Source organism: Lepus europaeus, chromosome 13 (genome assembly GCF_033115175.1).
Source record: "Lepus europaeus isolate LE1 chromosome 13, mLepTim1.pri, whole genome shotgun sequence".
Classification (NCBI taxonomy): Eukaryota; Metazoa; Chordata; class Mammalia; order Lagomorpha; family Leporidae; genus Lepus; species Lepus europaeus.
Genome location: NC_084839.1, coordinates 93544926 through 93617014, shown reverse-complemented (window position 1 = coordinate 93617014; position 72089 = coordinate 93544926).

Here is a 72089-nt window from a genome sequence, read left to right as displayed (position 1 = left end):
GCATTACTTCATCTTTCTCTGGCATATGCTGGTACAACACAGACTTCTGTCATACATGACTAGCCTAGCCCCTTCCATCATGCACAATGTCTTGGTGGCACACAGAACACTGCACCCACTCCCACGTGGCTCCTGCTCATGGTGAATGATATTTGGAGGATTTGTAGGAGTGGGGGTAGGATCAGGAAGAGGCGGGAATAGTGTCAGGAAGAGGCGGGAATAGTGTCAGGAAGAGAAGTGGCTGGTGAAAGCAGGTCAGTGTATGGGACTAGCTGAAATTGCAAATCCAAGCAGTGTTCTTGTTCTTTAATAGGAATATCTGGTGGTACCCCATGATGGGGTCTTCATCAGCCTTGTGCTGGCCCAGAACCATGCTGTTGATGCGGCTGTCTGGCATGGCCTGCTACTGCTGCCACCGTGATGCTGTGCCGGGTTTCCTGGAAGGGAAGGCCATACAACTTCTCCACAAAGGCAGCTTTCCCTTGGAACAGCTGTCTTCCCCAGGGAATGGATGGCATGTCAATGCAAATGGGGTATAGTTGGGTTCTGTCATTATCAAAAAACCTGGTAGCAATGTTGAATGAATGGATCCAGTCTGCTGCAAAACTGGATTGTTTCTCATTATGGAGCATCACCTGGCCTCACTGAGACCTGAGGGGCTGGCACAATGGTGGTGGTGGCAGCATCCCAGTGCGGTCCCCATTCTGCTTTCTGTCTCTATGAGTTTCATTACTCTAGGAAACTCACGTGAATGGAATGGTGCCGTGTTTATCTTTTTGTGATTGGCTTATTTTACTCGGCAATATCTCTTCAAGGTTCATTCGTGTTATTATGTATGTCAAAATTTTCTTCCTTTTTAAGGATGCCCAGTATTCTACTATGTGTATATACCACAATTCATTTATCCATTGTTTGTTTGATAGACATTTGGGTTGTTCCTACCTTTTTGCTGCTGTGGATTATCCTGTAATGAATATGGTAGTGCATGTATCTCTACAAGATCTGGCTTTCAATTCTTTTGTGTATGAAACCTGAAGTGCAATTCCTAGGTCATATTTCTCTTTCTAATTTTTGGGCAAACCTCCATCCTGTTTTCTTTAGTGGTGCCCCGACAGTGCACAAAGTTTCCAATGTATTCACATCCTTGCCAACACATGTTATTTTCTTCTGTTTTCCTTTTTAAAAATAAATATTTATTTTTTCACCTATCCAGCACTTAGGCCATTCTCCGATGCTTTCCCAGGCTCATTAGCATGGAGCTGGATTAAAAGTGGAACACCCTGGACTCTCACCAGTGGTACTCATAAGAGATGTGGGTGTCCCAGGCACAGCTTAACCTGCTGTGCCACAACACCAGCCCCTCCTCTTGTGTTCTTCTAGAAGTTTTATAACTTTGAGTTTTACATTCCAGTCTTTAATCTATTTTAAGTTAGTTTTTGTGTTGGTTAAGGTGAAAGTCTAAGCACATCCTTTGGTGTGTGGCTTTCTATTTTCTGTAGCACCATTTGTGGAAGATCCTGTCCATTCCTGATTGTGTCTCAGCATCCTTCTTGGGGGAAGGGTTCTCTTCTTTTTGTGTCTAACATCATTCACTTTGTCCTCTGGGGCAGTTTCTGCTCTCCTAGGATCCGTTTGCCCTACAGGCTTGACTGGGTATCCCTTAGGCTTTGCCCATTGGAATACATTACTCAGTTTTTTACCTGAGACCCATTACTGTTTCTTTATCATCTTTGTCTTCAGGTCTTTCTTTTAACCGATGTAATTTGAAAATCTTTACTTGTGTGTCAGGTTATCTTATTTTGTCTACGTTACTGCCTGAACCAATTTTTTCTCTTGGGGAAAAAAAAAACAAACCACATTCTTCGAAAGCTCTTAGTTCATTGAAATCTGAATCTCCTCCACTATGTAACTTTTAGTTCTTTCGACACAGCCAGGAGATCCACTTTGTACTTCCCTAGGATTCTGTAACTTCTGGGGTACAGTGTGATATTTCAATATATGTGTATAATGTATAGTGAACTGATCAAGGTATTGTATCTCCATCATCTTAAACTTTTATCATTTCTTTGTGTTAGGAATAATCAAACCCCTCTAAATTAGCTATCTTTTAAAAGATTTTTTTTATTTATTTGTAAGTCAGAGTTATACAGAGAGAGGAGAGAAAAAGAGAGAGAGAAAGAGAGAGAGAGAGAGAGAGAGAGAGAGAACTTCTATCTACTGATTCACTCCCCAATTGGCAGGAATGGCAGAGATGTGCTGATCTGTTGCCAGGAGCCAGGAGCTTCTGCCAAGTCTCCCATGCGGGTGCAGGGGCCCAAGGACTTGGACCATCTTCTACTGCTTTCCCAGGCCATAGCAGAGAGCTGGATTGGAAGAGGAGCAGCCAGGACTAGAACTGGTACCCATGTGGGATGCCGGCACTTCAGACCAGGGCTTTAACTCACTGCACCATAGCACTGGCCCCTAAACTAGCTGTTTTAAACTATACAACTCAATGTGGCCAACCATAGCTACCCTACTGTGCTACAGAATATTAGAAGTTATTCTTCCTACCCAACTGCACCTCATACTTGTTAATTATCCTCCCTCCATCCCCTCCCTTCTCCCCATCCCACTCACCTTCTCCTGAACTGGTGAAGTCTCAGCATTATCTTCTAATAAATTTAATGTGTACAGGGTAGAGACTGTTAACTGTCATGACAATCAGCTTTCTCTTCTTTCCAGAGAAGAACACTGTCGTAGGGGTAGGTTGCTCAGCCTCCCTTGTTTGGTGAGGTCAAGTGGATTGGCAAATGTGACAAGAGAGGAAGTACAGTATGCCATGGGCCTCTTAGGCGAGCAAGTGCTACTCCTCCCTGCTTCCCTCTGTTGCTGTCAGGATGCAGCTGGCCATCATGCCCAGCCATTTTGCTACTCAGTGTGTGACTCTCAGACCACAGGTGTCAGAGACACCTGGGAGCTTGTAAGAAATGCACAAATTCAGGAGCCACCCCGAAGTAGAATCATTATCTGCATTTTAACAAGGCACTCTTAAAGTCTGGGGAGAAATGGTCCAGTCCTAGAGGATGCTAGGGTTACTAAATGAAAGGGTTTGAGTTCCTGGATGACCACGTGGAGGAGAACTGACCTGTCAGCTTGAATGCCTGCACAGGGTATTACTGTCAGAGAACAGGAATGACACTGCAAGTGTGCTGAGCCACCAAGTCCTGGGGGCTTATTTGTTACTCAGCCTAGCCCACCCGAGTTAATATACCCCGAGGCTTGTTTTTAATCATGTCCACCTGTACTCTCCTTTGGCGTTGTCTTTCAACTGCTTTCTGGGTAGGCTGCATTTTAACACAGGACAAAACTGAAAGCAAACATGATCCTATTATCAAAGGCAAATTCTTTTTTAATGAAAACTTTTTCTTTTTTATTCTATTATTTTAATTATCCTATTGATCGGGATTGGCAACATTTGATCCATGGGCCCAATTCAGTGCTCTGAAGTGAATTTCACATAACATAAAATCAATCATTTTAAAGGGCATAGTGCAGTGGCACTTAGTATATTGAGCGCGATGTGCAACAAATACCTCTCTTTCTTTTCCAATCTTCTTCATTACCCCAGAAAAACACCTCACACCTCTTACGTTATGATTCCTCCTGCCCTTCCCTGCAGCCCCGGCAACACCATCACCTGTGCCGCTTTATGTCTGTTTTCCTTCATTTCACACTATGTTGTGAGGCTCGTCGTTACTGTGGTATGTATGAGTATTTCCTTTCTCTTTGTGGCTGAGTAATACTGCATTGCACTTCTCCCCGTTTTTTATAAATCAAGTTTGTTGGACACAGCCACACCCATTAGCTTACATACTATTTGTGGCTGCTTTTGCAGGTCAAGGCAGAGCTGGGCATTTTTTTTTTTTTTTTTTTACTTTTTGACAGGCAGAGTGGACAGTGAGAGAGAGAGACAGAGAGAAAAGTCTTCCTTTTGCAGTTGGTTCACCCTCCAAGGACTGCCGCAGCTGGCGCGCTCTGGCCGGTGCACCGCGCTGATCCGAAGGCAGGAGCCAGGTGCTTCTCCTGGTTTCCCATGCAGGCGCAGGGCCCAAGCACTTGGGCCATCCTCCACTGCACTCCTGGGCCACAGCAGAGAGCTGGACTGGAAGAGGGGCAACCGGGACAGAATCCGGCGCGACCGGGACTAGAACTCGGTGTGCTGGCACCGCTAGGCGGAGGATTAGCCTGTTGAGCCACGGAGCCGGCCAAGCTGGGCATTTGTAACAGGGGATGAGAAGTCTGCAGAGTGAATGCTCACTGTCTGGTCCTCTGCAGAAAAGGTTGGCTGATCTGTACGATAAATGATATTTATGGCAAATTTTATTATTATACTATTAATGAAAATTCTTAGGTTCCTGCAGATTTTTTTTATGATATAATATTGAACGTTTTTATGAATTTAAAGGTCAGGGGAGAGAGAGGGAGAGACAGGTCTCCCACCTGATGATTCACTCCCCTAATACCCACAACACTTGTGACTGGGACAGACAAAAGCCAGGAGCCTGGAACTTTTTGGGTCTCCCATGTGGCAGCAGGATCCCAGGTACATGAGCTGTCATCTGCTGCCTCTCAAGATGCGCATGAGCAGAAAGCTGGAATGGGAAGTGGAGTCAGAACTTGAACTCAGGCACTGCGATGTGGGAGGTGGTTGTTCCAAGCAGTGTATTATCCACTGCACCAAATGCCTGTCCCATCAGGATGTAATTTTAAAGTTAAGCCAGTAAACAAATATGATGGAAAGGTTATAAAAACTTTAAAATAGAATAGCATTTGGGAAAGACTCATCCTATGAAACAGTGCAATACATCATGGAGCTGTTAGGTGTGGCACTAATGCAACAAATGGGCAGGCAACAGAAATGCCTGGGACACCCGGACAGGCACAGAAACGTAAGAAAGAGGCAGTGCTTAGGTCAGTCTGGAAGAGATGGGCCACTCAGTACAGAGTGTTGGGTGATTCTTGTGGAGACCAGACATGTAGAAACAAGAAGGTAGAGCTTCCCCTATCCCACATAAATTCCTGCGGAATAAGATATTTAAATGCATAGGAGAGAAATTGTGAACATACCAGGGGAAAATATTGATGACTAACTTATTATTCTTGTAGAAAAAAGGCTTCTTTAGGCTTGACAGATAAAAGACAATATAAAGCAAAAAACTGATGAAATAGTTAGAATTCATGAAAGTTGCCTAAAATGTAAAACTTCTGTGTGACAACAGCTCTGAGTAAAACTTAGAAGGTAGAACAACATGGACACGGGAAAAAGCTTTTCTTCTCCTTCTCTCTCTCTCTCTTTTTTTTTTGCTGTAGGCAAAGAGTTAATATCTCCCATAGGAACAAACCTTTTGCAATTGAATGAAAACCTGAAGAGTGCAAAATACGAAAGGGGGAACTGTACAAAAGTGGTGCTCAGGCAGCAAATGTGGAAGGCCAGCAAGCACAAGCCTATGGATGCTCCACCTTGTAAATAAGTGATGTAAACTGAGACATGAAGGCGTCTTTGTTGTAGTTCATTGACTGATGAGATGAATAAAATTGACACTCTCCAGGGCTGGGAAGGATGTGGTCAAAGGGATTGTCTGAGACATTGCTGGGCGTAGTGGTTTTGGAGGGAAATCTCCCACTGTACATCCACGCATTTTGACCCCATATCTTCTTGTCCAGGGCATTTAACCAACAGAAAAATAACGTAAAGATCTTCCTGGCTGCAGTGAAAATTAGAAACCCCCTCAAGGCTCCTCAGTAGGTTTGATAAAATATGTTGTGGTATATCCATATAATGGATCTGTGAGAGGCTATTGGAAATTAGGAGAAATTTTCAGTATTGATGTGGATCAGAAGTACCCTCTTTGTTCTTTATTAAGCTCATGTTTATATTCATTTTCCTGTTTTATTAAGAATCATTTTCCTGGACCTATTATGGTGCAAAATAATACACTTCATTTCCAAATGGATGAAAATGATTGACCTTTTAAAAGTTTACTTATATATTTTTACCAGTTATAGATTCTGCATTTTAATGCCATGGAAATAAAGACTGGAAACACACCTGTATTTAACTGCCATGAACTTAAGCATGTGTGTCCATGTGTACATGACTATGTGTGCACACATGTGTGTGCACGTCTATGTGTATGTTTAAGGGGAGCCTAATACCAGCTGAGTATGCATCACATCCCTACATTTTTTAAGATTTGTTTATTTATTTGAGAGGCAGTTACAGACAGAGGGAGGAAGAGATACAGAGAGAGGTCTTCCCTCTGCTGTTTCACTCCCCAGATCTGAAGCCAGGAGCCAGGAACTTTTTCTGGGTCTCCCACGTAGGTGTTGGGGCCCAAGCACTTGGGCCATCTTTCACTGCTTTTCCAAGCCATTAGCAGGGAGATGGATCAAAAGTGGAGCAGCCAGGACACAAACCAAACCAGCGCACATATGGGATGCTGGCGCTGCAGATGGAGGCTTAACCTACTGCGCCACAGTACCGGTTCCCCACCTCCCTACTTTGAAGATACAATATACTTGGAGCCGTTGCTGTTCCCTTTAGAGGTAGATTCAGGGGATTATATAAGGCAGGTCTGAATGTAATCAGTGTGCCTCTAAGAGTACAACCCTCTGCCTGTAGGCCCTCTTTATCTTCTGAATAGAGCAGAATGGGATGTGGATGCCCAGGGAAACCACAGATGTGTCTGATAAGATGTTCTATTTGGTAATAAGCCCCACAATTACTACTCAATCCTTTTGAAAGTCTTGTGTTCCTTTTCTTATCCTTTCTTGGGTTTCATCCAGCTCTTCTGCTCCTCTGGAATCCGTTTTCACTCTGCCCCTGCCTCTCCACCCTTCTTCCATCCTGCTCATTTAGTACGAAAGGCACTGGGAATCCCTACGTGTTCCATGCGCTCCTCCTGAGACGCAGAAGTTTATCGAAGGGTAGTATCCTGGAGCAGTACCCTCCTCACTTGCCGTGTTCTTGATCATTCACCATCATCACTAAAACACATTTACGTATCTACAAGTTGTGCCCTCGTACTATTGTACTAATAGAGTAGGTATATGGCAAAATATACCAAAAGGGAAACACTCAAAAGATGAGGTTAAAAATATATACCAAAGTTCTGATGTTTTCTTCTCGCATGTCTGCAGGTCTTTTTGAGGCGGAAAGGGCTTCCCAGGTCTCACTTTGGAAGTGTTGAGAATGCTACAGACCCTTGCCCCTCCTCAGGTGGGGTTTCCTTCCCTAGTGATCTGCCAGGGTCCAGCTGCTCTCTGGGTTTCTGTGACTCACAGGACACAAGATGCTGCGGCAAATGACATGAAAGTTTTCTTTCTCTTGCAGTTTCTTTCACGCCAGTTTTGGTACAGGAATGTGCTGCCCAGGTTTGTAGCCTAGGAGTCATAGGCTGTACCACATAGCTTATGTATATAGTAAGATCTAGCATCTAAGTTTATGTAACTACACTCTGTGATGTTCACACCACAATTATATCATCTACCCATCCAATTTCTCAGAACAGTGTATGCACAACCGGATGTGAAATAGGCAAAGCCCCAATTACATTGTTTTATATGTAGATACCCAGTTTCCCCAATACTGTGTGTTCCCCACTGAGTGGTTCCTGGCATTCTTGTGGAAGATTGCCAGCCATCTAGCTCAGGGCTTATTCGTGGACTCACTATTCTGTTTCATTGCTATTTGTCTTTATGGCACACTGCTTTGATTTCTATGACTTTGCAATGTTTCAAAATTAGGAAGTATGAGCCCTCTTTTTTTCTTCTTTTTCAATTTTTTTTTCCTATTTGGGGTTCTTTGAGATTCCACATGAATTTTAGGATGATTTTTTCTTCCTCCTACAAAGGAATTTTAGGACAATGGTAGGAATTGCTTTGAATCTATGGATCACTTTGGGTATTATTGACATCTTAACAATATTAAGTTTTCCAACCCATGGAATTGTATAAGCTTTAGTGTTTTCTATATATGATAATGTCATCAGTAAACAGATAATTCAAATTCTTTCTTTCCAAATTGGATGCTTTTAGTTTATTTTTCTGGGCTAATTGCTCTGGCTATGAACTTTAGTACTGTACTGAATAGAAGTGGCAACACTGGGAATCTTGTCTGATTGCTAAGCCTAGAGGAAAAGTTTTCTGTTTTTACCATTGTGCATGATGTTACCTGTGGGCATTATTTTGGTCAGGTATTTTCCTTCTCTTCCTAGTGAGTTTAATATTTTCTATCATGAAAATGTGCAGAATCCTGTAAAATGCTTTATCTGCATCAATTGAAAATCTTTTTTTTGTTCCTCATTCTCTTAGTGTAGTGGATTTCTGTCATTCTTTGTTTAGTTCCCAGATTCTGTTAAATCTTTCTTCCCAACTCTCAGCTCCCTAATAATACCCTAGTTATCCAGTAAAACTGTGGGTAAGGACCTTTTTATAAAAAAAATTTATTTATTTATTTGAAAGGCGAAGTTATAGAGAGGCAGAGGCAGAGGGAGAGGTCTTTCATCCATTGGTTCATTCCCCAAATGGATACAACAGTCAGAGCTGGGCCAATCCAAAGCTAGGAGCCAGGAGCTTCTTCATGGGAAGTCTCCCATGTGGGTGCAGGAGCCCAAGGACTTGAGCCATCTTCCACTGCTTTCCCAGGCCATAGCAGAGAGCTGGATTGGAAGTGGAGCAGCTGGTACTGAAATCAGTGCCCATATGGGACACCTGCAATATAAGCAGTGGCTTTACCAGCTACACCACAACACCGGCTCCAGGATTTTTATCAATATGTCATATGTAATGATGTCTTCATTTTTTAAAACTTGCATGATTCTTCCAGCAACCATCATTCTTGCCTTTTTTAAAAAGAAAACATTATTTTGTATGATCACTGTTCTTTTATTTTTTTAAAAGATTATTTATTTATTTGACAGGTAGAGTTACAGACAGTGAGAAGGAGATACAGAGAGAATGGTCTTCCATCTGCTGGTTCACTCTCCAAATGGCCGCAACGTGGGAGCTGGGCCAATTCGAAGCCAGGAGCCAGGAGCCTCCTCCAGGTCTCCCACACGGGTGCAGGAGTGCAAGCACTTGGGCCATCCTCTGCTGCTTTCCCAGGCCATAGCAGAGAGCTGGATTGGAAAAGGAGCAGGTGGGACTCGAACTGGCACCCATATGGGATGCTGGCACTGCATCCAACTACGCCACAGTGCTGACCCCACTGCTATTCTTTTACAAAACTTTTCTCTGAGATGTCTTCCAAATTCTTCAATTTCTTCTCCAATTCCTAAGTGTCCTGTTGAAAAGTCATTCTGAACGTGTTTCTTTTCTGTGAAACTGTTCAATATGACTCAATCGTGAGAGAACATTTAAAATGTAGTAACAGAACTCAACATTCCCATGCATGCCAACACCACCTTCTCATCATCAGTGTTTTCTGAAGCTATGCAACTTTTTTTTTTTTTTTGACAGGCAGAGTGGACAGTGAGAGAGAGAGAGACAGAGAGAAAGGTCTTCCTTTTGCCATTGGTTCACCCTCCAATGGCCGCTGCGGCCAGAATGCTGCGGCCGGTGCACTGCGCTGATCCGATGGCAGGAGCCAGGTGCTTCTCCTGGTCTCCCTTGTGGGTGCAGGACCCAAGGACTTGGGCCATCCTCCACTGCACTTCCGGGCCACAGCAGAGAGCTGGACTGGAAGAGGGGCAACTGGGACAGAATCCGGTGCCCCGACCGGAACTAGAACCCGGTGTGCCGGCGCCGCAAGGTGGAGGATTAGCCTATTGAGCCACGGCGCCGGCTGCAACTTCAATTTCAGCCTTAAGCATATCCTTGGTTCCTGGCCCAACAAACAAACAACTACACAAAACAAAATGATAATAGGACCCAGGAGACATTTGGAAGAGTGGCGGTTTTATTTTTTAAAGTTGAACTTTTAAACTTAAAGACCATTTTATCAATGCTTTATTTATAGACACAATCAGTTTCATTCAGAAAGAAATGTCTCAAGAAAATGTTCATAAATGAGGGAAAAATGACATGTAACAAAACTGCAAGAACCAGACGTCTCAGGAGTGTCTTATTCTTTCTGATAGTTGTGATCCCTAAGTCTTGCTTTCTGGAGAAACCATGAGCAGGCAGAGATGAAGAGCGCCACACCAGGGGGAGGGCAGCACACGGGCAACCTTGAAATGCTGCCTCTCCACAATTATTTTCTAAATACTGTATAATTACACTCTGCTCTTGTTAGTTACATATCACAGTGGTATTAATGAAAATAACATTTGTAAAAGGGGACATTTCATAAAGCTTTCTCCAGGAGGGTCATGAAAGCTAGTTGAAAAAAAAAAATTCAAAACCCTAGTGTAGACATTGTCTAATTAGATAAATTGGCAATTGGATCTTAGTTTACCTTTTCTTTTGAGAAGTTTTCTTTTTTGATCAAAAGCCTTTTTCTTCTCATTACTGTCATAGTATATAAATAAGTGCCTGCCTAAAACTCTTATTTTATGGGTAAAATAGTTCAGTTTTTGCACCAGTATTCTGAAATTCTGGTTTTAATAATTCAAAGTTACGAGGCCCACAGAGAATTTCTTATGAGAAACACACATAGAATTCTAGTATCTTACAGAATGATTTATATTTCATTCATGTATCAATCCTATTTTTAGTAAAACTTGATCATTAGCAGGCACAAACTTGATCGTTGCATACTGACCGGGAAGGCTTGGTCAGTGTATAATAAATGATTAATCATGACCTACAGCACCAGAAACTTGAAGTCTCTTAAAAATTGTGAGATTGTAAGCAAATGCACATCATTTGAACCTGCTTGAGGCACTGCATTTGGCCAGGTCCAATCTCAGTATGAACTCAATTTCCTGCCCTTCAGACATGGTTAGAAGCTTTAGAGAGGCAGAGGAGATGCAAGCCTGACACGCTCCATCCCAAGCTTGGTAGGTGTGTTAATTCACACAACCGGGAAGCAAGAGTATCAAGTTTACCTTCAAACATTTGGCTTTGTGGTTTCAAAAAAAACCAAAGCAAGACTTCTCCTGGAACAACTTTCAAGAATCTGCTTGGCTGATCTGGCTCCCAAAGATTGTTTATGGCAAGATGCTCTCTTACGAGGGGTCAGGTTCTGCCTTGCTTCACATAAGGGCCAATGTCTTTAGTGCTGACACTGAATGCTCCTGTAGAGCCACTAGGATCACATCCAAGGAGTAGACAGGTTTAAGGCTGGTGGAAGAACAAGCCAAAATAGATAGGTGTGATTCCAAAGGAGAAGAACAAGTGCTCACATCAGAAAAATTAGAATATAAAATATGCATATATAATGGTATAATTCAAATTTATAATTTGAATCATACCTCATATACTAATTACATATGAATTTTATGTCATACAATGCATGTCACATCATATATTATATATCATATGCCATATGATTATAATTCACATTATGATATGAATTATGATATAATGTATGTTGAATTCATATTATAATGTATATTATATATAGTTGGCCCTCCAGATCCAATGTCCTGCATGCACAGAACCAACCATCAGCAGAAAAGTATAATAAGTCCATGATGGTTATCTCCAAACTGGACACATATACACTTGCCATTGTTCCCCCCAAGATACAGTAAAACAACCATTAGCACAGCATTTATATTATACCAGGTATTTTAAGTAATCTAGAGATGATTCTAGAGAATATGCATGGGCTCTGTGTGAATATTCTACAATCTGATGAAAAGGACTTTTACATCTGCAGATTTTGGTACCCTTAGGGAGATCCTGGAATATATCCTCTGCAGGTTCCATGGAATGATGGTACACAATGCATTTGCATAACACAATCACACAGTGTCCCATCATTATGGAGCACCACAGGGCTGTGCAGCTCAGAAAGAGAAACAAAACCCCAGAAATGCCTGTCCTGTCCTTTCCCAGTATTTGTTCAATTAGCATCATCCCTTCAGGATATTTGTTGATGCACAAGACATTAGCTCCCTGCTGCGTCAGGAACTCTCACTCCACATACTTCCTAACCATCACAGTTTTGGAACAGAGTAGAAACTTGAGCAGAGTAAATCTTGGTCAATGAACTCAAAGCAGGGACTGGTTATGTGGTCAGGAAGGGGTGTCAGGTGACATCCAGGCCTCTTCCACAGAGCATGCATCTCTCTCTTCCTCTCTTTCCTGGCAGCTGGGCTCCCAGAATGCAGGCGTGGGGCTGCCTCCCTGCCATAGAGTGGTACTTTTGGCTGGAAGGGGAACATCTGGGGAGGCTTCCGGTAGCAATCTCCGGAGACTGAATGAGATAATCAGGCTTTATAGAGTGGGTTGACTAGACAATGAAATATTTATTGTGATTCCTCTTCTTTTTTTTTGAAGTTCAAAACTCCTTGTCATCCTGTGTTGAAGTCTGTGTGCACATGAGAAGAATTTGCAATGAGATCAGAAGTAGCCCCTGCTACCTCTTGCTGATGACCTCCACAGCAGGCGGAAGGCAGTGATTAGATCTGCATATGTGCTCCACTTTTATTATTTTTATTTCTAATAAAACAGAATGGCCCATGAAGAAAGGACAGCAATACACACATACATACAAACCTGTGTGTTCTTGAAATATTGTCTTACCTAGTTTAAAAACAGAGAACTTGGATGTTGCTTAAAATAGACTTTTCTATGGATAATATTTATTCTTGAGGATATATACTTTTTCTTTAGCTTAAGCCTCTATTAAAAGCAAATTAGAGGGGCTGGCCGTGTGGTGTAGCAGGTAAAGCTGCTGCCTCCAATGCCGGCATCCCATATGGGTTGGTGTCCCAGCTACTCCACTTCTGATCCAGGTCCCTGCTAATGCACCTGGGAAAGCAGTGGAAGATGATCCAAGTACTTGGGCCCCTGAATCCACATGGGAGACTCAGAAGAAGCTCCTGGCTTGGATCAGCCCAGCTCTGGCCATTGTGGCCATTTGGGAAGTGAACCAGGGATGGAAGATTCTCTCTCTTTCTCTCTGCCTCTGTGTAATTCTGACTTTCAAATGAATAAAGAAATCTTTAAAAAAAAAAAAAGCAAGTATAGAAGTGTAAGCTTATCCAGATAATTCCCCCTCAAAATTCTGGTTTCCTTTTACATAATTAGGTAATGTAACAAAAATGTAGCCACAGCTGACTTGGGTGCTTGGTGACCAGATGTCCTCTTTTGGTTGGTTGTTGGGGTCGTGGCTATAATCTCAAGCCAAAGCATAGATTAGTGGAAAAACACAGCCAGTTTTTTTTTTCTTTTTTTTTGACAGGCAGAGTGGACAGTGAGAGAGAGAGAGACAGAGAGAAAGGTCTTCCTTTTTGCCGTTGGTTCACCCTCCAATGGCCGCCGCGGCTGGCGCGCTGTGGCTGGCGCACCGCGCTGATCCGATGGCAGGAGCCAGGTGCTTCTCCTGGTCTCCCATGGGGTGCAGGGCCCAAGCACCTGGGCCATCCTCCACTGCACTCCCTGGCCACAGCAGAGAGCTGGCCTGGAAGAGGGGCAACCGGGACAGGATCGGTGCCCCGACCGGGACTAGAACCTGGTGTGCCGGCGCCGCAAGGTGGAGGATTAGCCTAGTGAGCCGCGGCACCGGCCAAAACACAGCCAGTTTTTATAAAAGAGATCTTCAGCTTTCTGTCCAAAGTGGACACTGTTTTTCTTAAATGCTCTCTCTTTGGTAGTTTGGAGTTTAAATGTTTCGCTAGTGAGGAATCAACACTAATTAGAGAGAAAGATGAAGATTCTTTTTCTGGCAATAAAAAGGCTCCTGCTTTGGGTCTCACCCCCTGTCTAGTAGTCCCAGCATCTGTCATTCCCCAGGGGATCCCGAGCTCTGGGTTGCTCCCTCCTCCATAGCTTCACACTTGCTACGTGCTTCCTAACTTTGCTCTTTGGTTGACCCCTCGCCTGTCTTCTCATGGTCCCCTCCTCACCTCCTCCTTGCCAAGACTATCAATGACCACTCCCATGCTGAGGAAGGCATCTCTCCACGGAGCTGCCATTTTATCCTATTCACACCTCAAAAATGACACTTTTTTTTTTCTTTCAGCAGTCACAGATACTTAACAAGTGCCTCTCTTCAAGGAGGTCCGGATCAGATTGTCAGACTACGGACACAGAGTGTGCCCTCATGGCACTCACATTTTGTGCAGATGCAGGTGGAATGATGCCAGGTAGTGCTATGAGAAAAATCTAACAGAAGTTCATCTCTTTTGATTTTCTCAGTTGACTATAAACCCTTTAGGGAGCAGGGACCAGTAAATGTATCAGAGAGGGGGAGTGTTACAGGGAGTGACTAGGTGTCAGTAAATGTTGAATGAAAGCGCAAATGAGTCATATTTAGTGGGCTTTAAACTGGGCTCCCAGTGTCCCTAGCACTGGAGAATGTACAAGAAAGAAATCTAATTTTACTCTTCTTTACAGTTGGAAAATTTTCTCTTTTCAAAGAGTATCAATGTGACATTTTCAGAGTAAGGAATTTTCCCTCTGACTAGCAAACAATAATGAGTTCATACAGACAGGGACGTGGTTATAAGCCTCTTCTAGCTGTCGTTGAATCATCATTTGGCTAGATCAGCCACAAGATGCATAAAAATGATGGTTTTGTACTACAGGTTTTTATTTCTATTAAATTCCATGGCATATGATCTTGAACAAACATTTGTAGTCAATATTTGATAAAAAGTCCGATTCAATCAAGTAAATAAAGCATTAGAAAAAATAATTTCATCCCTTTGCTAAACTAAATCCATTAAGACTCTAAGACAAGTCTAATGGAGGACAAAGGATATTTAAAACAAAGCAAGACAAAATAAAACAGTGAGACCCATTGCACATTTGCATTTTAAAATTAATTGCTGCCCTAATTATTCATCAGTAGAAGCATAAATTAAACAAATATAACTTAGGGTAAGCTTTCAGACACCCACAGGATTCTTCCCTCTAGAGTAGATTGTCAAAATGGTTCAGTGTGACAATTTGTTTATGCTGTCTTTCCATGATTGAGGAAAGTGGGATTGGAAATGGGGCCATATGCAAATAAGACAGACATTCAAGAGAAAGGGGTGGAAGAAGGTAGGTACTTTAAGTACTTTCAGTTTTCATCTGTAAGTCATGAGAAGGTGATAGCCAATAAGGCATATGAGGACCAAGGGGCTTCTTGAAACTGTACTGAAGCTGCACTTCCATTAATTTTTATGACTCTGAAATGGAACTGAAAGGTGAAAAATGTAGTTCAGCGTGGCATTGATACTTGTCTTGTGTTGTGTAAATAGGATAGATGACTTGACTGTCTACTCCATCTGCTTTTCCTCTGTCTTAGCTTGGGCTGCAATAACAAATATCATAGTCCTGGTGGCTTAAACACAATTTATTTCTCATGGTTCTACAGGCTAGGAAGATCAAGTTCAAGATCAAGGTGCCAGGCCATAAGAATTCCTGGATGAGGACCTTCTTCCTGGTTTGCAAATGGGATGCTTTTGCTCTGCCCTCAGATGGCGGAAGGGGGTTGGAGATAAGGGAGAAAATGAGAATCTCCTGTGTGTTCCTTTTCTCTAAGGCCATTCATTTCAACATAAGGGCCCACCTTCACTATCTAATCTAACAGTAATCACTTCCTATAGGCCCCACCTATAGATACCTTCACATTGCAGAGGAGGGTTTCAGCACCTGAATTTTACAAGGACACAAACATTCAGTCAACAGCACTCTCAAATTATGTCAGCAGCTATAGGCATTTAGCACAAGCTGGAATAATTTCTTTGGCACATCATTAGTCAAACACTGTTGGCAACCATCTCTTTCGAAAGCTTCTAAGACAACACAATGATCCTGAGTAACAAAGCACCCCAAATCAGGGACGTAAGTGGATCACCCTCTGTGCTTGTGCTCCTGGACTGCAGGTCAACCATGGCCTTGTTGATCTAGCTGGGCTCTACTCCAGGTATGCTCTGCAGGTGTATGGGCCAATGGGGGACAACTCTGCTATGAGCTGCAGTTGGGTTTACCTGTCTCTCATTCTGCAAAAATAAGCTGAGATATAGGACCATCTGGCTCTTGATCTTTTTGAAGTAGAAGCTCATAGAGAGATCAGAATAAATGTGACATAACTTAAGGCCTAGGCTGCACATTGGCATATGGCTGTGTCTTCCCACCTTTTTTTGGTCAAAGGAAGTTCCATTGTCAAATTCAACATCAGGAGAGCGCAACATGACCACTTCCCATGGATGACAGTGCATCTATGTACGGGACCAGACAGGCAGTGAATGTTCAGGGAGTAATGCATTTTTTTAAAGGAACAATAACTAATCTACCACACTACCCATGTTTAAAGAAAGTCCTTTATTTTCTAATTCAGGCCTTTACCCGTGAATTATTCAAAATTTGTCTTTTTTGTTAATTACAAGTATGTGATACTAGCCGGAAAGATCTCTCAGTAAGAGGAACATGTGGAAGATTTAGAAAAACTTGACTTTGGATGAACCTTCAGCAGTCACAGCCTGGGGCAGTCTGGTTGAGCCTTCCTGCTGCTGTTTGAGCAGGGGGTCGGTGAGATGTGGGTTTGCAGGTCTTATTTGGTCTCAAGGCTTTGCCTTGAGCTGCCTGGTGCAGACCAGACAAGCAGAATTCCGCCTCCACAGATGTGAGCATGACTTTACTGCTCCGATTACAGTATCACCTCTCCCCTGTCACCAACTGGCAACTCACGGCAAAGGATGTTTTTCTGATCATTTTGCACTCATTAAATGCAGCTGTCACAACAGTGGGTGCGAGGATGCATGCAAAACTTTTCTACCATGTCAAAATAAAGCTGAAACACTATATAAAAAAAAGAACTGAAGCCTTTGAAGTCTATTCTCAAGGAGTATTGGAAATATCGCCTTTTGTCAGTGACAATCCAAAGTATTGCCTTGTAGTATAAATTAAATATAGCTCAGGCTAAAGGAGCATCATCCGTCAAAACTTTGCAGCAGAAAGCACTTGGCCAACCAGGTGGGCTTCAGTTGTGCTAGGTCTACCTCTGAATGACTCATCCTCATGGCTCTGGCTGATCCTTGCTAATGGTTTGAGTGCTGGGGAGTAGTTCTCCGAGTCCCAAAGGAGTGTTACAAGAATAATAACTGGACACCAACCATGTACCCTATTACAGAATTAAAGCAAGCAAATTCTGCCATCACAACACAGACCCACCCAATTGGACTCTGGGTAGGAACAGGGCGGGGTGCTTTTGTAATACCATTAGAATCTGTTCCACTCATCTATGGAGATGCATGGGGGGCAGCAAAAGGACTAGACATTTCAGTAATGTGCCTGCTCATGTAGCAACCCTTACATGTTCCCATTGTTCACCCTGTGTCTGTCTTATTTCGTAACCAGCTCAAAAGTTGACCTTGGCTTCTGCTTCTCTAAGAAGGTTGCCATCATTTTCCCCTGGGCTAGGTGATGGGACCATTGTCTATGTTCCCTACGGCCTTTTTGCCTACCTCCTGTCATAGCAGTTACCACCCTCTCCCTGTCTGGGGATCACTTGTTCACATGTACAAGCTACTCTGGGATTTTGAGAGCAAGGGCTTATTTCTCAACATGTATGTAGCCCTGACAGTGTAAGCCAAGAACTTCATGGGAAAAGCTCACAGAACGGCTAGAGAAGGACAGAAGGGAGGAAGGAGAGGAGGCAGGAGATCAACTGCATCAGACAGTTTCAAGCAGCAGGTGGGCACATCTTCAGCCAGATGCAGCATGTGCATGTCAGATAACACGGGTCCAGGTGTTTGAGTCTTTACCTCTCCCCTCTTCCACCCCGAGGTGTGTATTATGGGTTTGTGGGAACATGGGCAGCAATTATTAAGTCGAGTGAGGAGCATTCGCCCCCTAAATAGGTAGGTTAGAAAAAACCCTCCTCACTAGCTATTTTGACATTTTTCCCCTAGCAGTCTCCACCCGAGTTCTCCTCTCTGAACTTTTTGAAACCAAATTTATTTATTTTCATTTTATTTGAAAGGCAGAGAGGGAGGGAGAAACAGAGGGATAGATATAGAGAGGGAGAATTCTTTCATCTAGTGTTTCACTCTCCAAATGCTTGCACCAGCTGTACTGGGCTATGCTAAATCCAGGGGCCCAAGACTCAGCCCAGGTCTCCCATAGGGGTGGCAAGGACCCACTATTTAAGCCATCACCTGCAGCCTCCCAGGGTGCATATCAGTAGGAGCCAGGACTGGAACCCAGGCACTCCTATATGGGATGCAGGTGTTCCAAGTTGTGTCTTAACCACTTTGCTAAATGACTGCCGAAGTTCCTCTTTAGATAGAGCCTAACAAGGAACCAGAAGAAAGTGGCCCAGACACCAAAAGAGCCAGAGGACAAGAAGGCTGGAGTTGTTTGGGCCTCACAAAGAGAGACCCACGTTTCAATACTCCAAAGCCAGCCTCACAAGCTGTGGGGCCTGGGGGTCACACCCCTCACTCTGCATTCCCGTGATGTGGGATAATATTGCAGACTACTGTGGGACAACATGTAAGACATTGAGATGCTGCTTCTACCATGATGCCACACAGATGAGAGGAAAATACACAAAAACTGGAGGAAAAAAGCAGAGAATATAAAGGAATTGTGGATGAGTTCCTGTTACTGTGTAAATGTGAGCTGGGTGTTGACTGCAGATCTAAGATGAGACTGAAAGGAAAAGGGTGCAGGTAAGAGAGCGCTGAGCTTGCTGTGTCTCAGGGCTCTACGTGAGCCCATCAGGAAGGGGGAGTCCATAGTCCATACACTAGGCTCTGCCATCTCTGAAAAACAAAGAATTCACTTCCTGGTTGCTTTGTCTGTGCTCTGGCATTTATTGGCAAGCTGTTCTTACTACAGTTTGAATATCACTCGGGCAAAAAGACACTTCAGATTTTGGGTTATTTCAGATTAAGGAGTCTTTGTATATATTTAATGAGACCTCTTGGGGATGGAATTTATTGTAAACACAAAATTCATTGATGAGGGTAGGCATTTGCTATAGCAGTTAAGATGGTGCTTGGAACACATGCATCTATATGGGAGTGACTGGGTTTAAGTCCTGTCTTTTCTGCTACCAACTGAGTTTCCCTGGGAGGCAGTATGTTATGAATTAAGTAGCTGGGTCTCCTGTCACACACATAGGAGATTTCCATTGAGTGTCTGGCTTCTGGCTTTGGCCTATCCCAATCTGGCTGTTGCAGGTACTTTGGGGAGTGAGCCAGCAGAAGGAAGACCTCTCTCTGTCTGTTTCTCTGCTTTCAAATAAATTAAAGAAAGGTAAAAAAGAAACTCATTGATACTTAATGTATGCCTTCTACACACCATCTGAGGGTTTATACAATAGTTTTTTTTTGTTGTTGTTGTTTTTTTTTAAGAGAGAGGTCTTCCATCTGTTGGTTCACTCTCCAAATGACCACAATGGCCAGAGCTAGGCCGATCCAAAGCCAGGAGCCAGGAGCTTCTTCTAGTCTTCTACATGGATATGGGTGCCCAAGCACTTGGGCCATCTTCTACTGCTATCCCAGGTCTATCAGAGAACTGGTTCAGAAGAGGAGCAGCCAGGACACAAACTGGAGTCCTACGTTTTGACTGTGACTGTCAGGAGATAAGGTGTGGAATTTTTCACTTGTGGCACCGTATCAACTCAAAAAATTTTGGAGTTTGGAACATTCGGGATTTTGGATTAGGGATGCACAACTTGTAATTTGACTTTTTTGACCCACTCTTTGAAGTTTTCTCTACAAACCAAGTGTCCTTGGTTGCGGACCTGTATGGTGCAAGACCCCACTCTTCTCATCCGCTGTAGAGCTCGCCTGCTCTCTTCCTTTGTGACTCACCTTGATCGCCCTCCCCTCCTCAGAGCCTGGCCTGAGCATCCCATTGGAAGTCAGTCTCCTCTTCTCCATCACTGGTCTCTGTCTCCATCTAGCAATAACTGTACTTGACAAATAGTTGCTTTATCTGTTATTGGTTTGTGTCCTTAACAGGGCCAGGCAGGGGCATCGTCTAGATCCTTGATGCTCAGTGCACTGCCTGACACACGGTAGACATAAAACACAACATGTAGCATCACTAAATAAATACACACAAAACATAAAATAGAGATGCATTTTTTCTCAAAACTGGACAATATAGGGGAGAAACAGGTACATAGATAAGTAACAAAGCAAGGAATTATAAGACAATTTCTTTTCAGAATAATGCAACAACACCTAAGAGAAAGGGCAGCAGGTGACATGAATGTAAGTGTAGGAAGCTTCCATGGTTTTTCAGATAAGAAGTAGAGAAACAGAGTGGGTTTGTGGTAGAAATAAGACCAGCACCCACTGACTCCTGAACAAATGTTCTTCCCATTTCTTGGGCTTTTGGACTCCATGTAGGAAATTGGCAAGTGATCACATGTGTGTATGTGTGTGTGTGTGTAGTCATAGCCCAAATGGGAGCTATCCCAGGCATCACAGAGAAGCCACCATGTTGGAGGGGAGCTATACTATCTGTCTTCGGGTCTGTGTGTATAGTAGGATTCTCCTGAGGGACAGAACAAATAGGAGATGTGCACCCATACATGGCAGGGGATCAGTCAGGGAATGGGCTGACAATTCTGGCAGCTGAGAAGTGGCTGATCTGCAGCCTGGAGACGCTGAGTAGCAAGACTCACCCCATGTCTGAGGGCCTCAGAACCAGGGGAAGCTTTTAGTTCAAGGCCAAAAGCCTGAGGACCCTGGTTAGGGGGCAAGGGTATAAATCTGAAAAAAATCGTAATTCTTAAGGGCAGAGAGCCTGGACTTCCATGTGCAAGGGCAGGAAGAGACGTGCATTCTAGCTGTGGGTGTGGAGGGGAGGCAGAGTGGCAGAGAGAGTGTTTCGTCTTCTGGATTTGTCATCCCCAGGCCTGACTGAGGGGCTGGTGCATTGAGGCTGGGTCTTCCCACAAGTCCACTCAGTTTCAGATGCTCATCTCACTTGGAAACACCTTCACAGACACACCCAGAAGAATGCTTTTCCATGTTTCTGGGTATTCCTAATCCTGCGGAGTTGGCACCCCAAATCACCCTCCCTAGTCTCTCTGTTGTTCCTGCTCCTGTCTCAGCTGCTCCTCAATGTCATGCTGACTGCCCTGCCGCTCAGCCATGGCAGCTGTGGCATTGGGCATTATCCAGAGTGACACAAGTTCACCACCTCCCACAGGTAGCATAGTGGTTGAGCAATGTTATTCTTGTCTCTCTTAGAAGTACTGCCTATGAGGAACCTTAAAAGGGGTCACTGAAAATCTGTATTATGAAAACAGGATGCATGGATATCAAATGCTTTTCGTGTCTATATAAATTTGTTTCCAAATTCTGTTTCCCACAAACGTGTTGAAGGCCTTTTATATATACCTTTCATTTTAATAAAAAGGAATTTGTAATTCGGTATCATTGGTAACACTTCTGGGTATTTGTTGAAACACCTAAGGACTATCCAGGGTGCTGTGGGCTGCTGCAAAACTAAGACTGGCCCTCAGCAAGTTCAAGGTGTTCGCTTGGGAGGAAACGCTGGGGACTGAAGTTCGCTTAACAGCACTGGCCCGACCCGGAGAATTAGGGCAGGCAATCCCCTAGAATGGTAAAGACCACCCCGAACTCAGGAGGCTTTAGAACGTATTTTTTCATTAATGAATGCTTCACAAAGTGCACTGTCCCTAATTCCCTTCTTTGAAAGATGGAAACTTTAATGTGCAGTTAATTAAACGTTGTGTTGATTTGCAGGCCCTGAGCTCTCCGTGGCCTCAGGGAGGTGGAGGCAGGTTTAGAAATCAAACAGCGGGAGGACTGGCTGTCCCTGCTCTGACCACAGACCAGGCAGCACTGTTTGCTGTAGACACCCGGGAGGCATTCGAGGTGCCCTTGTGACCAGGACCAACGCCGGGACTTGGTGATGCCTGCCGGGCTCTGTGCACAACTGGGAGGAGCGGAGACCAGGCAACAGGTCCCGGCCCAAACCTCCAGCTCTTTCCTGGCTGCCTTGCTTTGAGAGGCATTTTTTCTTTTCTTTTTTTTTTTTTCTTCCTTTTTCCCCTAGTGATTCAGCTCGTCTTTGTGCTGAGAGGAGCTGTGTCATGCTGGATCTCTTTTCACAGCAAACTAAAGAACCCAGCGGTGGCGCTGGTTGCAGCCACTGAACCTGCAGGCGTTTTGCACGCAGTCCTTTGCTGGGAGAGCTGCGAAGCTGCTGAGGTTGGCTTACTTTTGTGAATGCAATGTCAGCTAGCCTCGGCTGGGGGGCCATGGATATTGACACTGAGCTGGACTGGGAGGTGCTCTACGGAAATACAAAGCCTAAGGTCTCAAGTGTGTGTTCCTTAGATCCCATTTTTTTCCCCCAAGAAACTTTTTATTGACATATAATAATTTATCAGGTATAATATGATAATTTGACACGTATATACAATGTATAATGATAAGTTCAGGGAAGTCAGCATTGCCAACTCCTTCAACACTTACCACTTCTTTGTGTTGGGAACCTTTGCCCTCGTCTCTTCCAGCTCTTTATAAAACGTATAAGAAATAGCTGTGAACTAATCACCCTTCTGTGCTGTGGAACATGAGAACGTACTCTTTCCCTTTAACTGGGTTTTATAGAGGAGGAAATGTAGTCAAGGAATTGGGTGGCTTGATTTTGTAAGAGAAAGTATGGGCTTGCTCCAAATAACTCGCGCCTGTTAACAGTGACAAACTTATCATCCATTTGGCCCTGACTAAAGGCACAACTTATGTAGTTACCAAATGACAACTTGCAGGGTTATCTGCTATCAGAGCCCGCCTCCCTGAACCCCATGTCTGGCCAGAACAAAGTGCCAATACCTAATGGAAATACACCTGCCTATCATCTTGGCACTGGAATACCCAATGCTAACTTTCTGTGTGGTCATTTTGGTTCCAATGGCAAGAATCTGAGAGTTGACTTTGGAGAGTCTTGGCAGTGCTACCATCTTCTTATTATGAATAAAAAATTTAAACCCAAGCTGATAAACATATTTTTTTCACGCTGAATTCATCAGGAATACATTAACATTTTCTAAAAGGTAAAGACAGGAAAAATGAAAGAATTAAAAGGAGAACTTTGCAATGTATTTGGCCATTAGGATCTCTGTTTCCCTAGGCTCCCATTCATGAGCCAGAACTTCACCCCGTGTAACTAACATGCAGGGAATTAGCCTACAGAATAATGATCATTGCTGATGAACAGAATAAGCGTGTGTTCTCGTGTGTGCACAGAGCCATTCATCCTAGGAAAGAAATCTGGAGTGAAAGCACACAGCATATTTTGCATAGGTTCTGTAAAAGGATCCAGGCAAAACAGGCTTTGCAACGTTACTTATGATCATATATGGAAAAAGCAGTTACTTTCTGGGGTGACATATGGTAGGATTGGTATAATGCCCAGAAATCTCAATGTCCCCTTAGAAGGGTGAGCCCCGACTTCACCCACTCATCAGCAGGACAAATATCACAGGAAGCTCACGGACAGATCACTGTAGACATGGCAGCCACCCGTGCCAAGACCAAAGCTGCTGTTGGGCCCTGGCAGTTGGCGAGTGTCAGGGTCCCCTTCTGTGATCACGACTTTTGCTAAACTGAGGAAATTATGAATGAAGCCCAAACCCATCTGCCTCTACATCCAGTAGAGTGACATTTCATCGTAAACATCAGTAACCATGATGACAAAAGCCCTTTTATTGTAAGGGCAATTCCACCCTTAAATGATGGAAATTTAACCTCATTCTGCTACTAGGCTACAACCAGTAAACTCATTTCCAGTGTTCCTAAAAGAGACAAGCAAACAAATTGAGCTTTAGTGGGGAAGTGACAGGGGAATGCGATCATCCGAGAACATGGTGGTCCTTCATCCGTTCCCTCATTCGGCTGGCCATCAGTAGCTGCATTGCCCCTCCCAGGGACAGCCTGGTGCCTAGCACTTGGCTCACAACATGATTCTTATTTTCCAAGAATCCAGCCTGGTAAGGAAGAGAGAAGACTTCCAGCTCAAGCACAGAGTGACACAAGTTTTAGTGGCATGGGACATGTATGGGAGTGAGAGAACTTCTTTGCAGCTGATCTTGGGGAGTTTGGGTGGATTTAAAACTTCTAAATGACCCTAAGAACTGCCTAGAGTTGGGAGAGAGCAGGGCCAATGGGGCCCAGACCCTCAGGCTCATTCTCCTGGTTCAGCCACTGCCTACCTGTCTAGAAATGAGGGAGACCACCATGTTACTCACAAGTGGAGATGGCAATGCCTCCTCCCAGTGGTGCTGTGAGAATTCACTGGGGAATTTTATGAAAGAGCTTAGCAGGGTCCCTGGTAGTAGTGAGTGCTCAGGAGGTACGTAGTTTGGTACTGCTGAGGGTACAGGGGCTTGGGTTGACAGCGACAACCCTGGGGGCGGGGCCGTGGGGAGTCACCAGTGGTCTCCAGGAGGGGCCGTATGCCCATGGATTTGTGTTTCCTGAAGTGATCTTTGTAGACTTTCTGATAAAAGGGTTAGAAAGAGAAAGCATGAGCCGGTGCCGTGGCTTAACAGGCTAATTCTCCGCCTTGTGGCGCCGGCACACCGGGTTCTAGTCCCGGTCGGGGCACCGGATTCTATCCCGGTTGCCCCTCTTCCAGGCCAGCTCTCTGCTATGGCCCGGGAAGGCAGTGGAGGATGGCCCAAGTCCTTGGGCCCTGCACCCACATGGGAGACCAGGAGAAGCACCTGGCTACTGGCTTCGGATCAGCAAGATTTGCCGGCCGCAGCGGCCATTGGAGGGTGACCCAACGGCAAAAAGGAAGACCTTTCTCTCTGTCTCTCTCTCTCACTGTCCACTCTGCCTGTCAAAAAAAAAAAAAAAAAAAAAAAAAAAGAGAAAGCATGGAAGGTAGTGGGCTGTCAGTGCAAGATCAATAAGGAGGGTACTGAAGCAGTCCAGTTAGGCGGTCTCTCTAGAAGGGAGGAGAAGGAGAGAGAGGAAAAGGATTGGAGACGTATTTGGAAAGTAAAATAGGCAGGACTGAGGATTGAGAGAGAAAGAGAGAGAGAGAATCAGTCAGCCTTTTGTTACTATACCAAAATACCCGTGACTGCTACTTCATAAAGAAAAGAGGTGTAGTTTGGCTCACGGTTCTGGAAGTGCTAGGTCTAGTGGTCTCATCTGGCAATGGTCTTTGTGCTGACGGAAACCTGAAGGGGGTCAGAGCAGCACACAGTGGGAGACACGGGGTGCTGGCATCCAGCTGTTTCTGTGTGGTTTCCTCTGCCCCCCTGTTACAGCCACCAGGACACAGTCATGGAGAGACGACCCCAACGAGTTAATCCAATGTCGTCACTTTCCAAAGGCTCCACCCCTAGACTCCATGGACACTTGGTTTGGAACATTAAAGCCTTACATGAATTTTTGGGGACAAATCATATTCAAATGCTAGCAGAGAGAGGGAGATAGAGATAGAGATAGAGATAGAGAGAGAGAGAGAGAGAGAGGGCAAGCAGGTAGAGATTTTGATGATGAAGTTGACGTGACAACATGAACTAAATTCACAATAAAGCAAAGAAGAGAATGAAGGAAAGGAGTGATGTCATTCAGAAGAGGAACCAGGTCTGTGGCAGTGAGCACACAGCCCAGAAAGCCACCGCAGAGAGATTCCAGCTTCCCAGATCTCCACACGGGACGGGAGCTCCCTGGCACTCCCTCAGTGCCACTTGTTCCTGCATCACATGCTCAGATGGGAGCCAGGCTCAGCACAACGCAAAAGGACTGTCAAACCTATTCCTGGGACGGGAGGGTAAGGATGCATCCTGGAAGCTGCCCTGAGTGGGGGCAAAGAGAGAATTTAGTAATCAGAGGTGCACCTGAGTTTCAGCTTGGCTTATCTGTTCCCTAACGTGGCTGAGCAGGTGAAACAACAGACACATTGTAGTGTACTCTGTGGACAAAGATACTAGGCAGACAGAAAGCACCTGCCACGCTCTGGCCCCTCTCTGGTGGCTTTCCTTCTCCAGGGGCCCTCCTTCCTCCACCTCCAGCCCTGTCCCTCCTGGAGTGTGGCATTGTGGGGCTATCTGTGGCTCTTCCCATCAGCCAAGGGTTGTGTGTCCTCATGTCTTGCTTGGTGCATTTGTACATTCATCGGTACTTAGTGAACACCTCCTCACTGTATCTCTGCCCCAGGCCCAGGAAAACAGAAACGATCCAAACAGGTGGGGTCCCTGTCCTCACCGCACCTGGGTCAGGAAAGAGTTCACTGTTTAACTCTGCCCCAACTGGGTACCCAGGGCTTTTGCCTGCTGAAAGAGACCTCCCCAGGCAGGCAGCAGGTTGGGATTTAAGAAAAAGGGGCTTCTCCCTGTCTTGCCTCTGGTAGCACTTCCCTGGGCCTGGCTTATTTATTTATTTTTGAAATTTCAGATTTGGGGGTGGGGGTGAGAGATAGGAGAGAGAAAGAGAAAGTAAGCTTGAGAGAGAGTGCTCCCATACCACCAGTCTACTTCCCAAATGTCTGCAATGTCCATGGCTGCCGTGGTCTGAAGCTGGGAGCAAGAAACTCAGTCCAGGTCTCTCATGTGAATGGCAGGAACCCAATCACTCGGGCCATCATTGCTGCCTCCCCGGGTCTGCATTAGCAGGAGACTGAGTCAGGAGCCAGAGCTGGGTTTTGAATTCAGGCACTTGGATGTGGGACATGGGCGTTTTAAGTTGTGTCTTAACTGCTAGGCCAAATGGGCACCCCTGGGCCTTGGCTTAAAATGTCAGTGGTGCTGCTTTCATGAGCTCAGCTCCAGGTTTGTCATAGAAATGCTGCCCCAGAGACATGCAGAGGGTGTGGCCTCCAAGAAGATTCAAGGGCAGTTTATCTCTTTCACAGGTTGGTGCACACATTTCTTCCTCCCTCCCCCCTCATTCCCTCCCTCTCTCCCTCCCTCCCTTCCTTTCTTTCTTAAACATTTATTTATTTATTTGAAAGGCAGTGTTAGAGAGCAAGAGAGTGAGAGAGCAAGAAAGAGATGTTTTCCATCTGCTGGTTCACTCCCCAAATGGCCACAATGGCTGGAGTAGTTGGAGCTGGTCTGAAGCCAGGAGCCAGGAGCTTTTTCTGGGTCTCCCACATGGGTGCAGGGGCCCAAGGACTTGGGCCATTTTCTACTTTTTTTCCCAGGCCATAGCAGAGAGCTGGATCAGAAATGAAGCAGCCAGGAAGTGAACTGGCAACCATATGGGATGCTGGCATGGCAAGCGATGGCTTTACCCGCTACGCCATGTCACAGGCCCCTGGTGCAGAGATTTCTATAGTGTAAACTCTGATTCTGTAATGAGTGGTGCAATTTTAGCAGATGTTACCAAAGATCAGTGCTGGCTGAGCACTCTGTGCAGAGACAGGGCGTGGCCTGGGGACTTTCGGGTGCTTTTTCTCACCGGCAGATTCTATGAGGGCAGAGAGTAGTACAGATGCTCCTTAGCTTATGATGGGGTCACGACCTGATAATCCCACCATAACTATCCTAAGTGAAAAGAATCAAACACTTTTGTACTTTTCTTTTTAAATCTGACATTCTTCAAATTTTATTCATAATAAAGTGATGTAGTTTGATATGCAGGGACAATGAAAGGTAATGTGAACTTTGCTACTTTTGTTTGGGTTCGAAATTCCAGTGTTATAAAACCAGATGGATGGAAAAGTTATAGAAGCATTTGAAAACACACACAAATAGAAGACTAAGGATTTTTTATTATTATTTTTATTATTAGATTCCTCTCAAATTCATGAAAATTGTATGTATATGAATTAGATAACAAATAAAAATCTTCTGGGTCCTCTTTCCCCCCTTTCACAATGATTTTTGTTCTGAGTAAATTATACTTGTCTTTCATTATAAGGGCATATGCTGAACTACAAATATGTACAACAAATTAAAATCTGACGTAAATGATATTAATGCTACTTTTAGCAAACTGGGCTTCCTAGTTAATACAAACATTTCAATTTCCATTTGTGTCATGCTTTCAATATGCACTGTAAATTTCTTTAACTTAAACATTTTTTTATAACCATGGAGCTGACTTCTTAAAAATATATTACCTGTAAATAATTTACTTCGAGGTGCACACAGAAAATACTAGTATGCATTTAACTTCCATACTGTTTCTGTTTTCTAAAAAACTTACTTTTCTACATGATAACTTAGATTGTGTTCCACATTTTATTCAAAATTCACAGTAAAGGTAGAATAAAGTCAGTGATCCACTGAGAGAGAGAGAGAGAGAGAGAGAGAGAGAGAGAGAGAGAGTGATAGCCCCTTCCAGTTCAGCAGCAGGTGCACTGTAGAGTTTGGGTGGTTTCCTCTCACAACCACGGGGTGACTAGGGGCTGAGCTTGCTGTCTAGCATCACTAGCCTGGAAAAGATGCACATTCAATATTCCAAGCTGAGCTGCAGCTGAATGAATATTGTTTTTACACTGTACAAAAATTAAAAAAAAAATCAGAGAGATTAAATGGCTGGTTCCTGGTCACATAGCTAGTCATTGGTGAACATGAGTTCTAAACCCTTCTCTTAGGATTCCGAGTGTAGAATCTGTTATATCATAACCCATGGTTCTTCCATAGTTCCAGGCACCAAAATCTTTTGTAAGTCCCTTATGTAAAATAGCGTAGTATTTTTGTATAACCTATGTATGTCTTATACATTTTTAGTCATTTTTAGATTACTTATAATGTCTAATACAATGTAAATGCCTTGTAAATAGTTGTTACACTCCATATTTTTAGGGAAAAATGATGAGAAAAAGTCTATATGTTTAGTATAGATGGAATGCTTTTTCAAATGTTTGTGATCCTACTTTGGTTGAATCCAGGGATATGGAACTGTGAGTATGGAGGGCTGAATGTACTTGGATTCCAGGAACCAAGGCCTGCCTCTGTCCACGGAGTGTGAGATGGAATGGAATGCTCACTCCACCCTGCACTGTAGCTGTGTCTTGTGGCTCTTAACAATGGAAGAAGGCTTCTTGCCAGCTCAGGGGCCTGGGCTTCATGTGATGGGAACACCTCATGATGGGGACAGTTAGGGTCAAAGGAGACCACCTTGGTTCTGTTCTCAAGACGGATGGGCAGCAATGAAGAGCTTTTCCCTCCCTGCCTGTGCTAAGTTCACTCTCAGATACAAACTCAGCTCTAAGGATACATCCTTGCACATATTCTTGTTGCCCAAACTCCTTCCATCTTCTACCATTTCAGGCAGCTTGAAGGTCATTTTCTGAGACTGATACGTCAAATTCAAAGAAAGCGAAGCAGTGCCCAGAGAGAGACACTCAGGTATTGTTCCTATTATGAGTGTGGCTTTTTCTCAGTTAACTCCAAGGCTGTTAAGAGAAATATGAAATGCATTCAAGGGTCCAACTGGAGGTGACACTTGACCTTGAGTCCACATGGCTAGACTTCAATCCAGTTAGATGGTGTTGGTGCACCAGAGCTGTCCGGGGGAGCCGGGAGCTCACAGGGCTCCCGCTTCGCAGATATGAAGACCTAGTGGGTGCAGGAGCTTTCTCTCTGCAAAAATGTGAAACTTTGGACTGTCTTGGTAAAGGCATAGGCTAAAGGGATTCAGTGTGAATTCACTGGTCACCAAGACGGGCTTGCTGTGTGCTGATTTGACTTTGCTGATTTGGACAAGGTGACAAATTTCTTCTATGTGGGAGAAAATCTGCAGTTTAGATCCTCAAACCTAGGTTATTAACACCCCTGTGAGTTTTTAATTCCCCTGTAGACAGGGATCATAACCTGGAATTTATGTATTTCATGCAACATCTAATAGGCAACAGCAGTGGTTGGACATTTCACCCTAATTAGTACTTCTACCCCCATTTTTTTTTTTTGACAGGCAGAGTGGACAGTGAGAGAGAGAGATAGAGAGAAAGGTCTTCCTTTTTGCCATTGGTTCACCCTCCAATGGCCGCTGTGGCTGGCACATCGTGCTGATCCGAAGCCAGGAGCCAGGTGCTTCTCCTAGTCTCCCATGCGGGTGCAGGGCCCAAGGACTTGGGCCATCCTCCACTGCCTTCCCGGGCCATAGCAGAGAGCTGGCCTGGAAGAGGGTGCCCCAACCGGGACTAGAACCCGGTGTGCCGGCGTCGCAAGGCGGAGGATTAGCCTAGTGAGCCGCGGTGCCGGCCTCTACTACTGTTTTAACTCTTCTCATGTCAGGGACTCATTTATTCCTATTTGAAATTAAAGCCTACTCAAGGACTTGCACTGTGGAGTAGCAAGTAAAGCTGCCGCCTGCAGTGCTGAAATCCCATACAGGCACAGGTTTGAGTCCCAGCTGCTCGGCTTCTGATCCTAGTCTCTGCTGTGGGCTGGGAAAGAAGTGGAAGATGGCCCAAGTCCTTGGGCTCCTGCTCCCATGGTGGGATACCTGGAGGAGGCTCCTGGCTTCTGATCAGCCCAGATCCAGCCATTGCAGCCATTTGAGCAGTTAACCAGTTGATGGAAGACCTCTCTCTCTTTGCCTCTGCCTCTCTGTAACTGTGCCTTTCAAATAAATAATTTTTTTTTAAATCCTTCTCACTCAACTTTAAGCCAAGAGCTTATCACAGCCTACTGGATGGGGATGACAGACAACTTGTGACAATATTCTGAGTAGAAATCCAGGAGTTTTTGAGAAATGAAAACACACACACTCACACACACATACACACACACCCTCAAATAACACAATTCCTCTATACTCATTTATGTTAACAATACAAAGCTTAGAACTTTGCCTTCTGTGTTTTTCCCATTGGAAAATATTTCCTAGATTAAATATAGATTAACTGTATTTCTAGATGGTACAGTTTCCATACGTATATTTTATAGTGAACTCGTGGATTCCTTAAACTATGGAGCTTTAGAAATCTTGGTCAATCAACTTTTTAAGGCATGAACTACTTCCTCTTTGTATAGAAACACATAGCATATATAGCCAACAATTGGAAAGAAAGTGTCCATGACCTGAACAGCTATGTAATACAGGCTCCCTAAATCTTAAGGCAAAAAAATTTAAGTGTTCAATTTCGGAGCAGTGTAAACACCATAGCAATTTGTACTGCCCCCAAGGCGAAACTGCCATGCTTGTCTTTTCTGTTTTTTAAAAATTTTATCTATTTATTTGAAACAGTTACACAGAGAGAGTGAGAGACACCCAGAGTGAGAGAGAGAGAGAGAGAGAGATCTTCTATCTGCTAGTTCACCTCACAGATAATTGCAACAGCCAGCACTGGGCCAGGCTGAAGCCAGGAGCCAGGAGCTTCTTTGGGGTCTCCCACTTGTGTGATGGGGCCCTAGCAAGCACTTCCCATCCTCTGCTCCTTTCCCAGGCTATTAGTAGGGAGCTGGACCAGAAGTGGAACAGCCAGGACTCGAACTGCTGCCCCTGTGGGATGCTGGCACAACAGGCAGTGGCTTCACTCACTGTATCACAATGGCGGCCCCAAGTGTTTTCTATTTATGGATGACTTTTGTGAATCTTTACGCGGTTCTATTCAGAAAACAACCCCAGCTTTCCAGTGAATAGTCGATCTTCAGTTGGAAGTAGCTGAAGTCATGGAAGAGGGTGGGGTGGGGGTGAGGATCGGGAGTGGGTAGGGAAGGGAGTGGGCATCCCTCGGAACCAGATGGAGCTGTCCTGGCTTCCTGTCAGCTGCCCTCACGCTTTCTGCCTGGCCAAGCCTTCACCATCACAACCATCAGCAAAAACCAGAAATGTAAGGAAAGTGAAAGGCACGCGTATGCAGAGGCCCTCAAGGTGAGGGCAGACTTCCGGGGGAGGGAATCACTTCTCAGTGTGTTCCAAGGGAGAAGAAGTCAGCATGTGGAGAGGAGGAGAAGCAAGGGAGAGAGGGCACGAGGCATTGGGAGGACAGGAAACGGCATGAGGCAGGGAGGAGGAGAGAGGCAGAGGAACCAGCGTTGGGAGGTAGGGGCGAAAGGCACAGGTGACTGAGCCAGCTCATAGCAGAACCTCTCTAGAACTCCAGAAGCCCCCTCAGTTGATTTAGCCCCCAGACGGGCAGCTTGTCACCCTTGCAACCCATCCACCCACCTCATGCTGGACCTGGGCCCCAAAGTGTGGTGTTAGGGGAACACAAGTAATGGCCCAGTCCTCCTTCATAGCTCTCCCTTTGTCTCAATGAATCTCACTTTCCCTTGCATGTAGCGGGCTCCTGGGCATTCATGCTGGGTTTCTGGCCAGTGGCCACTACTCCATGGCCTCTCCTGTGGCGATTGCCTGGAACCCTGTGCTTTAACTACCCAGAGGGACAGGCTGTGTCCCTAAGCCACACTCCGCCACTGCAGTGCACAAGTTCCTTCCTAAGTCTGGAATAACAGAAGTAACCATGGCTGTACCAGCTCCCTTGAGTACCAGCATGGGCTCAGGGGTTGCCCAACATGGCCCTTTAGGTGGGCACCAGGCTTGGCCTCTATGGTCCAAGGAGGGAAACTGAGCCTGCCACAGGGAGTGATTGTATTAGATAAAAAAATAAAACAGTGCATTCATATACATTAAGCACCTATAGGTACCAGGCTTCGTTCGGCACAAATATACCTTCTAGATCTCAGAAGCTATGATTTGAATGCCAAGCTGTCACATTTGTCTAGAATATAGTATTCTGATCAATGTTTAGCTACAGGAGAGACAGTTTGTCTTCCGCAGACTTTATTTATTTGTTTTCTAAGCCACGGCGTTTTCCAGTTTGATAAAATAAAGGAGCGCTCTCACCTGGCCCTCTCCCGTTGTCAATCTTCTTTTTTGTTCCTTGGCTTGCAGCTGTTGTCTGCCTTTGAGTCACACAGAAGCTCTTGCAGGAAGAGCTCTAGAGAATTTGGGAAGAAAGGGGAGGGAGGAGAGACAAAAGGTGCCCTTTTTTCAAGAAGCAGGAAAACAGAAGGGAAAGAAAGGGGTTCTGAAGTGTGCTGTGGCAGCCTTGTCATTTCTTTAGATGGTTCTGCTTCCCCTCCCTCATGCCTAGCCAGCTCTTCATCATTTTTTTAACATCTCTTTGGGGACAGGGACATGAAAGTGAACCACGGGTCAAAGGCAGGCATTAGGCGTTCCAGGGTCCTTTGCCGCTAGCCTCCTGTAGCCTTTGTGCGTCTGCTTTTCTGGGAAGCAGGGTAGTGGCAGTTCCCCATTCTAGTCACATCGGTCCCCTCCTGGAGGACAGCGTCACACCTTCCTCCATGCCATTTACATTTCAAACCGCCAGCCTCCTGCTCTTGATTAATTATTGAGTAACCTGGCCACTTGCGAGCGTTTCTGAGCTCATATTTCACGTAAGAGGTCCCTTCCTTTCCCAGCCACAACCTCTTTTTCCCTGAGTCCATGTGTAGTTTTCTAAGTGATACTCATGGTTTACTTCTTTGCAGCCCCAGGCCCCCGAGGTACTGGACTCTCTTCTTTGCAGCCCGGTAGCTGAACTGTCAGCTGCCAGATACTCCCAGGATGGGAATCCACCCATCTGGCTCCTCCCCTTCCTACCTCTGACCTTGGCTGCCTCGGTTGTTTAATAGTGATGGCGTTTGGAAAGCACAGCCTCAAGGTCTCCTCAGTCTTCTGTTACTGATGGAATCTGTGTGAAGCTTTAGAGTGCAAGAGAATTTTGGGCGTCTCCCCAGCTCACTGCAGTAGCTGCTAGGTATATCACATTCTCATGGACCTCACTGATTTTTATTTTTTTAAGGTTTATTTATTTATTTGAAAGTGTAAGTTACAGAGAGGCTGATGCAGAGAGAGAGAGAGAGAGAGGTCTTTGATCCTCTGGTTCACTCCCAAATGGCTGCAATGGCTAGAGCTGGGCCGATCCAAAGACAGGAGCCAGGAGCTTCTTCTGGGTCTCCCACATGGGTGCAGGGGCCCAAGCACTTGGGCCATTTTCTAGTGCTTTCCCAGAGCTGAATCGGAAGTGGAGCACTGGGACTTGAACTGGTACCCATATGGGATGCCAGCACTGCAGGTGGTGGCTTTGCCTGCTACGCCACAGAGTCGGTCCCTGAGCCTTACTTCTTCTTCTTCTTCTTCTTCTTCTTCTTCTTCTTCTTCTTCTTCTTCTTCTTCTTCTTCTTCTTCTTCTTCCTCTTCTCCCTCTTCTTCCTCTTCTTCCTCTTCTTCCTCTTCTTCCTCTTCATCTTCTTCATCTTTTGAAGATTTATTTATTTCTTTGAAAGTCAGAGTTACACAGAAAGAGGAGAGGCAGAGAAAGAGAGAGAGAAAGAGAGAGAGAGAGGTCTGGCATCCACTGGTTCATTCCCCAATTGGCCACAACAGCTGGAGCTGTGCCAATCGTAAGCCACGAGTCAGGAGCTTCTTCCAGGTCTCCCACACAGGTGCAGGGGCCCAAGGACCTGGGCCATCCTCTACTGCTTTCTCAAGCCATAGCAGAGTGCTGGATCGGAAGTAGAGCAGCTGGGTCTGAAACTGGCGCCCATATGGGATGCCGGCACTTCAGGCCAGGGCGTTAACTGGCCCCTGGTCCTCACTTCTTCACCTCTACCATGGGCATGGAAATATATAGATGGTAGGGATGTTAAGATGATTGTGTGAAGCAGTCACAAGAACCATATACATATTGCGTCCAGATGGGGCTGGTGGAAGTTCTAAGGATTCAGTGACTCAAACAGTGTTAAGTCAACCAGTTGGCACAGAAGCAATCATCAAGAACAATTAAGGAGTTTATTGTGGTGGTCCTTTGTGTACAAATCTTAACAATAGTGATTTGAAGTTGTGGGAGACTTCCTTCGAGTTGATATCCTTTGGACTTTGGAGTTCCAATTCTAGCATATGTGATTCTGGAGAGAGTAGTTTATCTTCCTAGACCTGTTTCATCATCTGTAAAACAGTCAGCAAAACTTACCCCGGGGAGATAGGAAAAATCTTAAAGATGTAGATAGATACCTGCATATAGTAGGCATTCAACAACTGAGTTGAATTTCTTAACATTGCAATAAATTAATATTTGCTCAGATTGGAGCAATGTTAAAAAAAAAACAGAAGGGAGGTTCAGATTTTTAAAAATGTTGTTAGCCAAAGTATTATTAGATTTTAAAGAAAGCACAGCACATCCTTTAGCACTTGAGAATAATAAAGAATCCACTCTTTTTTTTGGTGAGGAAAAAATAAGCGTAAGCACAACTGGCACTCGTTCTCTGTGCATATTGCATGGTGGCTTCCTGTTGTACGTTTTTTGGAAATCCAAAGTCCATCTGTTTCTGAAGACCTATTCTAGGTTCTAGAAAAGAAAACACTGTCTAGATCTGGTAGGGGTGCTGAATCTGCCTGGCCTTGAGCCGCCTTGGAAGACGTCCTTTCGCCGGCACATGTGTGAAGCCAGGATGCTGATTTACGGCTGCCTCTGCCCTGGCAGGTCAAGCCCATCACAGGCCATCCTACGCTGTCAGTTGCATCTGAAGGTCTTCAGCGGTGACATCTCAACAGAGATGAGGGTGCGCCTTGCTGCACATTGCTCATTTGTGCCCATGTGGAAAGAACAGCCAAGGGACAGAAGCTCACTCTGCACGCAGCATGCAGCATGGGGCTCAGGCCCAGCGCTCCCCTCCCCGGAAGTCCACTGGCTGCACAGCAGATGAACGGCTCTGTGGAGAGGCCTGTGCTTGAGAACAATCAAGTCTGGACTCACTCCTCCCTCTGCTCCAGGCTTCTCTGGCTTCCCTTGGCCGATCAGTTCTAAATGATACTTCCTGCTTCAGCTCAGCGTAAGACATAGGGAGTGACTCCTGTCCTTTTCAACTACTTGCACTGTCGTAAAACATCAAAGGAAAAAATTGGGGGCTATTTTCCATCTTTAATGAAAAAGCAACCAAATCATCAAAGTAAGATTCTCAATTTAATTTGCTGGGTCCCTGGAGGAGTAGGGAAGGTATGACACTGTATTGGCAGAGCCAGCTCAAGCTGGTCTTGCTCCCTCAATAACAGGTGGAGTAGGGCTATCTGGGCCAGTGACGACAAGTTTGGCTTGGCCCTCAGGGTGCCCTGGATTCAGGGGTGTGTGCGTGGGACAAGATGGCACTGAGATAGTGGGACAGACCTGCAAATTGAGAGTGGAGTGTACACTAAGTGGTTGTCGGATTCCCAGGTGGGGATTTGCCACAAGATCCTGGAAGTCACACCTTTTAGGGCAAACAATTTCTGTCTAATTCTGATGTGGGCAATGAATATTTTTTTAAAAATTTATTTGTTCATCTGAGCCAGCACCGTGGCTCACTTGGCTAATCCTCTGCCTGCGGCACTGGCACCCTGGGTTCTAGTCCCAGTTGGGGTGCCGGATACTAGTCCCAGTTGCTCTTCTTCCAGTCCAGCTCTCTGCTGTGGCCCAGGAGGGCAGTGAAGGATGGCCCAAGTGCTTGGGTCCCTGCACCTGCATGGAAGACTGGGAGGAAGCACCTGGTTCCTGGCTTTGGATTGGCGCAGCGCCGGCTGTAGTAGCCATTTGGGGAGTGAACCAATGGAAGGAAGACCTTTCTATCTCTCTCTCACTGTCTATAACTCTCTCTCTGTCTCTCTCTCACTATCTAACTCTGCCTGTCAAAAAAAATTATTCATCTGAAATGCAGAGTTACAGAGAGATAGGGAGAGGCAGAAAGAGAGGTCTTCCATCTGCTGTTTCACTCCCTAAATGGTTGCAATGGACAGAGCTGGGCCAGATCAAAGCTAGGAGCCTGGAGCTTCTTCTGGGTCTCTCACATGAGTGTAGGGACCCAAGCACTTGGACCATTCTCAGCTGCTTTCCCAGATGCATCAGCTGGGAGCTAGATCAGAAGTGGAGCAGCTGCAACTTGAATCAGTGTGTATATGGGATGCCAGCATTGCAGGCAGCAGCTTTACCTGCTACACTACAATGCTGGCCCCAAGGGCAATGGATATGTTAACTGCCCATCTAGGTCCTTGTCTCCTCAGAGATATTAATACTAAGCAAAGACTACTATCATGTGCACATAGGAACAGAATTTATTTAACAGTGAGGAAGTAAACAGATTTACAAACCAGTGTGAGCTATCCCACACAGAATAACAAGGCTGGTGTTTGGTACCACAGGTTAAACTGCTACCTGCAAAGCCAGCATCCTATATGAGTGCTAGTTCAAGTCCCAGCTGCTCCACTTCTGATCCAGCTCCCTGCTGGTGCACCTGGGAAAGCAGTGGAAGATGACCCAGTGTTTGGGCCCCTACTATGCATGTGGGAGGCCTGGGTGGAGTTCCGGGCTCCTGGTTTTGGCCTGATCCAGCCTAGCCCCAGCCTTGGCAGCCATTTGGAGAGTGAATCTGTGATTGGGAGATCTCTCTCTCTCTCCATCTCTCTCTCTCTCTCTCTCTTCATCTCTCTCTCTCTCTCTCTCTCCCCATAATTCTATCAAATAAATAAATAAATCTTTAAAAAAGGGCAAGTAAGGAAGAGGGTGTTACTGTAATTGGACATACAGGTGAAGTGAGGTCTTCGAATGCATCCTGGCTCCAGATGGGACAATTGCCTTCTGGGAAGGTGGTTCTATCAACCTGATAGTACAGGAGTACAAGGATTTCAGCTCGCCTAAACTTTAACTACCTAGTTACACCATATCAGTTCTAAATGGATCTAGAGCGCCTTACTGATTAAGCTTCAATCACCATGGACTGGAAATACTGGGGTTGGGTAGTACCTGAGACATAGGTATCTGTTGGCAGGTATCCTAACACAGACACAAGGGAGCCCAAACTGCAAGTCATAGACCCTAGGCAGTGCAGAGGAAGAAGCCTTTAACATTCAGTAACATCGGGAAGCAACATTTCTTTCCCTGAGAACCAAGGAGACCAGCTCATGGCCAGAATCCAGATGTTAGTGCCCTTCCAGAAGTAAGGAGGTCTGTTGACCAGCAAGTTCCAGTGCTGGTGGCCTCCAGATCAGAACTTTCCTCACCAGCACTTCTGCTTCCCAGCTTGTCCTCCCTAACCCATAAAACCTGTCCCAGGCTTTGGATGGGAGAGAGAGATTTGAGCCTTACCTCCTGGCTCCTGGCCAATGCAAACCTCATAATAAAATCTAGTTTTCCTCCAAAACCAGTGCCATATTCTTGGCTTCCAAGTGCATTGCCCAGTGATCTTGTGCTGAGTCACAGGTACCCAGGTTTCTGTCCTGGGTAGGGTTGACTGGTGCTTGCTGAGACACAGCCTCCTGCCTTTTTTGGGTGGAATTCCAAGCATGATCAGGGTTTGAGACTGGGGAAGGCAGGGAGGAGCACAAAATCCGGGAATCCTTCCACCAGCCTCCTCTCTGAACTGATTTTCATGGACTCTTGCATTTTCCCAAGTCCACCCTTCTGGCTGCCTCTCAGGCCAGGTCTCAGAGCAGCCCATATCTCCCTAGGAGACGGCAGCTGCTTCCACTGTCAAAGCTGCAGAAGGCAACTGGGAAAACTCCTAGTGCCTCTATGTCTTCAATTTAAAATCCCGAGAACATCTTCCATGGCTTCTGTCTGAATGCTGTAGGAAGGTTCCGTGGAATAATGCCTGTTAAAGGTGGGAAGGAATGTGACAGCCTCAACACCAAAGGTGTCCAAAACATCCCTGCCAGCTGAAAAAGAGATGAGTTTGACTTTTAGGATTGACGTCTGCACACTTCACTGCAGTAGTCACAGCAGAGGGGTGGGAGCCTGGCTCTTGTCCAGCGACTTCCATCCATCACATGTGGCACATGGCAGTGCTGGGAGACACCTGGCTGGACTGTTAGCAGCCTGCACTTCCCCTTCTTCTCCTCCAGCCTAGGTCAGCAGCACAATTCACTATGCTAGCCATTGGTATCTCCAAGGCCTGGCCTCTGGGGTTGACGAGCTGTCTGAATCTGTGGTGTGGCTGCTGCCAATCTGGCTCTTTGAGAGGAGCTGCCTTGCATTTGGTGATCTTTGCAAATCGACTCTCACCCAGAAGGAAGACTGATTAGCCCTGGGTGAGACACTGCGGAGCTCATGATTGGAGGTGACTCTTCTGGATAAAAAGAAACCAGTGTTTCTCAAATAATGTAACTTTTTTGGGTGTAATCCCATGGCCAAATAGGATACTCCAGAGAGTAGCTCTTGGCAAAATTGAGAAGCTTCCTCTTGGTTCTCCTAAGTCCCTCTTTTTTTTTTTTTTTGACAGGCAGAGTGGACAGTGAGAGATAGAGAGACAGACAGAAAGGTCTTCCTTTTGCCGTTGGTTCACCCTCCAATGGCCGCCGCGGTTGGCGTGATGCGGCCGGCGCACCGCGCTGATCCGATGGCAGGAGCCAGGTGCTTCTCCTGGTCTCCCATGGGGTGCAGGGCCCAAGGACTTGGGCCATCCTCCACTGCACTCCCTGGCCACAGCAGAGAGCTGGCCTGGAAGAGGGGCATCCGGGACAGGACCGGTGCCCCGACCGGGACTAGAACCCGGTGTGCCGGTGCCGCAAGGCGGAGGATTAGCCTAGTGAGCCGCGGCACTGGACCTAAGTCCCTCTTTCATAAATACATCTGTGAAAGTGATTGTGTCTTCTAGACAAGATGGACAATAGTAGGACCAACATTCAGTCTTCAAGAATATTTGAATGGGAGTGAGGTTATGACATGATTAAAATAAGATAATTGTTATAGTGATAAATGCTAACACCACAGAACTATTGAATAGAAACGTTAAGAGCAGACAAGGTGGTTATGTGTCATCAATGGCCACATAAGAAGAGTTAACTGAGACCTTTGAGAATTAAGTTCAACTGTGTGTAAACAGAGATCCAGAATAATGGTAGCTTCAGCAAGATAGAGGTTTATTTCTCTTCTGCATGGAGTTCTGGACACAGATGGTCAAGAGCTCTGTTCTACCGTCCACTCTTTTCTCTTTCTCCTCTGGAGTGATGGTGACTTCTCACAGGACACAGATGTTTTCCATCTTCTTTTTTTCTTGTGATACCACACAGGTTTCCATTCCCAAAGATGCCTCAGGGTCTAAGATGATTGATCTAGCACTGCCCCTCACACTTGCATTCTTGAGAGCAAGAAAGAGGAATGGAAAAGAAACCACAGGGAAGATGCCTGCTGTTTCTTAGGAAGGTTCCCAGAAGCTGGAAGTCAATATATTCATATTTCCTTGGATAGGCTTGAGATTCTATTCTGTTGCCCAGCACCTGCAAAGACCACGTAGAAGTAGAAAACTGAAAAAATAGAGGATGTGCTGGCTACCACTGATGACATTGGCCATTTGTGTAAAGTCCAAGTTCCTAGGAGGTCTTCTTCTGCCTTTCCATATTCCCCAATCCATTTTTCTGGTGCCTAAAATCTCCAAAGGGTTTGATTTTTCCATCAAGACAAAGCAAACTTTCTCATCTGTGATCTTCTTGAGGTCACATGGAGGGTAATTGGTGCTGTTCCTTTTTTCTCCAATGTTCTCCCAGCCTCACTGAGATGGTGTCATGGAGATTCATCTCCAAGATACTGTTTTTATTGTTGTCCATGTTCATAGAGTGCAATAGGTATTGTAGCAGCCAATATTCACTGAAGCTTACTACATACTCAGCTCTTAACTGCATTTTTAGATTAAATTAAATTTATTTTTTATGTTATTATACTGATTTAGTCACCAGCAGACCCTAGGAGTTGAGTCCTCTTTCTAGAGGCAGGACCTTAAATCACAATAAGTTCATTGTCCCTGAAGCAAGGGGACTTGCCATTCTTAAGATGTGGTAGTGGCTTGCAGTTTTGAAGATGGGTTTTAATGTAAACAATTGCTCCAAAGTGTATGAGTTTGGCCACTGGTGGAAGCAGTAGAGATGCTAAGTGCCTACCACGTCCGAGTTTCCCTTCATTCCTGAGCACATGGGAAGGGAATACTGAAAGTAGCAATTAGTGTTGCCCAATGGTCTTTGCGTGAATGAGGAGTCTTACTTTTGGTCCAAGGCCTTTTAGAGTTTACCATGCTTTCTTTTCTCCAAGGAGCCATGTGTTGAAATTATAGCCTCAGAAAACAGAAAGAGCATAGATCTCTGAGACAGCAGATGGAGCAGAGCCTTGCTGACCTACACTAGATTTTACATGAAAAAGATACAAACTTCTATCAAGTTGAATCCCTGCTACTTTGCTTTTTATTTGTTGCTATATTAACAAATAGCTTGTCCTAACAAAAACAGATCATACAGAATTTACATAGATTTTACTCAGTTTTGCCACAAGGATATTCTCTTTTTTTCTTTTTAAAGATTTATTTATTTATTTGAAAGACAGAGTTATAAGGATGCAGAGGCAGAGAGAGAGAGAGAGAGAGAGAGAGAGAGAGGTCTTCCACCTGCTAGTTCACTCTCCAAATAGCCACAACAGCTGGAGCTGGACCGATCTGAAGCCAGGAGCCAGGATCTTCTTCCAGATCTGCCACATGTGTGCAGGGTCCCAAGCACTAGGGCCATCTTCTACTGCTTTCCCAGGCCATAGCAGAGAGCTGGATCAGAAGTGGAACAGCTAGGACTTGAACCAGAGCCCTTATAGGATGCCAGCACTTTAGGCAGCAGCTTTGCCTGCTACGCCACAGTATTGGCCCCTTCTTTTTTTTTCTTAAGTGACCATTATTTCAAAGAGACTAGGTAATAGGGTGACAGATATTGAATAGAATTCCAACAGACAGAATTGTAGAGAAGCATTTGGTAAGACAGTTTCCTAAAAGAAACCCTCAAGCCTCTGCTTGCCTAATTGATATGCTGTCCTAGAACAATTCAGCCTGACACTGTGCTCCCGCAGGTTAGTTAAAAGGAGAGTGCGATGTGGAATCCATATGCTGCCATTCTGCCTTTCAAAGCAGCCCAGAAGCGGAGCCTCTGTCTCCATTAGTAAGCACCAAACATAACCAATAAACACACATCACACCAGGCTAGAAAATCCCTGGAGGAGGCTCTGTGTCCATACTGTGCAAGTCTGAAATCTGTTCTGAATATTGCAAGATGAGACTACTGATTGCAGAACGAGAGGGGGAGGCCACCCCAAAGATGACTTGGAGAGCGAAGAATCCCACATTTTGCTATTGGGAGCTTGAAGACTGCTAATGCCATAATCAATAAAGCATTCAGTGAATATTTATTGTGCCAATGGCAGTGGTGAGTTGAGGAGTTGAGAGTGGATGTGTCAAGTAGTAGTAGAGGTGGTTGTTTCAGAAGTCATCCTGTCTGTGGAAAAAGAGTAGGTGGATCCTGGTCAGTATCATAAGGTACTTCTCTAGTACCTCCCATAGTCTTACACAGACAATAGCCAGGTCTGGAATGGCTAAGCTTGCATGCATTGTGTGCACTGCCCCCATGGTGATCCGAGTTTAGTTCCTGCATTTCCTGACCCAATTCCTGTGGATATGGAGATTCCAGCCACAGACTAGCAGCTGCACAACCAGAAGGTTCTTGATGAAGCTGAATGCAAATGAAAAATCCTGCTCCTGTGTATTGTCTGTGCTGCTCCTAGAAACAACTCCTTGATGTAAGAGAGCACTTCAAAAAGTTCATGGAGAATGGAATTAAAGATACTGCGAATTCCCTATGAACTTCTTGAGGTACCGTTGTCGAAGGAAGGCACAAAACTAACACTGGGGTATAAGAGGTTGTATTGTAGTTCGTTAAAGAAAACAAAACAAGCAAACAAAAAAACCCTCTAATACTCCAAGCCAAAGAGCCAGAGGTTTTGTGTAACTCAACGCACCAATCCAATATGACTCTCACCGTTTCATCTCTCAGGGCCAAGGTTGGGGTGCAGTGAGTTAAACATTTAGGACACTTTGCAACCCACATGGGAGTGACTGGGATTGAATTTTGCTTCTGTTTCCAATCCAGTTTCCTATTAACGCACACCAATGGGAGTCAGCAGTTGATGGTTCAAGTTATTGGGTCCCTGCTACCCCTGTGGGAGACACAGGTGGGAGTTCTTGGCTTCTCACTTTAGTCTGGTGCAGCCTCAGCTACTGCAGGTATTTGGAGAGTGGACCAACAGATGGAAGATTCCCTCTCTCACACTCTTCTAAGTAATGAATCAACAGATTGAAGGAAGATCAATCCCCTGGCCTCCGTTGATCTGTTTGCCAAATAAATACAAATAAATAAACTTTAAAAAATTAGTTTCATCTCCAGAGAAAGAAAAAGCTCTCTTTAATCTGGTATCTCTCAAGGAAGAAAGGTGTGTTTTGACTTGCCTTCTCAACAAGGAGCCTCAGGTGCTATCAGATGTACTCTGTTGCTTGTCTCTGGTAGGTGAATGTTTCTGGCATTCTATGTAAGCTCTCCAGGTTGATGGGCTCCCAACATTTACCTGTCTTATTGATAAAGGAGAGATTGAGCAAATGAAATCTTTCTTTTTCTTTCTAGGATCAATATTCCTGTTAGCTTGACTCAGGGGAGCAACAACAACTCATGAATCTGTTCCTCTCGAAACTTTCCCTTTTCCTCCAGTATATCTTGTGATGGCCACATTTTCCATGTCTGTGATCTCCTCTCAGCTTTGCAAATGCTTTACTAGAAATGAAAGTTTATTCTAGCATTGATGTGTGGCCTCAGGATTCCCATAGCAAGCTCTTCTTAACAAGAATACTGGGCAGATTTTGGCCGCAAGCTATAGGATCAGGAAGGAGGATTAGAGTGGGAGTCAAAAGGTGGTATAAAATGGGGATAGGTTACTTTGCCTCCGAACCTTACTCTTATCAATTACATTTTGGAGGGTGGATTAGGGATGTGTGTAACTACCAGATTCCATAAGGCTTGAGAACCTATGCTCCAGGGAAGGTGCATATTGGCAAATGCATATTTACATACCCTTATTCAAACCTTTATCTGAGAGAGTTCTGAGTTCATCTAGCTAACTTAATCTCATGTTGGAGACACAATTCCAAGAACTTAATGACTAGGCTTGTGCATTGACTCAGTTCTAGCCCTCTCTGAACCAAGTAGATCAACTCAGCCACACAATTACTGCAAAGAAAGGAGCAGGTTGGAAATTCTTGAAGAAATCAGAGTTTTGTATAACTGATATGGTTAATTTGAGAAACTTAAATCGAATGTTTTCATAAATGATCTATTTATTGCACATTGGATAGAAATCTATTAAAATTAGAAAGTTTGGGTCCATGCACCAGTCTGAAGAATAGGCACCATTTTAGCTTTCCTTTTTCTTCCTCCAATCCCATCCAGAGCTATAGCAACTAGAATAATTAAATCATGGGTTTGGACAAATTAGTCAGCTAATCCCAACCCCAAAGTAATGGAAAAGCAAACCATTAAGACATTCCCACGTCAAATAGAGGCTCATTGAAAAATGATGTATGAATATAATACATCTTATAAAATGAAATAGATAGGATAGAAAATTTCCATATACAAAATCTTTCAACTAGAACTTTCCCTATGTGAGTGTCATTGCCTTAATAAAACTGAATTTTGATCCATGGATCAGTAAATTTGGAGCAAACAGGGATGATGAATCTCTCACTTCAAATTCCTAATTTTGGAATTTTCTTTGATATTTTCAAGTTGATGGTCCTTAGAGTAGCTGGGGCCCTGAGTTTTGACAGTGGAACTTGAAAGAGCTACAATTCTAGATTCTTCAAGCCTTCTTGCCCATGGAAATGTCTTATATTTCACTATGATTATTGTGTCATTGGTCAAGCTCTTTTGACAGAATGCACATGTTTTGGGGAAAGGCCAGTTCTCAAATTGCTATTGTTGAGTTTCTTTTCAAATGTTCAAATTATGGATGGCTTAGTTTATCCCCTTTACCCCAAAATAAGAATTCTGGCATTCTCGCTAGCCTTCTCACAGAGCAAGTCTTTAAAAACTTCCCAAACACGTGTGAAAACCAAATTTTATGAGGATCCAAGGCCAGCCAGGAAACTTTAGCAAAGACTAGATTTCAGAACAGCAGATCTTCAGTTGTGCAAAGGACATTGCTAAACTTCTGGGTTGGAAGGTATCCTGATATACCTAATTCTATTTATGAAACTGCATATGTGCTTTGAAACTCCGTTTAGATCCAGCTCTTTCAGCTAGAGATGGAAACCATATGTGTGTCTAAGGCCCTTATGTTTTGCCTTGGAGAGTCTTAGATTTTGTTTTTATTTCCAACTCGGCATCATTTTCAGATCTGGAAGCATCTTGGGAATGTCCTTGACCTTCAGTGTTACATGGCCATATTTTTATTACCTATTATTACTCTTCTTTGAAGAATCTCATTTTCACATGCTTAGAAAGGTGTTGTGGCTTTTAATCCTCAAACATTGTTCTCAGTAGAGCAGAGATCTGAAGGCAATATATGGAAAATTTAATCTCACAACATAGGTAGAATTGCATTTTGCTTGCTGGTTTCTTTTTGAATACATCAGGTCTTCCTTTCCCCTTGACTCAATGTTTCTTTTGTGTGGTGTGGACTCAGACTTGTGCCTGTCTCATGCACCCAAGAATCATGACCATATCCTAGTGTGAACAAGACTGGCTGTGTACCAAATCTATGTCCCATTCTTTCAAAGTATTACTGTAGCTGAGCCTGGCATGTGACCTGTCAGCTTGGACCCATGATGTGAGCCCCTTGTGTGTGTATGACAATGGAATGCGAGTAGAAGTGATGGGAGACATTTATAGCCTAGATCCTAACCCGCACAGCCTTTCCCCTTAGTCAGTGCTGAAATACAGAATCACCTCCAGCCAGTTTTGGGTATGCAGATGAGGGCAACACCTTAAAGTTGGTGGAGAAGTTGGATGGAAAGAACAAAGGTCCTTGTCTTAGTCTGCTTTCTGTTGCTGTAACAAAATACCAGGGAACGTGTAATTTAGAAAGGATTGGAGTTTATTTGGCTCACGGTTCTGGAGGCTGAGAAATCAAGAGCATTGTACCAGCATCTGCTGGGCATCTGGTGAGAACCTCCTTGCTGCATCATAGCACGGGGGAGGGCCTCCCATGGTGAGATAGAACAGGTACACCGGCTCAGGTTGAATAAAGCCACTAATGCTATCACGGGGGCTCCCCTTCATGAATCATCTAATCCTAACCACCTTCCAGAGGCCCCGACCTCCAAATACCACCAACCTGTGACTTTGGAGATTAAGCTTCCAACCCATGAACTTTTGGGGATGCATTCAAACGATGGCAATCCACTAATGGCTTCAAGAAGCAGAGCTGCATGCCCACCCAACCTGGATTACTGCATGAAAGGGGAAATTAGTTTTTATTCTTAAAGATAGCTTTTTCTCCTAAAATCATGTCTAGACATCAGGACTCAGGCACAAGAATTGATGGAAAAGAAATCTTGTTTTGTGGAGAACCAAGAGAGATTCCTAAGCTATGCTAACAAGGATTCAACAAGAATTCAGCTTTCTGTCATATATTTGGAAAGACTGGTCAGTCCAGTTGCTAGGCATCAGGATATTAGAGTCAGAAGGAAGACTGACATTAAGTTGACATAGAAACTCTACCCATTTTCTTTATTGGGCATGTCATTTAACCTGTACTCATGAAATTAAAAAAATCAGATTAAGGATAGAGGTAATTAATGTTTAAAAGTTTTTTTTTTGTAAAAATATGGATATATAAAAATGAGGAGTGAACTGCACTGTGATTAACTTTGACGAAGACAGTCAGTGGAGGTCCTTTCATGAGCTCACCTCTCCAAGGCAGCTGATTCAGGTGGGCAGTTCTGCGTTTCGGCAGGTGAAACTCCGTGGATCCTCGGTCTGTGACTTAACCTGCTTTAACCTAAATTCTTTCAACTACAGAGTGGCTATGATGTACATAACTCATTCACTTTTTTATTTGGTAAATGATATCAGGTGATATCTTTGTTATTAACACATGGCATCTATTCCATAGACTGTGTCTATGTTTTGAGGTTGAGGGCAGCTTGCCACAGGTTCCTGCTGCTGGTTGGGGTTACCTGGTGTGGTCCATGGAGACAAAGATGAAGATCTGTGGTGCCTCTTTAAGGGGGCACCACAAGCCTTTCAGATGTTTCTCTCTGACCTATTCAAGATTTGAAAGAACCAGTAAAATGCACCAAGGTATTTTCAAGATCCCCAAAAGTTAAGGTGTCTTTAAACAGAAAAGAAAAAAAAAATCAATGTAATTTGCATTTTCTTATTATTTCAGGATTTGCATTTGACACCATGTATCATGTTGATTGACATAGTGTATGAGGCTGCCCATGGGGCTGGGGTCTGTGAGCCTCTCAGAGGTAGGTAGAATGTCCTTCACAAGCATGCTGTCAGCTGTTTCCAGATCTGCCAGCATCTCCCCCACTATAGCTTCTTGTGCTGCATTGTGTGACCTTGCAGTCTTAAATCACCTCTTCAAGTTAGTTCCAATCTTCCACCCAGAGCTAGCAGAGAAAGGGGTTGAGCTCCTAAGGAGAATCTAGCTGTCTCCAAGAAGCCCCTGCTATCTCCATGAGCTTCAAGCCAATCAACATACGGCATGTGAAACCTCCACCTGCCCCTGTCCAATGGGCACCCCCATAGAATGACCCCATAAACAGACAACAATGCCTTAAAAACCTTGGACACTTCCTGAAAGTCTGTGTCGTTTTTGGGTACTCCACCTGCTCTCCTCTCAGACCGGATGCTTTTCTGTCACTTGTCAATCAAATAAGTTTCCGCTTCTTTGCAAATTGTTTCCCAGCTTTTTATTTCTAGACTGAGCTGAGGGAAAGAACCCACAAAACTCGCTCCAGCAACCACCCTCCCCTCTGCAACAGTGTAGCCCAAGAACACTTTGGATATGCAAACCTGCGATTCAGTGGGCTGTGTCAGAAAGGTTTCTATGATATTTAATGGTATTGAATGTGAAGAAAAAGCTATTACAGTCTACGTGTCATCTTCACTCACACTGTATTGGTTAATAAGGGGGAGGGGAGTGAAGGGTTTTCAAAGACTAAAAGTAATAAGAAACAATAATCAGCTATAATGATAAAGACAGTGTTGGTTATGAAAGAATTTCAACCTAGTTCTCTCCAGTACTTCTGGTTTTCAAGACAAATTCATCAAAGCCAGGCTTAAGCCTTCTTTAAACCCTGCTTTAGGAGTGGTTTTCAATGACAGTCTCTAGACCATTTAAGAATTCCAGAATCACACGTTTGGCTTGGAATGATGTCAGGTGTGGTTTTAAGAAGTCAATTGGTGGGGAAGCTTTGGCAATAGTTGAAATAAACATCTTCAGAACATAGTGGGCACGATAATTGACATGGCAGTTAAATCAGCAAAGTAAAGGAGTGTGTGATTGATTTCCTACAGTGCTCAGTATCAATGAAAAAGCTGTTCAAGCTGACTAGGGCACCCTGATGCCAGGACCCCTTTCGTTGGTTGTATGGAGAAATTTTTACTTCTGTGGCTTACTGTTTTCATCAAGTCATACATGAAACAGTTGTTTTTATAGAAAAAGATGAGGTAGTTGAAGTGGTTATTCATAGTTTCCAAATCCTACTCTTCACTAATAATTGGAGTACTTCATACTAAACGCTCAGAATATTAAATAAAAATATGAATGTTGAATTATTTGAGAACATAAGGAAGTTCTATATGGATTTGTGTACCCATGAACGCTCATGATGTAGCCAGTGATTTTTCATTCATTTTGTGAACAAAGCAAATTTTGCAGGTTTATCACTCCATGGACAATTGGTTTCTTTGGCTTGGAGACCACCAATTTTATCCCAAATCTGGTCAACCATCTGGTATGTTTATCATTTAGCTATAAGGAAGAACAGGAATGTCTGAGAGAGATTGATTCATGCATAGGTATCATAATTCCAGGTAAGACCATTCAGGTTACATGCCCTTCTGCTGTAAGCTCAGAGTGTCAGGATCCTGTTTGAGGGACAAATGTTTCAATTTTCCTCCTCCTCATCTCTTCAACGTTAGATTTCCTCCTGATCCCTCACGGACCATCACATTATTCACTTTATACTCCTTTCCTGGGAACTCTCATGCATCCTCACAGTACCTGTTGCATTTACATCTGCAACCTTCAGTGTGGACCTTGCTTCTAGACTTAATACTTAACTTCAGATTCACTTATTTATTAACCTGTCTCCTTGAATAGCCTGTAGCATCTCAAGTTCAAGATGTCTAAATCTACCTTGATCACTTCACTCTGCACTATACCTCCACTAGAGTTTCCTCTTTTCCCAGTTGCCCTACACTACACTGATTGATTCCTGTCAATCAATCAGTACAATCAGTATAGTCAGTCCCCACAATCAATGAATCAATCACATTTTAGTCAAACTTCCATATCCCTTGACACCCTTTATTTTTAAGGCATTGTGGTTTCCAAATTCGTCTACCCTTCAAATTGCTCGTTTCCTCCCACAGAAGATTCACACAGTTCTCCTGTCTATGCCTTTCCTTCCATAACATTGACCTTAAATTGTGATGATATATTCATGTGACTATGTCTGCTCATCTCTTTCTATAAATGTGCACTGCATAAGAGCTTCATCGGTGCATTATTGCTTCATTATCTAGCATATGTAGACGTTCACTTGATATTTGTTGAATGAATAATTTAATCCGTCTGGCTTCTTGCTATGGGCTAATTACCCATCTCTCTCTCTCTCTCTCTCTCTCTCTCTCAATTTACTCTTTTCTCTGCTTGCTATCTTTAAATTTTTTTAAAATTGAAGCGTCAGAGAGACAGAGATAGAGAGAGAGAGAGAGAGAGAGAGAGAAATAGAGCGACAGCAAGAGTACGCGCGAAAGAGAGAAAGAGAGAGCTCTCATCCACTGGTTTACTCCCCAACAGACTGAAAGGCCTGAATCTTGATCAAGTAGGATCTAGGAGCTTGGAACTCTATCCAGGTTGCTCATGTGGGTAACAGGAATCCCATTTTTTCAGCCATCACCTGCTACCTCCTAGGGTCTGCATTAGCAAGAAGCTGTAGACAAGAGCTAGATCTAGGTTGTGAAGGAGATCTGGCTGCAACATCTGTCACCCCACTGATCACCGGGGTTGATTCAGCTGATCTGGCTGATCCTTCCTCTCTGCTCCACGTCCACCACTCTAGAAGCTATGCTCTTGGTTGAAGAGGACCGGTCTTCAGTGAAGTCACTGTGCTCCCCTGCTAGAATCTCCAAACAAGCTCTCAAGGAGTACTCTGGTACCCAGGTACACTGATACGGGATGGGGGCATCTTAATTGGTGTCTTAACTGCCAGGCTGAACACCTGCCCCTGGAGTGAATATTTGAAAACACATCTAGACCTGTTGTGTCCCTGTACAACATCCTTCCTGAAGGATAAAGTCTTAATCTCTCCACAGAGCTCTGGGAGGATTTGGCCCTCACTGATGTGTCCAGCCTCACTTTTAATTTAGCTACTTGCCTTTCTTTTGTTTCCTGTCCCCATCTTCTTTCTATTGCCATGCCCTCCCAGCTTTGCCAACTCCTCCTCGTCTTTTAGATCTCAACTTGAATGTCATCTTCTTGGAATCTTTTCTTGACTCTGCAAGAGGCTTGCTGACCCTGCACTGTGCCTTGAATGATATCATTGATTTGTCATGCACTTTTCTCTTATTGTAGAGTAGCTTCTTAAGAGAGAAAAGGGGCAATGATAACACATCACTCAGCTCACAGCAACAGGATCCATGATGCTGTGGCCCCAGACCCTGTGTCAGATTATGATGGTGAGCGGGAATTAGTGAGGACTTGTGGTCTTCTTAGCTTATTCAGTCCTGGTGAAGTTTCCTTTTAATGAAAGTGCATCTCTTGATCCTTTTAACCCCTCTTGCCCCCTTAACAGTGAATAGGAGAGTGGGGTGAGGAGTGAGGAGAAAGGTAATAAACACAATGACGAAGGAGGAAAGAGGTAGGGACTAGACAAAAGATAAACACCCACAGTACAGAAGACATTGGCCAAGAAGTAGCAGTGCTATCATTGCTTATTGTCTAAGTGATCTGTGAGCTAAATGATTGCATAGTGACAATGTGACTGTGTGCTGAGTTCCCTGGCTTTCTTGGGATGTGATTATTAATGAGGAAATGGAAAACTTCCTTTGGAAATCATTTTATTACGATTGTGATTCTTAATTCCTTTTCTGGCAAATCCCAAATTGTCTGCTGTCCTTTCCTTTAATTTTCTCACACGGCTTAACTGAAGTTTAAGGTTTTTTTGGTGAAAAACCCTGGCTTTTAGGCTCTCAGGTTAATTTCTAGAGAAGCTGAAGCTTAGTTCCTGTTTGAAAATCTGGTGATAACCAATAAAACTGTTCTCACTTATTTGTAACTCTGAGAAGATTGTGCCACTTCACTGAAACTTCAAGGTTGAATCATACCCTACACTAAAACATTTTTAAAGGAATTTAGCCAGTTAGCTTATTTAAGAGATTTTTTAGATTAAGTTAGAAATGGATAGTATTTGTAGTTAACAAGCAATGTGTTGGGATTTTTCTAATGAATAGTGAATCCAAAACAGCCCAATCCAGGGCAAATATTTGGTCTCGTGGTGAAGGCACTTGTTACTATTCTTGCATCCTATATTGGTGTACCTGGTTTGATCTCCAGCTCTTACTCCCAATTCCAGCTCCCTAACAATGCTGATCATGGCAAGCAGTGGGTGATGGCTGAAGTATCTGGGTCCTTGCCACCATGTGGGAGACCACAGACTTGGGTTGCTGGCTCCTGGGTTTGGCTTGGATGTTGTGGGTGTTTGAGGAGCGAATAAGTAGTTGGGAACTCCCCTTTCACCTCTCTACCTCTCAAATAAACAAGTAGCCGACCAAAATTCCTAAAGACCAACAATTAAAGGCCCAGAAATATGTGTATATAAAGATAATAGACTTTAAATTAGGCAAGGATTTGGGCTGGCGCTGTGGTGCAGCGGTTAAAGCCCTGGCCTGAAGTGCCGGCATCCCCTAAGGGCGCCGGTTCTAGTCCTGGCTGCTCCTCTTCTGATCCAGCTCTCTGCTATGGCCTGGGAAAACAGTAGAAGATGGCCCAAGTGCTTGGGTCCTTGCATCCACGTGGGGACCCGGAAGAAGCTCCTGGCTCCTGGTTTCGGATTGGAGGAGCTCTGGCTGTTGCGGTCATCTGGGGAATTGAACCAGCAGATGGAAGACCTCTCTCTGTAACTCTTTCAAATAAATAGAATAAATTAAAAAAAAAAGATACAAGGATTGTCAATTTACAACTTAGTAAATGCTGAGTAAACTTCAATTATGATTCTCTGAATACTGCAGATGCATCATTACTCCAAGTAAGGCTCTGTTGACATTTAACAGTGAGGTATGCAGTGAAACTAGTAACAATTAGCTGCACAATTATGTTGATTTAGTTCAATTCAGCAACGTTTCTGAAACTCCTACTGTTTGCCAAATTGCAAGGGATAAAATGGCCATAGCAGTCTTGGCTGTGGAGAAACTCAATCTCTTGTGGAAAAGAAATGTATGTGAATTTCTTAGAACATTTACAACTGAAAACACTAAGAATTGGGGGCTGACATTGTGGCATGGTAGGTTAAGCCTCTGCCTGCGGAGCTAGCATCCCATTTGGGTTCTGGTTTGTGTTCCAGCTGCTCCATTTCCGATCCTGCTCTCTGCTACAGCCTGGAAAAGCAGTGGAGGATGGTCCAAGTGCTTGGGCTCCTGCACCCACATGGGAGACCTGGAAGAATCTCTTGTCTCCTGGCTTCAGATTGGTCCAGTTCCAGCAGGTGCAGCCATTGGTGGAGTGAACCAGTGGATGGAAGATCTCTCTCTCTCGCCCTCTCTCTGTAAATCTGCCTCTCAAATAAATAAAATCTTAAAAGTAAAAGAGAAAACAACAAAAATCTACTACCTTACAGTTCAGATGATCACAGTCTGCAAGGAGTCTCAGAGGATTGACAGCCAAGTGTTGGGAGGCTACATTCATTCTGGAGGCTCTCTGGAGAACCTGTTCCTTGAGTTTTCCATCTTCTCTTCTGCCCCACCATTTTCTGTTAAAGATTTATTTTATTTACTTGAAAGTTAGAGTGACAAGAGAGAGGCAGAGACAGAGAAAAAGAATCATCCATAAGTTGTTTCACTCCCCAATGGACTACAACAGTAGGGGTGGGGCCAAGCTGAATCCAGGAGCCAGGAGCCAGGAACTCCTTCTTGGTCTTCCTTGTGGCTGGCACAGACCCAAGTACTTGGGTCATCATTTGCTGCCTTCCCCGTCACGTTAGCAGGAAGTTGGATTGGAAACAGAGGAGCTATACCTTGAACTGGCACTCCAATCTGGGATGAGGGCATCCCAAGAAGAGGATTAACCTGCTGTGCCATGATGCCTGTCCAAGTCTTTGATTGTAATTAATGATAAAACTTTGTCTTGAAATATGAATATGAGTTAACTAGAGAACTGGGTGTGCAAACCTCATTGAGGTTTTGATTTGCATTCCCCTGATGGCTGGTGGTTCTGAACATTTTTTCATGTGTCTTTTGGCCATTTGGATTTCTTCTTTTGAAAAATATCTGTTTAAATCCTTTGCCCATTTCTTCACTGGGTTGTTTGTTTTGTTATTGTTAAGTTTCTTGATCTCTTTATATATTCTGGTTATTAATCCTTTATCAATTGAATTGTTTGCAAATAATTTCTCTCATTCTCTCGGTTGCCCCTTCACTTTCCTGAGTGTTGCTTTTGCAGTACAGAAGCTTCTCAATTTGATATAATCCCATTTGTGAATTTTGGCTCTGATGGCTTGTGCCTCTGGGGTCTTTTCCAAGAAGTCTTTGCATATGCCGATGTCTTGCAGGGTTTCCCCAATGTTCTCTAATAATTTGATGGTGTCAGGTTGTAGATTTAGGTCTTTAACCCATTTTGAGTGGATTTTTGTGTAAGGTGTAAGGTAGGGGTCCCGATTCATATTTCTGCATGTGGAAATCCAGTTTTCCCAGTACTATTTGTTGACGAGACTGTCCTTGCTCCAGGGGTTGATTTTAGCTCCTTGGTCAAATATAAGTTGGTTGTAGATGCTTGGATTGGTTTCTGAAGTTTCTATTCTGTTCCATTGGTCTATCCATCTGTGTTTGTACAAGTACCAGGCTGTTTTGATTATAACTGCCCTATAGTAAGTCTTGAAATCTGGTATTGTGATGCTTCCAGCTTTGTTTTTGCTGTATAAGATTGCTTTAGCTATTCAAGGTCTCCTGTCTTTCCATATTAATTTCTTTTTTTTAAAGATTTATTTATTTATTTGAAAGTCAGAGTTACACAGAGAGAGGAGAGGCAGAGACAGAGGTCTTCCATCTGATGGCTACAATGGCCAGAGCTGTGCCAATCTGAAGCCAAGAGCCATGAGGGTGTAGGGGCCCAAGGACTTGAGCCATCCTCTACTACCCTCCAAGGCCATAGCAGAGAGCTGGATTAGAAGAGGATCAGCTGGGACTAGAACCAGTGCCCATATGAGATGCTGGTGCTTCAGGCCTGGGCGTTAACCTGCTGAGCCACAGTCCTGACCCCTCCATATGAATTTCAACATCATTTTTTCTGTATCTGAAAAGAATTTCCTTGGTATTTTGATTGGTATTGCATTTAATCTGTAAATTGCTTTTGGAAGTATGGACATTTTGATGGTATTGATTCTTCCAATCCATGAATATGAAAGATTTCTCCATTTTTTCTATCTTCTATTTCTTTCTTTAATGTTTTGTAATTCTCATCATAGAGATCTTTGACATCCTTGGTTAAATTTATTCCAAGGTATTTGATTTTTTTAGTAGCTGTTGTAAAAAGGATTGATATTAGAAGTTCTTTCTCAGCTCTGACATTGTCTGTGTATAATATGGCTGTTGAATTTTGTGTATTGTTTTTATACCAACTCTTCTATGATTTCCAGTAGTCTCTTAGAGGGATCTTTTGAACCCCCTATATATAGAATCCTGTCATCTGGAAATAGGGATAGCTTGGCTTCCTCCTTGTCAATTTGTATCCCTTTGATTTCTTTTTTCTTGCCTAATAGCTCTGGCTAAAACTTCCAGGACTATATCGAATAGTTCCGGATCTCAGTGGGAATGCTTCCAACTTTTTTTTCCTTTCTTTTCTTTTTTTTTTTTTTTACAGGCAGAGTGGACAGTGAAAGATAGAGACAGAGAGAAAGATCTTCCTTTTCCATTGGTTCACCCCCCAATGACTGCTGCGGCCGGTGTGCTGCAGCCGGTGCACCGCGCTGATCTGAAGGCAGGAGCCAGGTGCTTTTCCTGGTCTCCCATGTAGGTGCAGGGCCCAAGGAGTTGGGCCATCCTCCACACACTCCCGGGCCATAGCAGAGAGCTGGACAGGAAGAGGAGCAACCGGGACAGAATCCGGCGCCCTGACCAGGACTAGAACCCGGTGTGCCAGCGCCACAGGCGGAGGATTAGCCTATTGAGCTGCGGTGCCAGCTCTTCCAACTTTTCACCATTCAAGTTTATAGCAATTGGTGCCTACATCAAGAAATTGGAAAGGCACCAGATAAATGAGCTATCAATGCACCTCTAGAAAAACAACAGCAAACCAAACCCAAAACTAGTAGGAGAAAAGAAACAATTAAAATTATAGAAGAAATAAACAAAATTGTAACCAAAAAGATAACAAAAAATATCAGTAAAATGAAGAGCTGGCTTTTTGAAAAACAAACAAAATTCACACACTATTGGCCCAACTAACCAAAAAAATGAGAAAAAAGATCTCAATTAATAAATTCAGAGATGAAAAAGGAAATTTAACAACAGACATCTAAGATATAAAAAGAATCATCAGAAATTACTTCAAAGAGCTGTATGCCAACAAAATGAGAAACTTAAAAGAAATGGATAGATTCCTGGACACATACAACTCACCTAACTTGAGCCATGAAGACACAGAAAACCTAAATAGACCCATAACCAAGATGGAAATTGAATCAGTAATAAGGACCATCTAACAAAGAAAGCCCAGGACTAGATGGCTTCACTGTTGAATTCTACTAGACATTTAAAGAAGAACTAACTCCAATTTTTCTCAAGCTATCCAAAACAATTGAAAGGAGTGAATCCTCCCATATTCTTTCTATGAAGCCAGCATCACCTTAATTCCTAAACCTGAAAAAGATGCAGCAGAGAAAGAGAACTACAGACCAATTTCTCTGATGAACATAGATGCAAAAATCCTAACAAAATATTAGCTAATTAAATCCAACAACACATCAGAAAGATCATTCACCTGAACCAAGTTGGATTTATTCCTGGTATGCATGGATCTTTCAACATTTGCAAATCAATCGATGAGATACATCACATTAACAAACTGCAGAAGAAAAATCATGTGGTTATCTCAATAGATGCAGAGAAAGCATTTGATAAAATACAACACCCTTTCATGATGAAAAGTCTAAACAAATTGGGTATAGAAGGAACATTCTTTAACACAATTAGGCAATTTATGACAAACCCACAAGCAGCATCCTATTCTTAGTGTAGGCACCAATTACTATAAACTTTCCTAACACTGCTTTTGTTGTATTCCATAGGTTTTGATATGTTGTATTGTAATCTTCATTTGTTTCTAGACATTTTTTTATTTCTCTTTTGATTTCTTCAATGACCCACTATTCATTCGGGAGCATGTTGTTCAGTATCCATGTGTTTTCATATGTTCTAGAGATTTCTGAGTTGCTGATAGACAGCTCCATTGCATTATGGTCTGAGAAAATGCATGATATGATTTCGATTGTTTTGAATTTGCTGAGACTTTCTTTATGGCCTAGTATGTGGTCAATCCTAGATAAAGTTCCATGCACTGCTGAGAAGAATGTGTATTCTGCAACTGTAGGATGTAATGTTCTGTAGATATTTGTTAGGTCCATTTGGCCTATAGTGCCAAATAACTGTTGTTTCCTTGCTGATTTTCTGTCTTGTTGATCTGTCCATTGCTGAAAGTGGGGTATTGAAGTCCCTCACTACTATTGTATTGGAATCTATGTATCCCTTTGGATCCCTTAACATTTCTTTTAAATAGTAAGATGCCCTGTAATTAGGTGAATATACATTTATAATAGTTAATCTTCCTGTTGAATTGATCCCTTAATCATTACACAGTGAGCTTCTTTATGTTTTTAAAGAGCTTTTGTGTTAAAGTCTATGTTGTCTGATAGTAGGGTGGCTACTCCAGATTTATTTTGGTTTCTGTTAGCATGAAATATCTTTTTCTGTCCTTTCCCTTTCAGTCTGTGTGCATCTTTGTTGGTGAAATGTGTTTCATGTGTCCCTCTAATTTGCATGGAGTTTCCTCTGCTATTTTCTCCCTAACTCTTCCTTGAGACTTCACTCTCTCCACTTTTTAAAAGCTATCTTCTCCTGGACTAGAGCAGTAAGCTCCCTCCCTACTCTGCCATCTTAATCCATGAGGGGTAACTGCCTTTCAAACAAATAAACAAATATTTAAAAGCATATAAAAAGGGAAAAATTTCAAAAGGAAATAAATGAAAAAAAATCAGCTAATTATTCTTTGGTCCTAGGGCTTGGTTTTGATCAACAAATAACCTCATAGATACTTGGTTCCATCCAAAGAGGTCCGCTTTCTCCAAGATACTGGCCCTACTTCTGTGAGTGGCACTTTCTCCAAGCCGATTCCAAGTTCCAACCTTCAATTATAAGGTAAACTATCAGAGAGGTGGGAGAAACAGCATCAAGAGTGACAGAGAAAAGAGGACTTGAAGGGATTGTTGGGATGATTTAATGCAAGCCCTAATTGATCGTACTTACCTAAAGATTTTCAATTTCTGGCACAGTTCATTTAAAGTGGAGTGATTGAGAAAGCTGTTTCAAGACTGGGTTAGGGTTTCCCGAAACAAAGTCTATACTTCTCCAACTTGTCCTATCTTGTTTGACTGACTAAGCATGATGGTGGAAAGTGTAGACTTGAGAATCAGGTTGTCTGAGTTCAAGGCCTGCTTAATTCCACTCACTAGCTGTGTTACTTTGGTCAAAGGAGTCACCTTCCCTGTGTCACAGTGTCTTCGTCTGCAAGATGATGATAGAATCTGTGGTAGCCTTGATGCTCTCAAGGCTGTATGTGCAGGAAGGGTCCTGTTTGAGTCACCTGCATGGGAAAGAGATTCCAGACAGCAGGAGTGAGAGGGTGGGGAAGTGAAGCAGGACAGGTAAGACCAGTCCAAGGATGTGCTTCTGAGGATAGTCACTGCTCTGGGTGGCAGATCGCTGTAGCATCTGGGGCTTGATCTTTCTGGTGAAGACACCACATGTGGCACCAGACTCTTGACTGTACCAAGTCATTTAGGATATTCTCAGCTCCTTGAGTCTTCCAACTTCGCTTCATCTCCATGACATGTTCCTTTCTTTTGCTGGAGGCTACAGTATTGCCTGAGTGCAAGGGGCTATCCAAAGCAGGCCCGAGAATACACAAATGCCTGCCCATATCCATAACCCGTCCCCAATCTTGCCTGATATTCTACTTACTGTGTTGTGGCATTACGGTCTCTCCTGGACCACCTAGTTGTCCACAGGAATCCTTGAAGTATTGGTTTCAGGGCCTCCCATGGATACCAATATCTGGGATGGAATGCTCAAGTACCTTATATAGAATGGTGTGGAATTTGCACGTGGCTTACAAATATCCTCTCAGTACATTAACTCATCTTGAGATGACTTATAATGCATCATGCAATGTAAATACCTATTTTACTGAATCATTAAGAGAATAATGTTAAGAACAAAAGTAGTCTGCACATGTTCAGTTCAGATGGTATTCATATACTTTTAAATATTTATTTATTTATCTGAGAGGTAGAGTTACAGATAGAGAGAGGGAGAGAAGCAGAGAGAGATCTTCCATCTGCTGGTTCACTCCCCAAATGGCTGCAACAGCCAGAGCTGGGCCTATTTGAAACCAGGAGTCAAGAGCTTCTTCCGGTTCACCCATGTAGGTGCAGGGGCCCAGGCACTGCTTTCCCAGGCCATAGCAGAGAGCTGGATTGGAGGAGAGCACTTGGGACACAAACCCGAGCCCATATGGGATGCTGATGCCATGGCAGAGGCTTAGCCACAGCACCGGCCACCAGATCATATTTTTTTTTAGAAATTATTTTGCATACATAGTTGGCTGAGTCTGTGGATTAGGAACCCTGGATTACTCAGTTACCAAGATTCTTCTAAGGAGTGAGTTGTTTCCAGCCACATCAAGATGTTTGTGTCCCCACACAGGGCCTGCTGAAGCAAGGAGAGGTAGGATGGGGGCAGACCTGAGGAAGGAGCTGCTTCCTAGTCTGAGAGGCACTCCCTTAGGGAGCTCTGGAGGTCTGCAGGTGCGCAGGCTGCGCTTGGACACTGAGGAGCAGGGTGCTGCAGAGCACCTAGGCTCCGGGATTCTCAGGCTCACCCACTGCACCTATCCCCCTCCCCACAGGGAGTCCATGCATACCTGTGCTTCAACATGGGAGGCCTGCTCAGGCTGCACAATGCCTCCTTGGAACTTGACTGTGATTTTCAGGAGTCTGCCTTGAGGTGTGGCTTGGCTGATCTCTCACACATCTGCCCCCTAAACCTGGACTTTTAACTTCCTCATATTCATATTCATTTAGGGCAATTTTACATTTACAGGAAAACTAAAAGGAAAGGACAGAGTTCTCATCTGCCCCTGCCCTTCCCGTCCCCCAGGTAGAGCTGTCTTTTTCTTTCATTTGCCTTGGTGGGATGCCCTTGTTACCACTGATGTGTGGATGCTGGCTCAATATTATTCACTGAAGTCCCTGATTTCCATTGGGTTAAACCCTTTCAGCTGTCCATGCCCTAGGTTTTGATAAATCGTGATAACATGGGTGGTTACCTTTTTTCAAGATTTCCAAAGCAATGAGCAAAACCCATGCCCCTCCACAATATTTATAGTTACTGTTGTCCCTGTAGCATTTACGGACCATCACTATCACTCACCTGATGCTTCACCTTCCACCTGTCTTTCCTCCCAATCAATCACAGACAGGACTCCCAGGGACCAATTGCATAACACCCACTTATCTCTAGTAATGGCAGCTTTATTGCCATCTGAATGGTCAGTGACCCAGCTCCAGTATTTTATTCTGAGCATTTCATTTCCAGGGATGCCCTTTTGCCAACTATATTAGTTCCCTAGGGCAACCATACAAAGTACAAGTGATTGGGTGACTCAAACAACATCAGTTTATTTCTTACAGTCGGGAGGCTGGAAATCGAAGACCAAGATGCTGTCAGTGCTGGTTTCTGGTGAGGGCTCTCTTCTTGGCTTGTGGACAGCTGCCTTCTCACTATGTCCTTACATGACTTCTTCTTTGTGCACAGGTGGGTGGAGGGCCAGAGGGAGGGATTCACAGAGGGAGGGAGAGAGAAAGGCAGAAACACTATGAGCTCACTCTCTGGCTCTTTTTTTATAAGGACACTAATCCCATACCCTAGGACTGCATTTAAATTGAATTACAACAGTCCCCTCCAATGTGAGGGGTGCATTCCAAGTTCCCCAGACTTCTGGAATAATAAATGGTACCAAATACTATATATACTCTAATTTTTCCTGTATGCCCGGCGGGATGACCACATAGCACCAGAGCTGTTCAGTCTTTCCGTGCGTTACATCCTGATACCTCTTTGGCATCACTATGCTTGGGATTTGGGGCCATTATTAAGTAAAATAAGGGTTATTTAACACAAGCACTGTGGTACCATGATACACATGTCTGACAATTGTGACAGCTGCCGAGTGACTAATGGGTGGGTGGTGTTTCCAGCACAGATATGCTCGGTGATTCCTGTCCTGAGCAGGTTGGAGCAGGATGGAGTCAGATTTCTTGATGTGTCTCAGCGCAGTAAGCAATTTAAAACTTATGAATTATTTATTTCTGTAATTTCCTATGTAATATTTTCATACTGTGGTTGATCACAGGTAAGTGAAACCACAGGGAGTGAAACTGGATGGGTTGGGGGGAGGTGCTACTGTAATTCTATTAAGACCTTACCTGCAAATTCAATCACAATGGGAATTAAGGCCTCACCATAGGAATTTGGGGCGATGCAAATAGTCTGTAACACCAACTCACCTAGCTGGGATTCCCTGAGAGCTGAGGCCAAGACAAGGGCTAACAAAGGTGTGAGTAGTTTCTTTCTTTCTTTTTTCTTTTTTAAGATTTTATCTATTCATTTGACAGGTTAGTTACAGATAGTGAGAGGGAGAGAGAGAGAAAGGTCCTCCCTCAGCTGGTTCACCCTCCAGATGGCCGCAACAGCTGGAGCTGCGCCGATGCGAAGCCAGGAGCCAGGAGCCTCCTCCCGGTCCTGGAAGAGGAGCAGCCGGAACTAGAACCGGCGCCCACATGGGATGCCGGCGCTGCAGGCGGAGGATTGACATACTACACCACGGCGCCAGCCCCCAGTGAATAGTTTTCAGGAGTGAGATCTCAGGATGCAAGAGGGGGCACTGGCAGGGAGAAGTCTGGAGGGTGGGAGAGCCATCTAGGAGACCTACTGAGGTGCTCACAGCGCATGACTGGGCTGCTCAGTCTCCAGACCTTATAAGGCTGGCTTCAGAACTGCTTGCCTTTTATTCCAGGAGGGTGATGTGCTTGCAACTGCTCATTTGCACATGCAGGAGTGCTGAGCAGGATTCTGCAATGCCAGGGGGGCCTGGGGGCAGGAGGTCAGAGTTTCGAGGAGCGATTGTGAAGTCCTTGGCCATGGCACCCGTGCAGAAACGCTTACAGTCTTCGAGGAGCTGATTACCATGGCAGTGGTTGAGACGAGGTGAGAGGGTGTGAGATTTGAGGTGGAAAGGCACCCAGAGCCGGCATGCGGTCAAAACAAATGTGAGCGAAGCATCCACAACACTAGGACAGCAATGAGGATGGTGGCGATTTACAGAGAGGACGGTGATGAGGACGGTGGTGATATACAGCGAGGACGGTGATGAGGACGGTGGTGATATACAGAGGAAAAAAGCAAGCAGTCACGTAGACATCAAGTGTACTTCTCTCTCTTTTAGGAAGTTGCCATATGCTGCGGACAAGTCCTTGGTGTTGTCCGCTGATGTCAGCCAGCTCTCGGGCTGTCCCTTGTCTGAATCTGGTGCCAAGGTAGTTCAGACTTTTGAGATGTGTGACTGAAGGCTTTGAGTTGGGTGCTGCACTGCATGATTCAACTACAGCGCCCATCATGCTTGTGAATCTTCCCAATGACTTCCTGGCTCCACCCTGCAAAGGAGCATCCATGAGGCAGCCCTGTCACCTGGTGTGGGGCAGGTGCATGTAGAAAAATTGTTTCCACTGTCTGGGGGTAGCTGCCACTTTATGCTCTGAGTATGGGAGGGATCAAAGCAGTCCTCCTCCTGGGCTATTTTTAGATCAGAGACTGAGATCAGAGGAGAGAGTTGCAGGGACAGTCACATGTGTGAGAAGCGGTTCCTGTACTGTGTTCTAGGGGGCGCCATTCACACTGGACTCCAGGGGCTGGGGGCTCCTGTAGGTATGTAATGGTGGCCCCGGTCCACTGGCCAAGGGCTCTGTCCTTCAGCTGGGGCCTCAGGGAAATTCGAGTTTTCCCAGGCCCCGTGATCTTATTTCCATAGGTGGTCCATGTCGCCTGTCAAACTCTATGTAATTGGCAAGCAGCTTCTTCCGCCCTCTCATTAGGGACAGTATTTCATTTCTATGAGTTAAGGATGTAAATTCTAGTGTTTGCAGCCAGCTCGCTTCCACCACATGAAGACCACCTTAGAGAGTCACAAATAAGGATAAAAATTTTCATTGCATCCATACATCTTGGCTTAAAGACATATAAAAGACAACTTTTTTTTTTTAAAGATTCATTTATTTGAGAGGCAGAGTTACAGACAGAGAGAGACACACACACACAGAGATATCTTCCATTTGCTGCTTCACTCCCCAAAATGGACACTACAGCCGAAGCTGGGCTGATCTGAAGCCAGGAGCCAGGAGCTTCCTCCAGGTCTCCCACCTGCGTGCAGGGGCCTGAGGACCTGGATCATCTTCCACTGCTTTCCCAGGCCATAGCACAGAGCTGGAGCAGAAGAGGAGCAGCTGGGACACAAGTATGGGATTCCAGCACTGCAGGCAGAGGCTTAATCTATTAAGCCACAGTACCCTCCAAATGACAACTTATAAACAAAGCATTTTTCAAGAACATTGTACAATATCTCAAATACATTTCAATATTTCAAATATTTTCTAATATTCCTATTATTTGTTTATACTAATTGATAGTTTTTGTTAAGTTTACTGAGGAATAAAGACACATGGTTAACTACCGAATAAATTAGGAGTGAAGTGAATATAAATTACGAGGATTTAAAGATTGCATACGAAGTACAGGGGCTTAAAATGTACCTGCTCACAATTTGTTCTTAAAGTATGGCAGCTTGATTCTAAATCATATCAAACCTTGATCTGTTCAACAGAAACCCTTTCCACAGAAAGCACGGGCTAAACAAGTGCAGAAGTGCAGGTCTCTTCTGCCTGTTTCACCAAAATACTTTTTTTTCCTGTTAAAGAAAAAAAACCCACATTGGAGTTTTATGTATTTGAGAAATACATAATGAGTTTTAAAGACATTCTATAAATGCGGGTGTGCCTCGAATTAAGAAAGCCAGACATTTAAATAGTTGACCTTACCAAGCACATAAATTAGAGGGTAATTACTTAAATGTTCTTCAGTTTGTGAAAGGATTTACAACAGGGTTCCTCTAAATAGCTAACTCTCTAGTGAATTTAAATTACTGGTGTGTGTTTGTAAAATTAGTCCCCCCTCTTTTTTTTTTTTTTTAAAGCAACACACCTGTTGCATAAAACAAGGTGTGTCAGGATGAAGAAAAGCTGAAGGGTTTTCTGCTTTGTTAAGCAGATGTTGAGGTGCCATTATAACTCATATTTGCTAAGCTTCCTCCTGGGAGGAAGGACAGTCAGTAATGAGGCTGAGCTCATGTTTGTGCTGGTTCCTCGCGCTGCTTGGAGACAGTGAGGCAGGCTCCTCAGGAAGACCCTGGTGGGAAGAGCGTTCTTGGATTTCCCTTGGGGGATAGGACCAAGGGGAAGCTGGATAATTTGTGGAGCCCATGGCTGCCCTAGACTGAGTCTTTCTGTCCTTTGGTGCTTGGAAGACCAGACAGGAACAAGAAATAAGAGCAACTGTTGACCTTGACGGGAAGCCAGCCAAGGGGTGATATAGTAGGCAATACTACTGCTTCATTATTTTCCAGTATTGAGAACTCAAAAGTGTAGCAACCACCATTCCATGGGAACATAGATTCTCTTTTTGCCACCAAATCTGAGGGCAGACTCATACTTCTTCACATGATCCTGTGGATCGTTCTTGCTTTCCATAGCTTGCTCTTGCCAAGTACAACTTTTTAAAACAGCACGTGCGCTTGTGCATGAACTGCAACTTCAGGGTGGTTGTGCCCCTTGAAATCATATACAGCAGAAGTCTTCAAAGTGTTCATGAAAATGCTTATTATGAAAAAATGCATGTATTTAAAAAAGTTTTTGCACCAAAATAAAGTTAACTTTTGATTCCATCCTCCCAAGAACTTTCTGAAGTATTGCTTATATATATATATATATATATATATATATATATATTTTAATTTTTGACAGGCAGAGTGGACAGTGAGAGAGAGACAGAGAGAAAGGTCTTCCTTTTGCCGTTGGTTCACCCTCCAATGGCCGCCGCGGTAGGCGCGCTGCGGCCGGCGCACCGCGCTGTTCCGATGGCAGGAGCCAGGTGCTTCTCCTGGTCTCCCATGGGGTACAGGGCCCAAGCACTTGGGCCATCCTCCACTGCACTCCCTGGCCACAGCAGAGAGCTGGCCTGGAAGAGGGGCAACCGGGACAGAATCTGGTGCCCCGACTGGGACTAGAACCCGGTGTGCTGGCGCCGCAAGGCGGAGGATTAGCCTAGTGAGCCACGGCGCCGGCCTGCTTATATATATTAATGTCATTCTCTTTCAATTCTAGTAGATGTCCGGATTTGGTTAAGTTGTATGGCCATTCCAGTGAAAATGAAGAAAATCCCATCAATTTATCTTAAATTCACTCATTTTGCAGATTTTAAAAGTTTTATTTAATTCAATTTTTGTAAGGGAAAAGGTTTATTGTCAGGTGGGGGAAACCTGACAGGCTGCCTCCTTATGCATGAGAGATCAGCCTTAATATGATTTTTTGAAATGGCAAATTTTAAATTTGCAGTATCATCAAAGGCTTAATGCCCCGCTAAATAAAGAATTCAACAAGAAAAAATATGAAGACCACAGTTCAGCAGGAAAAGAGGCAAGGACTACAGACAACAATCAAGTGAAAAGGTGTTCACCTTCACCCATATAAATTTTAAAATAATCACAAAATTATTAAAACGATAGTGACATATAATTCCTATCCATTTGACAAAGATTTAAGACCAAGTTTGGCAATATGTTTGCAGCAAGATGGACACACAGGCATTTCTTTCTTTTTTTGCTTTTGTGTTGATGGGGGCTAGAGCTGTTGAGGGTGACTGATCGGAAGAGCAAACTTGCCAACACCTTCTCTAAGCAGCACTGTTGATGTCCATATGGAGGGAGACAAGACTACTTCAACTCTCCCTGGGCTCCTCAGCATTGGAGCCCACAGTGAGGCAATGTGGGTGTGGCCCTACCTTAATGCCATCAACCCCAATGGTGATCTTCAGTGAGCTCTTTTGCATCCTTAAGTGTCCAGGGAGATGCAGTGAGAGTGAATCTTCTTTCCTTGTAGGTTGTGGCTTAGAAGGAGGCCTTCTCACTCCAGCTTACCCAAAACACTTCCAGGTGCTGGCCCAGCCCCAAAATACCAATCAGCCACCTTGTCAGCAGAGGTCTTTCCAAGATCTGCCTTTGTTTTTATTTTTTTTTAAATTTTATTATTTTTTATTTTATTTTTTGACAGGCAGAGTGGACAGTGAGAGAGAGACAGAGAGGAAGGTCTTCCTTTTCCGTTGGTTCACCCTCCAATGGCTGCCGCGGCCGGCGCACTGCCAGGAGCTTCTCCAGGTCTCCCATGCGGATGCAGAGCCCAAGCACTTGGGCCATCTTCCACTGCACTCCTGGGCCACAGCAGAGAGCTGGCCTGGAAGAGGAGCAACCGGGACAGAAGCCGGCACCCCAACTGGGACTAGAACCCGGTGTGCCGGCTCCGCAGGTGGAGGATTAGCCTATTGAGCCGTGGCGCCATCCTAGATCTGCCTTTCAATAACCTTGGCTATGGAAGGCTCCCACCATGTGGGCAGACCTGGGCCTTTGTGTGATATTACCATGTCTCTGAATTCAGCTATGGCAGCTGAGAAAGATTCTTCCCACACTTGAATTTTATGGAATAGAAGGTTCTCTGCAAACGGACAAGAGAAGAATTGAGGATTTGAAGAGGGACCAATCTGGATTTCAGTTCTGACTTTAATACTTATTAATTGTTGACCTCGGTCAAATTACTGAACACCGCAGAGCCTCTGTTTATTTCTCTTATCATAATACCAGCTTCCTAGTGCTGTTATGTTGGTTAATTAGGGCAAATAGGACAAACATAAAATAAAGGGCACAGGGAGTGGCATTATAGCACAGTGGCTGTTTTTGTATAATGAACTTGGAGGGAGAAGCTTGTCTCACCTGGTTTCCCTGTTTCCCAAATCCCTCTCAGCATAGAGTTCTTTGGGAGGTAGTTGCTTCTCTATAACCAGGGTGTCTTTCATCCTCTTTTGCCCTATTTGCATTTTTTATGTTCTCCAGTCCCTTTACCCCAGTTCCTTTTGAACGTTCAATCTTTTTCCTATCTCTGCCTTTGGGAATTTAACCATTACACACAGTGTTCAAATCTGTGTCTTCCTTTCATTACCCTGCTAGAAGGTCTTGCATGTAGGAATCACAACTTGTAGGAGGCAGGGCTCAAGCAAGGAGAAAAATAAATACTGGTTGGTTGTCTTTTTAAAAACTGGAGCTATGACTGTAGCACTCAAATTCATATGGGGAGAATGTGCAGGGTTGCTATAGTGTCTTGCTTGACACATCCCAATAGTTGAGTGTTGATGTTCTTAAAATCCAAATACTCAGTTTATGACTTTGTTTTTTTCTTCATCTCAAAAAATTTAGTGGTGAATCGATGACCAGGAAGTTTTTAAATACCTGAATGTAATTATTGGATGAAAAGACATTTTAGCAATCTTCTCTATCAAACACACAGGTAGACTTCAGTGTCTCACCAGTTAGCTTCAGGCCTATCAGGAGACTGATAACATGTACATGTGATATAATGTTGGAGACTTCAATCAACTGGGATGAAAGCATTCAGGCTAAGGACACATGACTAGGGATGTGCCACAGATTGCCCTAGCATTTACTCTGTGCCAGTGCATCCAATTTTTTTCTTTTTAAAAAAGATTTATTTACTTATTTGAAAGTCGGAGTTACACAGAGAAAGGAGAGGCAGAGCGAGAATGAGAGCGAAAGAGAGAGAGAGAGAGAGAGAGAGATCAATCTTCCATCTGCTGCTTCACTCTCCAATTGGCTGCAATGGCTGGAGATGAGCTGATCCAAAGCCAGGAGCCAGGAGCTTCTTCTGGGTCTCACACGAGGGTACAGGGGCCCAAGAACTTGGGCCATCTTCTACTGCTTTCCCAGGCCACAGCAGAGAGCTAGATTGGAAGTAGAAAAGCCGAGATTCTAACTGGTGCCCATATGGGATGCTGGCACTGCTGGCAGCGGCTTTACATGTTACACCACAGCGCCAGCCCCAACATCCAACTTTTGAAGTTTGATGAAATGGAGTATAGGGGTGGAAACATGGCAATAAAATCCAGAGTTGTAAAAGCAAAGAATAAAGACCAGGAAAATACTTAAAGTTCTTATGTCACAGCATCTCTGGATCTGAAATGTTGCAAGACAATAATTTAAGACACTTGTTCCACATTGCAGTTGAACTGTGGCTTTATCCTGGAATCAACTGTGGCTTTATTCACCTAAAATGTTTAGTGGGCAGAAAAAGTGGAGCAAAGAGACAACTCCAGTGTGATTAGGACTGATTTTGAAATTTAACCATTAAGTTCAGTTGCTTCTCCTCTACCAAAGTTTCTTTAGGGAAGACCTATATCTTTGTCTTGATTTTTCCAGCATTTATGGGCACTTAATAAATGGTTGTGAAATAGGTAGTGACCCAAATGTACACTATGACTTTAGTTGCTAAATAGTAAAAGTGCATATCTCACTTTTTGATGGGAAATCTTGCAAATTAAGGCCAAATAGTTTTAGCATTTTGTGGATATTCATCATTCCTTCTCATTTCCTTCAAATATAAGACAAAAGAATTACCACTTATGGAAAGTTAAATCCTAAGCTACCTGTCTTCATGGGTTGCCTTTTCTTTGAGAAACACATATTCACTACATTCCATGAAATGTTTTTTGAAAAGCAAATTATGAGTTTGAAATTCGTGGTTTTTTTTTTTTATCATATTGTTTGCTCTTGTTCACCTATCAATCACCATTAGTTACTGACTGAGGTTAATATCAATGTTTCTGAACTAGACTAGAAAAATATATATTTGTGTAAATGCATTTGGGGCACTTGTCTATGTATTTTCTTTGGATTAATTGAGAATTATCTGTTAAATGCATTCATTTTTTAAAAAAAATATTTATTTTCTTTATTTGAAGGGAGGCACACACACGCACAAAGAGAGAGAGAGAGAGAGAGAGAGAGAGAGAGACTAAGAGAGTGAGTGAGAGGAAACTCTTCCATCTGCTGGTTCACTAGTCAAATGGCCTTGATGTTTGTGATGGGCCAAAAAATGTTACAAAAAATGGGCTTCTACTCTTTGGACATTCATTGAGCAGTTGTGAATACTAAGCCAATACAATTTAAATAGGAAGGAATTAATTGCCTATAATTGGGTGCTTACAACTATTGGAGGGCTTGAGGATCTATCTTGGGGCTAAGCTCAGAGGGAAACAACTAGTCCCTGGAGACTGCAGTACCTGTGCATTCAGTACTGTGCATCCAGTGTTGCCATTGGAAGCTTCCTGGTGGGAAACCCTAACTACCTCCACTGGAATCTACACTGTCAAAGGAATATGTTGTCAGGGTCACCAAAGCCAGTCAAAAGGTAACCCTGGAGTTGTGGATAGAGATAAGTTTCAAATGAAATTTCATCCTTCCATTGCTATATTCCCTATGGATGAATTCTTCCCAGGGCTCTAGGGTCTATGGACAAGTAAACCCAAAGATGCAGCCAGAAGAAACATGTAGATTTTGTGGGTGCATGATTATGTGGAAAAGGGAAAATGTCAACCTCACTTTCTTTTCTTGGATGCTGAACCAGTTTCCCAGTATGAAGGGAACAGTGCCACATATTAGTTGCTGGTTCAGGGCATAGACACCCTCTGTAGGATAATTTCTTAACTTTGCAAGGTTATGTTAACCAGTTGTTGACACAACTCAGGCCATTCTGGCATTTTGGAGAACAGCTGCTAATGGGGATATAGTACATAGTAAACTTGGTGAATCCTTTGGGTAGTATGTCATTGTCTCACTTTTTTTTGTTGTAAAACCAGTTCCTTAATCAGAAGCCATGTGTTGGACATTGTGTTTGTGAATATTGCATTCATTAGGTCCTGGAGAGATGTTGGCAGAAACAAGGCAGGCAACAAAGAAAATATTCATATCCATTATGTCTCTAAGCCAGGGAAGGCATTACTGCCTCTGCCATTTTGTAAGGGCTCCAATTATAACTGATCTGATCTCTGATAGCTGACTGGATCCTTTGAGTAATGAGGCCAGCTGGACTACGTTGGGAAAGACAAGCCATGCCTTGTCTCCATTTATGCCACTATGGCTACTTAATTCCTGAGCCCATTGCAAAAGCATTAGGTTAGCAGGAGAAAAGCTTGACGGATATCCACAGGTCACTTGTCTTATATCCCTTGTTATTGAGAACCTCTTCTGAAGAAGACCTTCCTGAGAGGGATTCACTTCCCACTCTGTCAAGCCATTTGAATACACATGTTCATATGCCTGTCCTCCAAACCTGAGGACACTTTCACTAACTTCTTTTTCATCAAGTTTTGCAGATCATTAAAACTTTTTATTAATATAAAGAAAACAGATTTTATGGATTCCATAGGTACAATTCCAAGAAGAACAAATCATGATTATCTCAAGATGCTGAGAAACATTTAATAAAACACAACATCCTTTCAAGGTGAAAAAGGAAATCTGAGAAAATTGGGTATAGAAGGACCATTCTTCAACATAATCAAAGCAATATTTGATAAACCTACAGCCAGCATCATATTGAATAGGGGAAAAGTTGGAAGCATTTCCACTAAGATCTAGAACCAGACAGGGATGCCCACTTTCACCATGCTATTCAATAGGGTTCTGGAAAGTTCAGCCAGACCTCTTAGGCAAGAGAAAGAAATCAAAGTGATACAAATTGAAAAAGGGGAAGTCAAATTATCCCTGTTTGTAAATGACATGATTCTATATATAGGGGAACAAAAAGACCCCACTAAGAGATGATTGGAACTCATAAGAGAGTTTGGTAAAGTTGCAGGATATCAAATCAACATAGAAAAATTGATAGCTTTTGTATACACAGTTATAAACACAATGCCATGGCTGAGAAAGAACATGTAAGATCAGTCCCATTCACAATAGCGACAATTTAAGTATCTTAGAATAAATTTAACCAATGAGGTGAAAGATCTCTACAATGAAAATTACAAAACATTAAAGAAATAGAAGACATGAAAATGATAAATCTTCCATATTCATATATTGGAAGAATTAATATCATGAAAATGTCCACACTACCCAAAGCAATTTATAGATTCAATGCAATCTCAATCAAAATACCAACAACATTCTTATCAGATCATGAAAAAAATGATGGTAAAATTCATATGAAAACACAAGAGACTTTGAATAGCTAAAACAATCTCAACAAAAACAAAGCTAGAGGCATCACAATATCAGACTTTAAGACATACTACAGGGCAGTTATAGTCAAAACATCCTTGTACTGGCACACAAAAATAGACATGTAGTCCAGTGGAACAGAATAGAAACTCCAGAAATCAATCCATACATCTACAACCAACAAATCTTTGACAAATGAGCTCAAATCAATCCCTGGAGAAAGGACAATCTCTTTAACAGATGGTGCTAGGAAAATTGGATCTACATGTGCAGAACCATGAAATAAGATCCCTACCTTACACCTTATACAAAAATCAATTCAAAAATTCAAAATGGATCAAGGATCTGAATCTACAACCTGATATCATCAAATTACTAGAGGAAAACACCAGGGAAACTCTTCAAGACACTGGTATAGGCAAAGACTTCCTGGAAAAGACCTCAGAAGCACAGGCAACTAAAGCAAAAATAGACAGAGTATTACATCAAGCTAAGAAGCTTTTACCCTGCAAAAGAAACACTCAACAAAGTGAAGGGGCAACTGACAAAATGGGAGAAAATATTTGCAAACTGTGCAATTGTTATAGGATTAATATCCAGGATCTACAAAGAGCTCAAGAAACCAAGCAACAACAAAACAAACAACCCAGTTAAGAAACGGTCAACAAATTGACACTCCTCATGTAGGATCTCTGTCTTTAATGTGTTGTACATTGTGATTCAATGCTATAACTAGTACTCAAACAGTATTTTACACTTTGTGTTTCTGTGTGGGTGCAAACTGTTGAAAACTTTACTTAATATATGCTAAATTGATCTCCTGTATATAAAGATAATTGAAAATGAATCTTGATGTGAATGGAAGGGGAGAGGGAGCGGGAGAGGGGAGGGTTGCGGGTGGGGGGGAAGTTATGGGGGGGAAAGCCATTGTAATCCATAAGCTGTATTTTGGAAATTTATATTCATTAAATAAAAGTTAAAAAAAAGAAATGATCAAAGGATCTGCATAGGCAATTTTCAAAGGATGAAATACAAATAACCAACAGACTCATGAAAAAATGCCCAGAATCACCAGCCATTAGGGAAATGCAAATGAAAAA